General features: G+C 46.3%; 3 protein-coding genes and 1 long non-coding RNA gene across 11 annotated transcripts in view; 2 read left to right on the forward strand and 2 right to left on the reverse strand.

The window, feature by feature from the left end:
• The first annotated feature begins 1,974 nt into the window (after nt 1-1,974).
• LOC128343868 (vomeronasal type-2 receptor 26-like) lies at nt 1,975-6,928 on the forward strand. The gene is made up of 4 exons (XM_053293304.1): nt 1,975-1,980; nt 4,354-4,480; nt 5,749-6,515; nt 6,917-6,928. Exons 2-4 carry the CDS (start codon nt 4,399-4,401, stop codon nt 6,926-6,928), a joined length of 861 nt encoding a protein of 286 aa, XP_053149279.1. The 5' UTR covers nt 1,975-1,980; nt 4,354-4,398.
• A 59-nt stretch (nt 6,929-6,987) lies between these two features.
• Nucleotides 6,988-9,203, forward strand: LOC128342516 (uncharacterized). Its single transcript, XR_008315036.1, has 2 exons — nt 6,988-8,235; nt 8,415-9,203. It is a non-coding gene; the product is annotated as an uncharacterized LOC128342516 (long non-coding RNA).
• An 11,844-nt stretch (nt 9,204-21,047) lies between these two features.
• LOC128341958 (zinc finger protein 260-like) lies at nt 21,048-36,486 on the reverse strand. 4 transcript variants are annotated; one of them, XM_053288667.1, is made up of 6 exons: nt 36,279-36,486; nt 32,350-32,936; nt 30,358-30,469; nt 29,594-29,679; nt 28,755-28,881; nt 21,048-23,547 (listed from the first exon to the last, which is right to left on the reverse strand). In XM_053288667.1, the coding sequence occupies exons 2-6, from the start codon at nt 32,773-32,775 to the stop codon at nt 22,145-22,147; spliced, it is 2,154 nt and encodes a 717-aa protein (XP_053144642.1). In that variant the 5' UTR covers nt 32,776-32,936; nt 36,279-36,486; the 3' UTR covers nt 21,048-22,144. The 4 variants fall into 4 exon arrangements, with proteins under 4 accessions (XP_053144642.1, XP_053144645.1, XP_053144643.1 ...); XM_053288670.1 differs by having other exon boundaries at nt 32,350-32,667; nt 36,279-36,463; XM_053288668.1 differs by lacking the exon at nt 36,279-36,486 and adding an exon at nt 34,300-36,270.
• Nucleotides 36,487-40,251: 3,765 nt separating this feature from the next.
• LOC128341954 (zinc finger protein 586-like) overlaps nt 40,252-54,030 on the reverse strand; it is a 15,649-nt gene continuing 1,870 nt past the window's right edge. Inside the window, exons 2-8 of one of the 5 annotated variants that reach the window (XM_053288653.1) lie at nt 52,375-52,501; nt 51,890-52,125; nt 48,751-49,341; nt 48,155-48,278; nt 44,462-46,022; nt 44,220-44,385; nt 40,252-40,766 (exon numbers count right to left, since the gene is read on the reverse strand). In XM_053288653.1, the coding sequence (XP_053144628.1) occupies nt 45,034-46,022; nt 48,155-48,278; nt 48,751-49,341; nt 51,890-52,125; nt 52,375-52,501 (2,067 nt within the window). In that variant the 3' untranslated portion in view covers nt 40,252-40,766; nt 44,220-44,385; nt 44,462-45,033. Of the gene's footprint in view, nt 40,767-44,219; nt 46,023-48,154; nt 48,279-48,750; nt 49,342-51,889; nt 52,126-52,374; nt 52,502-53,718 lie in introns of all 5 variants that reach the window. The other 4 variants (XM_053288654.1, XM_053288656.1, XM_053288652.1 and 1 more) reach the window with 4 other exon arrangements.

The following is a 54,030-nucleotide window of genomic DNA, read 5'->3' on the forward strand; positions in this document are numbered from 1 at the left end:
AGCAATTTTTGCTGATCTCCCCTCCCTCCAAAAGTGCATTTTGGCTGCCAGGAACACGTCCTTGAGAGCTGCACAGCCATCAGGGACATGTTTCTAGCAGTCAAATACAGCTACACCTACACATACAGAGCAAGGCTGCACGAGCCCAGCAAGAGAGCAGCCTAACAAAACTGCAGCAGTACAGCAGGGAAGCAGCAATTTTGGACGCCCACCCCTTCCCCAGGAAGGCCTTTGTGCCACCTAAAAATATGTCCCTGAGCATTGTGCAGCCCTTGGGTGGCTCAGAAAACTTCCTGGGCATGGGAAGGGTGTCAAAAATTGCCACTGCATCAGTGCAGCATCTTTAGAACCATTCAGGAACTGCCTTTGCAAATTTTTCTGTAACTGCATAACAGCAGTGCGCAGTGCCCCCGCCATGGTTCTGGAAACACCTGCAGGACATTGTAACATAGGTTGGCTTGTCATTATGACTGCTGAATCTCATGTATACACTCCGGATTTCCCCCTCCTTGGTCGGCGGTTCGTTGAATTCTCTGCCTCGTAGTCCAAGTTGCTCCCAGAAAGTGTTTAAATGAACTGCTGACTGGGGTGAGGAGACTGGGCAGTGGGGCTGAATAGCCCCATCCTGGCACAGACTATGCCCTATGCATCCAACATGGAGACGGGGGAGTGGCCACTAGGCATCCTTCCCATCCAACCTTTCATTGAAACACTGGCTGGCTCTGTTTTTTGCCTCTCTGCCTTGCTAAAAGCAGAGAGGCCCAAGCCAGCCACCATTTCAATGAAACTCTGGCCAGGAAGGAGAGGGGGCACTTCATGCTCCCAGCTGGTGAACTTGCTGGCTGGGTGCAGGAAGGTCGGGAGAAAAGGGTTGCCTTGGGCGAAGGGGTGCCTGGGCGGCTTCCCAGACCCTGGTGGCCAAGGGAAGCTCATCCCCCTCTGATCAATTGTCCTCACGTCCCTGGGTGGGTGGGACGCAAACTGTTAGCATGGTTTCGTTATTAGAAATGAATCATACTGCTCACCATGTCTTTGTTAAATATATATAATTATCATTTTTATATACCGGCCAATATAAAATCTCTGGGCACTTTACTAATTTAAACACAACAATTAAAACCTTAAGTCACTTAAAACAAAGCTAAAATAACCATCTATGAAATTCTAAAACAGTATAAACCAGATAAAAGTAGTATCTTTTGAAAAGTCACTTAGAAACTGTCAGAGGTGGGGAGGTTCTGATTTCATTTGGGAGTGTGTCCCAGAGCCCTGGGGCAACCCTAGAAAAAGCCCAGTAGTAACTGCAACCAGACTCCCACAATGATCATAAGAAACAGTGGGTATTACGAAGAAGAAGACGCTGTCTTAAATCCCCTGGGCCCAAGCCATTCAAGGCTTTATAGGTAATAACCAGCATGTTGTATTTTGCCCAGAAATATATTGGCTTATAACTGAAAATACCATCTCCTCCTGCATAAATCTATTAGCCAGGGAGAACCTTTGGAGCCTCCTCCCACTTTCTGAGGCTTAAGTGGGGGTGATATGTGTGAGGACCATTTTCCCTGGTATTTCCTAACCTATGGAACTCCCACCCCCAAGAAATTGGCTAGGTTCCCTAGCTTAAAAAACCAAGCAAAATAACCCCAAATGTAAACAAGAGTACAAATCAATATAAATGCATTATTATATAAGAAGCCTAAAGGGAAGATTACAACAGGGCTGAATAGCTCTGTCTCGGCACGACCATGTCCTCTGTGTCTGGCATGGCTTGGGCGTGTGCCTGCTAAAGCACACACAAAAATCAACAAAGAAGGGAGCCGCTGGCAGGACCTGTCCCACGGTGGCTGCTGAGCTCCTTACGCACCTGCCCACACCAATGGACATGAGGCAACAAACGGGAAGGACTCCTAAGCAGGGAGACTCCAGAGCCATTTGGATGTGTCGGTATATAAATGGAATGGAATGGAATAAATAAATGATGTGAGCACTATACAATATTCCCATTAGGGGATGGTCCCGTGGGGGATGGGAAGAGCACCTGAAGAGAAGGCTCAGAGTTCCGTCTCTGGCAGCTCCAAGATAGGGCTGAGAGAGAGACTCCTGCCTGTAACCTTGGAGAAGCTGCTGCCAGTCTGGGTAGACAATACTCAGCTAGATGGACCAATGGTCAGACTCGATATAATGTTCCTCAGGGCCACAACTGTATTAATTCAAACAGGCAATTGAAGGAGTGAAGAAGGGGATTGACCCTCACTACAGTGCAAGATCTCTTAGCCAACCCATAAGGTCAAGGTATCAACAAAAAGTGTTCCTCCTCCTCCTCCAAGCTGCACAGCCTTTAAGGCTGACAATCTCTCCCCCTGGTTAATGGAACTGCTCCCTGGGAATTGGCAGAGACTCTGAGCTACCTTTTAGGTTTGGGGTGGGTGAATTAGCCAGGTTGATATGGAGCAGTCGCAGCTTCAGAATAAATTTGTTCAAAGCTTCAGTCATGGAAAGAAACGAATGGAGAGGTTAAAGTTCAAAAATAAAATGAGGTTTATTGAAGAGTTTGGGGGATTCAGGAAGAGAAAATAATGGTTAATGAGCAATAACAGTAAACTAACAAGACTAGTAAAACCAACAAGTTACAAAGGACTATATTGCAGCTCACAAAGAGGCAATTTGGCTTGCGTTTCCAAATTATGGTCACTCAAGGCTGACAAGAGAAAGGGACAGTTTGGGATTTTGGAAGGAGTAGGAGGAAACTGAGTAAGAGGTTTGAGAACAGGGGTTAGATATTTCTTCGATCTTTTCCAGAGGGATGCTGCAAACTCTTGCAGTTCGGTGGTTACCGGGAGGTTTCTCTCCTCCGAGGTAGGCAGGATGGTGAGAGTGGGAACGCAGGGAACAGGTAGAGGTCCAGGAGCCAGGAAATTTTTTTAAAAAATGAACCAGAATCTCACAGCTAGGGGTGCTTCACAAACTGGGTTAGGAAAAAAGGCCGGTCTGTAGATGAAAAGGAAAGCAGGAGCAAGAGTCAAGGCAGGGCAAGATGGGGGTGCCTGTGCCAAGATGTAGTAAAAGGGTGGTGGATCCAAGGAAGAAATACCTGGTGAATCTGGGGTAGAGACATGAGTGACCCAGGAGACACACGGATTGATGGTGTCTTGGTTTCTTATAGGAAAATTCTTGCCCGAGGGCATTAAGCTGGTCGCACCTTGAAAAAGTGGACGATAGGGACAAAGGACAGGACACAACATTGTCCTATTCAAAAGTGAAGAGTGGACCTGTTCTTGAACAAATGCTGGGAAAGGTCTGAAAGACCTGTGTAGGGAGAACCAAACTTGACACCTCAATGTTTATCTCTCGTGCCTGTTAGAATATCTGAGAGTAACTAAAATGTAAACAGGCTGGCTTTCCATGCCTTGAGCCAACCATTAACATACTCATTACCAGAGAAGATGATCTGTTACTCTTTTATTGCTCCTTCCGAGGAGGTGCAATCTTGACCTCATCCACTGTGCCAACATAGGGGAAATACTTGGCCAATTCTTTAAAAGAATGGTGCTTGAATAGATCACGTCTTCTCCAGCTTCCCACCTGTAAGGAAACAGGGGGTGACAGGCATGGGGTCCTGAAATCCTGGACTTTGCACCTGAGCTAAGAGTTCCTTCTCCCAGGCCACGTGCCAAAATGACATGCCCTTTGAGTTAGCCACAGGTGGAACAAAATGGAGATCTCATGATTTCTGGATCCTGTGGGAACTATAGTGCAAACAGTGGTAACTACAGGTTTGCTGTTCCAAACTAAGTAGAGGGGTGCTCCAGGGAGCCCTCAAACAGGCTACTACCATGTAGACTTGTATAGAAACCCCAGCCATGACTCCCTGAGCTATGAAGTCGCTGAGGAATGACCAGAACTCCTCATCACACCAGACATGTGCCTTGGGGTGGGGGTGGGGGGTGTTCACCATTAAATTGAGCATCCACAAACCTGCACTGTACCTTTCCTGTTGTGAATGGGGAACCAAACTATGGAAGACAGTGTGGGGTAGGCAAAGAAAGCAGCCCTCCAAACCAGCCAATTCATGGAGGCCCCCCCCAAATGTGTACTCAACCCCCCCTCCAAGTGATGACTAGTGGAAGGCCACACTGTATTCTGGACGGGGGGCAGGAGAAATGCCACCCAAAGGTTGAGTGAGGAATTGGGCAGGCACAAGCCTTGAGCTGTGTGTTTGTTCTACCCACCCAGTCCCTTCAACCGATCAAATCACCACCCCCTCCTCATGCTTCAGTTAAGGCTGGGTGGGGCAACTCTGTTGCGCTCAGGACAAGCAACATTTTCCCTGATGTCCCTTCTCTTTATGGTTAGACTGTGCCTCATGCCAGGTGCACCAAAAGCTGTCAACCTGGATACATGAAGACGATTCAGGAAGGACAACCACTTTGCTGCTACGCTTGTTCTCCATGTGCAGAAGGGACAATCTCCACTCAGGAAGGTAAGTGACTCCAGAGGAAAGAGGCAAAGATTGACTCACACACATTGCTGGAAGACGCTTAGACACTTTTGAACTTAGACCCACTAGGCTTCTGTGTGTTTTATTTCCATCATTAATGCCCATAAAACCCTTTTATTGCCTCCTCCACTCTGCTCTGTCTGTGATTGGGGCAGACACAACCATGAAGATGTGGGTCTGCCTCTTTTACATCCAGTTTATTTAATATTTAAATAAATATTAAATATGAGTCTTCAATAATCATTTCCAGAGTGGTATACAAATAGTAACATACCATTAATAAAATATAAAGGATATATGAAGAAAAGCAACTGGTAGGAGGATACAAGTCATCAACCGAGCGGATCAAAGCTTTGCTTAGCACCTCCTCACACACCCTGTACAGCGAACGGAGTGTCTAGGGGATCTTCCAAATGCTGATATATTCTAATATCAGTTTAAATTGCTACGAAAAATAAAATGGGGAATCCACACTAGTAAGTCGTTTGTGTTCTTAGCACCAACTGCTGGCGGTCAGTGAAACAACCATAAAACAGTGTTGGTGCTGCGCCTCAATTGCAGAGTTAATCACTTGTACCCCGCCCGGCTGAGCAACAACACTCTGACACAGGTATAGGTCAAACTGGAGATTATATTGAAGTAGAGGAAAACTTACGTGATAAAGCAGCTCAGTAAGTCCTTTTACATGTAGACATACATATACAATAGGCATATAGATATAGCATAGACATAGCAGCCGGGTGGACCACAGTGGTGCAGCCTTTACCACTGTGGAGAATTAGCTCTTCTTTGAGCATTGTTCTTATACTGCCTTTGGCCAATCACTCTAGGTCAGTACTTGAGCCCTCATCACCTGTCAATTGGCCTCACATGTTGCCAGTCACCACTTACTGCAACCACAGTGACTTGCACTTATTACTTAAAGCTATACACACACAACACAGTGATACATACACACATCTCACAGTGATATATCTTGACAAACAGCCATCATTTTCAAGTTAGAATAAAGGAGTATGGGTTGCCTCTGTCTCCCATTTTTTCAGGATGGGAGGAGTCGGGATTGATGCATCTTTTCCACTATAACCAATCTCTCTCTCTCTCTCTCTCTCTCTCTCACTTCACTTCTGCTGCTATTATTTATATACTGCTTTTCAACAAAAAGTTCACAAAGTGATTTACATACCACAACGAAGTATTATGGATACAAGCTAGTGCATGGTGATTCTGATCACCTCTCTTTGTTTCAGATGCAGACCATTGCCAGAAGTGTCCTGAAGATCAGTATCCAAACAAGGACCGAGATCTATGTGTCCCCAAAGTGAAAACCTTCTTGTCCTATGAAGAACCTATGGGGATCATCCTAACTTCCTTTGCCTTATATTTGTCCGTCACCACAGCTTTTGTGTTAGGCATCTTCATTAAATACATAGACACTCCAGTAGTCAAAGCCAACAACCGGGACCTCTCCTTCATTCTCCTGGTTTCCCTCTTGCTTTCTTTTTTATCCTCTTTTCTGTTCATTGGTCAGCCTGGGAAGATGACCTGCCTTCTCCGACAAACAGCCTTCAGCATTATTTTCTCAGTTGCTGTCTCTTCTTTGTTGGCAAAAACCATCACTGTGGTGGTCGCATTCATGGCCACCAAACCAGGGGGAAAGACGAGGAGATGGCTGGGGAAGCATTTGTCCATCTTCATTGTCTTTTGCTGTTCTAGTGTTCAGCTTGGCATTTGCACCATCTGCCTGGGGATCTCTCCACCCTTCCCGGACTCTGACATGCACTCTCAGCTTGGACAGATTATCCTGCAATGTAATGAAGGGCCTGCTGCTATATTTTATAGTGCCTTTAGCTACATGGGGTTCCTGGCTGCCATCTGTTTCACGGTGGCTTTCCATGCCAGAAAGCTGCCTGGGGCCTTCAACGAAGCCAAGCTGATCACCTTCAGCATGCTGGTCTTTTGCAGTGTCTGGGTGTCCTTTGTGCCCACCTATCTGAGCACAAAGGGGAAATACATGGTGGCCGTTCAGGTCTTCTCCATCTTGGCCTCCAGTGCCGGGTTACTGGGCTGCATCTTTCTTCCCAAATGCTACATTATTATGTTGAGACCTGATCTGAATTCAAAGGAACATCTAAAGACAAAAACTAAGGATGGCACCTGATCCTACTAGAATCTGGTCCCCACTAGAAACTGCTTTCTCACCACAGCTTCTGATGGTGACGGATGATTCTTTGGAATGGATCTGGAACCTGTTGCTTTCCAGGTTTGGGGGGAAATCCAGAAATACAAAGAGGCTTCCATTGGAAGGAGGGCAGGCCATTTTCCCTGTATCCATCCTACCTTTAACGCTTGGATTTATTTTTTTAAAAAAAAAATGAAAAAACTCCTCCTCATGAGATGACTTTTCTGTAATAACAGGTACAGCAGTAGTAATGTTAAACACAATAGCAAGTTGTTATGAGACTGGTGCCAATTTGTTCATTGCAACTTGTTAATGACCAATTATGTAGAATCCAAGATTTTTGCTTTCAGGAGGTTTACTCACTGCAGGTGTCTCCTTGATGAACAAGTCATGGAACAGGTTTGTAGTGAACGGCCCCTCCCTCCCCTAAAGAGTGAACCAGAAGTGAACCCTGTCTTGACTGACAGGCAGTGATCTCTAGGGATGGCCTCTAGGCACATGGTGAGCAGGACCTAGAGAGACCTGAGGCAAGAAGAGAAGGGGTTCTTTGTTTTCAGTTGGAGCCAGGCTGGGCTAACAACAGGTTGGCTGGCCAGGGAATGGCTGCAACAAAGAGGACTGCAATCCTGGGAAGTTAGGACTGCAGGGCCCTAAAGTCTCTACCATGGATTTGGTGAGTTCAGGAAGGAAGCCAGGGCTTTGGCTTTGGGGAAAGGTTTAGTTTAGGGAACAGTAGTGGGCAGTATACAAATATTTATTCCCTTTATTTTTATTTATTCAATTTCTATACCGCCCTTCCAAAAATGGCACAGAGAAATAAATAAATAAGATGGATCCCTGTCCCTAAAGGGCTCACAATCTAAAAAGAAACATAAGATAGACACCAGCAACAGCCACTGGAGGGAGAGGAGAGTGAAGATGGCGTTCTGAAGAGAAGCACCTGGCTAATAGTCCAGGGTGTTTTGACTCCCATTTGGCCAAATTATCTCTCATCAGCGAGATGAAGATCAGATTGCATGCAGGGCTTGTTGTTGTTTGGGAGGGGGGGGAATCTGGGGAGATTTCCCTGGATGAACCCCCAGAATAAACCTTTCTGCTTAAGCAACAGGCTGAATGGAAGAAGCAAACATCAAAGCTTATGAAGGGATGACCTTTATCAAGCATCAAAGCTTATGAAGGGATGATTTTAATACATTTTGCATACTCCCAGTTGTAGACTACAACTGGGAGTATGCAAGATCTTTGGCATTCTTACTCTTTCTCTCCCTCTGTTTACTATTTTTGAACCTCTCACTGACCTTCCTAGAAGTAATTATGGAATGATTTACAGCGTTAAGAAGAGGGCTGGTTGAAGAGGATGTTGACCAACAAGATTTTACTGCTTAGATTCCTTTTTTCTTTGCAGACCCTAATGCCTGTATTTTTATCTGCTTAGTTTTCATTTAGAAGAAGCTCAGGCTACCCATGGAGGCAGTGGTTAGGAGCTTGTATTTCTTATTTTGAACTTTGACTGATTCACTGCACTGGAATTTCGGCATTGACAAGATGTTTTATGGTTAGTAACTAAACTTTCTGTTTTTTGTCCTACACTTCTGAGGGTTTCTTGTGTTTATTTTATTATGGAGTTCAGGATGTTTTCTTTTCAACTTATTATGGACTATGGGGATGGAAGAATAAGGGAAAGGAATTAACTTTGAAATTTTTTTCTTTTGGACTTTTGGAATCACTATTCAGCATTGCAAGCCTTTGAAATTCAACATTAGGAAGTGGAAAGAATGAACTGGAATGGAATTGAAGACTTAAGACTTCTCACATTTTCCCATGCGTAAGCTTTTGTATGGAGTTAGTTCCAGCTTATTATGTCTTTGACAGAATGCCTTATCTCTGGGCTGAGAACATTCTCAAACCTTCTCAAGACTCTTACGTTAACTCTTTACTGGATTTTTTCTGGGTCTGTTTATTGTTTTGTTTTGATGCAGTGTGAGAAGTACTTGAGAATCAAATAATATTATTTTCTTTTCTTTTTCCTTCCCTTTCGAATTTAATGAGATTCTTAGTTTCCTTTGATTCGTTCCAAGATTAAAATGTATTAAAATGTATTGAAGTAGTTAGGTTGAAACTATATGAATGTTTTCTTTCTTTCTTTCTTCTCATTGTATTCCCTGTGATGGTTATTTCCAAAAATATAATAGAGGTTAGGGAAACTAGTTTAGACATTTTTACATATAAATATTGATATTTATTCATATTTATAAATATGAATGTTTTCTTTCTTTCTTTCTTCTCATTGTATTCCCTGTGATGGTTATTTCCAAAAATATAACAGAGGTTAGGGAAACTAGTTTAGACATTTTTACATATAAATATTCATACATATTATAATTGCTGTTGTAATGTTGTCCTGTATATGTAATTAATTTCTGCTAAATGGAAGAATTACTTTTATATTCCCTGTTATTTAACAGCTGTTAAAAAAATGTTGTGAAGAGGGAAATCTTCAAATTAAAAGCTCAATTTTTTATATCATGGGTAAAATTTGAAATACAATTTGATGGTATTGTACAAGAGTGTGGTCATGCGAATTTTAGTTGGTCTTTAAAATGATGAGAGTCCCAGTTAGTTATTTCATTTTATCTGTTATTTTACTCTGTGTGTGTGTGTGTGTGTGTGTGTGTGTGTGTGTGTGTGTACAACAGGTTTTGGATACCAGTCAAGAATATCTTTTAAATTGTCATATAATTGGTGTGTAAGGGTTGGGAATTCCATCAAGGCTCTGTGTTTTTTAAAAAAGAAAAATTTACTTTTATATTTTTATGAGGTCAGCATCAGTCAGTCAATCAGTCAGTCAGTCTTATTGTTACGGTCACTGACCAGAACAAAAAGTCAACAAATAAAAATTGTTACATATAATGTATCGATATCAATAAAATGGATATTATAAATTAAAACAATAAAATTCCCTTATTAATCATCTGCCGATGAGTATTAATGGCAGCAGCACAGTATCTAGCAACTCTAGATGTAACTGCAGACTACAAATCGGAGAGCAACAAAGAGCAATAGAATTGATCCTCTTGAACTTGAAATTTTCATAATAGAGGTGTAATAAATAGTTCATGGATATCCTTATAAAACAAACAAAATGGTCAGCATCTTCTCTCTCTATGAGTAATCTTTTTTCGTTCTAATTTTTTGATATTTTGCGGAGTTAGAGGAGAGGTTCAAAGATTATTCTTTCAATCCTTTAATATACTAGACTCCAGATTAATTTTGATCTTTTTGGTTTTAATGAGATTTCCATTGTTGAGAGTTAAAATGTTTTCTTGCATTTCTGTTTTTTATTTGTATTGTCATGGACCTCTTAGGAGGCAATGGTGTAGTGATTTGTAGGGAGGACAGCCAATGTGAAGTGATAATGGAGATATGCTGAAGATTCTGTTGCATGATTTGGTGCGGAGCTTTATATTCTGTCTGGTTATTGTTCCACTTTGAGGGACCCCTCTTTGTATTCTGCTGGTGTAATAATAACTATATTTTTATTTTGGATTTCCTGTCTAGAATTTATGGCGTTTTTGTGTCTGCATGAAATTAATAGCTTTTATAAATCAGGTAACAACTAATGGAACCTTCATTTCTTGTTTATATAACTTAACATTGAAACCCGGATCTGGAATCTTTTCCATACCTTCTTATTTGTTAAGACAGGTGTATTGCATTTATAGTTCCTTACAGGAGAAGCTTTCTTTTGTTCTCGTATCAGTGGGTAAGGTTGTTAAAAGACATTAAATATTTTTGGTTTTCTTATAGATTATCTTAGATTTTATCCATCTAGCAGCAGAACAAACAGTATTATTTAGTATTCTGCTTGGAATTATTATTTTGCCCGGAAACATATCGGCAGCCAGTGCAACTGTTTCAAAACAGGCATAATATGGTCTCTCTGAGTTGCCCCAGAGACCAATCTGTCTGCCGCTTTTTGAACTAACTGAAGTTTCCAAACTACATACAAAGGCAGCCTGACATAGAGCGCATTGCAGTAGTCAAGCCTGGAGGTTACCAGCTGGTGCACCACTGTTTTGAGGTCTTCCTCTTCAAGGAATGGACGCAGCTGTAGAATCAGCCAAAGCTGGTAGAAAGCACTCCTGGCCATGGCCTCCACCTGAGATACCAGGGTGAGGCCTGGGTCCAGGAGTACTCCCAAGCTGCGTACCTGCTCCCTCCGTGGGAGTGTAATCTCATCCAGCACAGGGAGATCTAACTCATCCCTCAGATTCTGAGCCCCTACAATGAGCACCTCCATCTTGCTTGAATGCAGCTTCAATTTGTTATCCCTCATCCAGCCCATTACTGTCTGTACGCAGGCATTTATGGAATGAATACCATTTCCTGATCAAGCAGATGAAAGAGAGAAGTAGATTTGGGTGTCATCAGCATACTGATAACACCCAGCACCAAATCTCCTGATGACCTCACCTAGCAGTTTCATGTAGATATTGAAAAGCATTGGTGACAGAATGGAGCCCTGAGGGATCTCCTTTAAGCAAGAAGGAATGGGGGGCGGGGCAGGCAGCAGGCTTCCTATTAGCAGCTGCAACTAATGGGGAAATAAACTTAATGGGTTGGTTTGAAAACAAGGGAATGATGGCACTGAAAATGGTGGACAAACAAGTTTCTGAGAACAGTTAGAGAAAAATATGCCAGAAGAGAAAAAGAAGCAGTACAGAGATGGTGACAGAAGAAGCAAAGTATGTTCTGAGTCAGGGGAACCTTTGGGGATGGGGTCATTGTGAAGTGTAGAGCATGTCTGGAATGAATATAGGTCCTTTAACAACTCTGGCATTTATTTCCCAATACAACGGTTTCCCTAACACCTTTTCCTTCATGCCCTTTGTGTTTATCATTAGACTGTGCCTTGCTCCAGGTGCACAGAAAGCTGTCGCCCGGGATATGTGAAGATGATTCAGGAAGGAAAACCCATTTGCTGCTATGCTTGTTCCCCATGCTCAGAAGGGACAACCTTCCCGCAGAAATTTAGGTGACTCCAGAGAAAAGAGCAATTCCAGAGCAAAGCATTTGCTCAAAAATGCTCTGAGATTCTTTTAAAGCCATTCTTGATTTTTGACCCTTTCCTGGTGTCTAGGACTTTTGGTCTGCCACTGACAGCCATCCAACTCATAGGTAGTGATGCTGTTGAAAATAACTACAGCATAGGATAACATACAATTTCCATATAGCTCAATAATGCATCTGTTGGAGGTGTGGCCCTTAATGACCACAATTCCCCAACATTTTGAAGCTTGAGTGAACATGGAAAGCCCTTAACACACAACATGCTGAACCAAAAGGTTTTTTGTTAATGGAATCTTAACCTAAATGATGTCAACATTCCTCCACTCCATATTTGGTCAATATAGGAAGCTGCTTTGTACTGGGTCAGGATCGCACTTCTGCTTTCTGAGACCATTTTCAGGCAACGATGTCAGTGAGTGAACCTGGGCTTCCCTGTATCCAAAGCTCTAACTCAATAGCTCAGCTTTACCCACTACATATTCATAGTCCTTGAGACTCCTCCTGGTCCCTATCCTGGTCATTTGTGGTGGTGATCAGCTCTTGTCAAGCCCAAGCATTCATTTTATGGATTCTAATGAAACACAGGCTCTTCACATGGGTAGTGTGGAGAGCCTGTAGGGGGTTTGTAAGGAGAGTGGGCTTGACCCACTCTCCCCGCACATGAGCAGTCAGCTTGCCCTGGGCAGCCAGATCGGCCATCCATACAGTTACTGGCTCCGTGACTGTTGGGGTGGCAGAGATCGGTGGCCTCCCGGCCCCTGGGAGTCCCAGAATGCCCTGCGCAAGTGCTTGTTGTAGCCTTCCAGCCGAGGGTCTCCTCATGAGTTGCCAAAGTGGGAACATACAACCAACTAAAAAAAGAATCCAACTCATTCAAGGGGAGGGGGGATTAAGCAGACTTGCCTCCAAGAGCCATGTGGCTCCCGGCAGTTCACACACATGGTGGAAACCAGGATGCGCTCCCTTAGCCCAGTTTCCACCACACGTGAGGATAGCCTCATTGTATTATGGAGACAAGGTAAATTTTAAGTGATGTTGAAATTTCTCGCCTACTTTCCAGATGCAGATTATTGTGATAAATGTCCAGAAGACCAGTATCCAAACAAGGACCAAGATCAATGTGTTCCCAAAGTTATAACTTACCTGACCTGTAATGAATCAATGGCGATCATCCTGGCTTTCTCTGCCCTATTCTTATCCCTCAACACAGCTTTTGCATTAGGGCCCTTAATGAAATACATAGAAACTCCATTAGTCAAAGCCAACAACCAGGATCTCTCCATCGTTCTCCTCATCTCCCTCCTGCTTTCCTTCTTGTTCCCCTTTCTTTTCTTTGAACAGCCTGGGAAGGTGACCTGCATTCTCCGATGAACTGCTTTCAACAGCATCTTCTCAGTTGCCATCTCTTCTCTGTTGGCAAAAACTATCATTGCGGTGGTGGCATTCATGGTCACAAAGCCAGGGAACAGGATAAGGAGATGGCTGGGGAAGAGTTTGACCAACTCCATTGTCTTTTCTTGTTCAGGTGTTCAAGTTGGCATGAACACCTATGACACAAGAAGAATTCAGGTTGAAATTGAGGAAGAATTGGTTATATTTATGAAAGACATTTGTAATAGGCTGCAGGAAACAAAACAGACTATTGAAAATAGGATTGTAGATTTAGATCAAAAAGCAATGCAATGTGAACAATAATTCTATAAAGTTAATCAGTCTTCAGAGAAACCAGATTAAATGGGTTAAACCAGTTTTATTATGAGGAGTGTCTTTGAGAGGGCAGAAGAGGAAAACACTGATACATTTTATGGAAGAAGGGGTTTTTAAAAATAGCTTGAGAATGAGGAGCCAGTGGTTGATATACTGAGCAAGGCTCTGGGGCTATTCTCACAATCCAGAAAAATTGGGCTAGAAAAGCCTAGCCCGATTTTTGCTGATCATGAGAACCACTGGGCTCGGCTGCAAGCCTGGTAGTTCTTGAGCAGGTAACCGTTCTTGAGCGGGTTCTTGAGCTGGGCACTCGCACAGGGCATACTGGGGCTTCCGGAGGCCGCACAGCCTCTGAGCTCCCCAGCCCCCACCGGCTCCATCATGGAGCCGGCAATTGTGTGGGGGCTTCTGCAGAGATCATCTGCGGGGAGAGCGGGCTTAGCCCACTCTCCCCGCAGTTTCGGCAAAAGCGGGTCTCACTGATCGTAAGACCCACCTCTCTGTCTATTTAGGAATGGAGCAATTGCGCAAGACACACAACTGTGCAAACACAGTTGTGTGACAGGGCCATGGTCTCCAATGGTGCCTACATGAGGATTCAGAGGAAGTCTCTGGATCCTGGAATGAAAGAACTGTTCCGGTTGCTAGGCAACTTCCCCCTCTCCCTTCAGGAGCTTTGTTGCATGCAAAGGTAATGTTTACAGCTTTGCTTTCTAGGCAAGAATAATCTACTGGTATTGCAATTCCCACAAAGATCATGTCTGCAGATATAATATGCAACTTAGGAACTTTTCCTCCTCCCATTCTGAGAAAAGATGTGCGGAGGGCACAAAAGCCCCATTATTAGACAGTGGTTGAGCAAAGACCATTTTTACAAGAGCAAAGGAATGGAAGAAGAGAATGCCTTATGGTAATTGCCATGAGAAAAGGAGAGGGGGGTAAACATATTACCTCCCCTTAATACTGCTGGTAAAATGCGGCGCCATAAGTCCATACTGTTCTGTAGGAGAAACATATTACCTCCCCTTAATACTGCTGGTAAAATGCGGCGCCATAAGTCCATACTGTTCTGTAGGAGAATTCTGATTTCCATTCCAGGACATGTCCTCCCAGCATCACTGGGCTCTCGATATAACCCCCAAATCAAAAGCAATTCACCTTGGAAGGAAGTCTTGAAACCAATGGAGCCAAATGTGTAACTGGCTTACACAAAATAATTGATCATATTGGATCAATTGATCATATTTGATCATATCTCAAGAGGTTTCTAGCATTAGTAGCTAGGTGACGGTTCTTCAGGATACAAGGTCAACGGTCTTGTTTGTCAGGAAAGAATGTGTCTCTGTTCCCACTTACCCAAATTTGATTATTATCCCCCAGAGTGAGACTCTTCTCCCTCTTTATTGTCATAAGTTTGACAATAGAAATATGTTAAATAAATAAAAATAATAATAAATATGCATTTTAAGGAGATCTGGGCCTCTTTCTGGCTCTTGCTGCTCCTGGAGTCATCCAGGTTTCATGTAAAAATGCACAGAATAGAACAATTAGAATTTACTATGGTTTCAAATGGTTTTAATTTTTGTTTTAATCTGCATTGTACACTGCCCAGAGATGTGAGTTTGGGGCACTATATAAATTGGTTAAATAAATCAAGTGTGTGTGTTTATTTAAAGTTACCAGAAAAGGCTCCAAAATTAACCTTTGCTCTCCTATGCAAAAATTCTAAAACCAGCAATTCAGCCCTGAGTGCCTGGTGAGATGATGGCTCCAATTCATGTTTTCCACCCAGAATTATTCCCTCCCTGAGAATAGCATGCTGAGAAATGCTACTGCAGCACTGCAAGAATTTATGATGGCTCTGCGGAGTGCATTACTCTCATGTTGGTTAAGACTAAATTTATCAGAAAAGCTCCAGTCACTGGTTGACATTCCGCACAGTGAAGTGTTGGTGTTTGGGAGCTGCAACTTGAAAAGGCAGCCCCAACAATGTAGCGTGAAAAGGCAGCTGTGGAAAACCACTTTTTGGCAGTCACACAGTACTACTCCTTAGGAACATAGGCTGGAGCAAAGGACTGGTAGCTGACTCTAGAGGAGTTTTCTGCATGGAGCTATTGTACCAGCAAGTACCAGGCTGACACTAAGCAGTTTATGTGAAGCCCCACTCTTTCCTGGAGTTAACGGGTTCCCATTCCAAGAGAAGAGCCTCAAGATCTATCAGTGACTACTAGTCTGGTGGCTATGGGCCACCTCCAGTCTCAGAGGCAGATGCCTCTAAATACCAGTTGCATGGGAACAACGACAGGCGAGAGGGCATGCCCTCAGCTCTTGCCTGTGGGCTTCTCAGAGGCATCTGGTGGGCCACTGCGTGGAACAGGAGGCTGGACTAGATAGGCCTTGGGCCTCATCCAGCAGGGCTGGTCTTATGTTCTGAAGACTGATCCCCAGCCTAAGACCAGGATGTCCTGGGAGCCCCTGAGAAATAGTCAGCAAGTGTCCTTGCACGTACTGGAGCAGTCCACTCGGACCCCCACATGGCAGGCTCCCAGCTGCAAGGAGCCTTCACTGAAATGATGTGCAAGCCCACAGTCGCCATGAGGACTTGCAGCCCTGTGGCTGCTGCTCCTGTATTGTCACCTTGCATTTCTTTTGCCAGAGTTTGTGTTCCTTTCTGTTCTCTTCATTTGGACAGGCCTTCCAATTTCGGAAGGAAGTCTTCTTCCCTTTTATGGCTTCCTTGACGGTACCCGTTAGCCATGCTGGCATCCTCCTGGACTTAGTGGTACCTTTCCTCCTTTGGGGTATACAGTTCAATGGGGCTTCTAGTATTGTGGCTTTGAGTAAACTCCATGCACTCTGGAGTGAAGTGACTCTCCTGATTTTCCCTTTCAGCTTCCTTTTCACCATACTCCTCATTTTGGGGAAATTTCCTCTTCTGAAATTCAAAACATCTGTGCTAAACTTCCTTGGTGATTCTGTCCCCGCATGTATGCTGAATTTGATGGCACTATGGTCACTGTTCCCTAAAGGGTCGATGACACTGACATCATGCACTGGGTCCTGGGTGCCACTCAGGATTAAGTCCAAGGTCACCTTCTCTCTGGTTGGTTCCAAGACCAACTGTTCTAGGGCACAGTCATTCAACGTATCTAGAAATTTGACCTCTTTGTCATGACCTGACTATGAATTTACCCAGTCTATGTGTGGGTAATTGAAGTCACTTATTATTACAGCCCTGCCTCTCCTTGACACCTCCCTGATTTCCTCCTGCAACTCCCAGTCACTGTCAGCATTTTGATCCGGAGGGCGATAGCACGTTCCCAGTAGCACGTTCCCTTTCCGGCCTTGTATAGTCACCCACAGGGTTTCTGTGGAGGACTCCAGTCCACATAGGTTTTCTAGCTTGTTAGGTTCTATCCCTTCTTTAACATACAGTGCTACCCCTCCTCCAAGGCGCCCCTCCCTGTCCTTTCTATCGGGTTTATATCCAAGGATAACAGTGTCCCACTGGTTCTCACTGTTCCACCATGTTTCTGTTATGCCCACTATGTCTATTTCTGCATTAGCAACCAAGCACTCCAGCTCATCCATCTTGGCCCAGAGGCTTCTGGCATTGGCATATAAGCACCTATATGCTGAATCTCTCACCTGATGTGTGCTATCTTTCTTTGGACTCTTTGACCAGCTGGCACAGGTTCCTGTCTGCTCTTTATGCGGTTCTGCTCTGTCCCCTTCTATTTTATCTGAATCCTTTGCACCCTCACACTTTAAAGGATGGCTTTTGCCGAATGGGATCCTGCATAGCTCCCATCGGCTGTTCCCAGGTGTCATTTTAAAAGCTGCTCTGCAACCTTTTTTATTTTAAGCGCCAGCAGTCTGGTTCCATCTTGGTTCAAGTGCAGCCTGTCCCCTTCCCCTGCTGACTTTCTATCTTCATACTGTTTTTGTTGGCTGTTTACAGTATTTAGATAGTTTATTAGAAGGATAGCTGTAATGGTCAGCTATTTAACTATCCAACAGCCTTTCCCAAGATTAGGGATATGAGCAAGGAATGTGTACTTACGTTCTCTTCTCCACCAGGCTCCTTGTGATCACAGGGGCTTGTTCCAGGCTCCCCCGCACACTTCCAGCTGCAAAACTCCTACGTCCTGTTTGCTATCCCTGTTGGCTATGCTCTTGGGCCTTCACCTCTTATGTAGAGAGTAGTCCTCTGAGACACAGGATGTGAGTCAAAGGAATGTCAAAGGAATGTGGGGCTTCCCCCAGCCCTAGCTGACTCCACCCCCTCCAGGCAGGGACAAAGTAAAACCAGTGTTAGCTAGCCCTGGCAACTACTAGCCCTGGCAAATCACACACACACACACACACACACACAAAGACTTACCCCTTAAAGAGAAACTAGTCCCTGAAAATCTCCCCTCTTCCTGTTAAGTTAGTTTGAAGGCGGAAAGGCTAGATGTTTAGAAAAGCTTGCTCCCTCCTCAGCTGTCTGCTCTTCACAGAGTAGTCTTTCAACTGAGTCTTCACAGAGTAGTTTTCCTCAGGGCAGCAATGGAGCAGGCCTGTCCCTGAGTAGCCACCAGATGAGCCAATGGCAACTGCAGACATACCTCTCCAGATTATCTCAATGGGCAGTGTGGTTCATAGAGAAGAAGACATTCTCTTAAATACCCAGAGCTTAAGCTTTTTAGGGCTTTATAGGTTATAACCAAAACCTTGTACTCTGCCCGGAAACTTACCAGCAGCCGGTGTAGATGTTTTAAGATAGGAGTGATATGGTCTCTCTGAGATGACCCAAACACCAATCTGGCCACCGCATTCTGAACTGCAGTTTCCGGACTACATACAAAGAAGACAGCCCCACATAAAGCGCTTGCAGTAGTCAAGTCTGGAGGTGACCAGCAGATGTACTACTGTTCTGAGGTCATTTATCTCAAGAAATGGACACAGCTGGCCTATCAGCCAAAGCTGATAAAAGGCACCTCTGGCCACTGCCTCAACCTGGGACACCAGGGAGAAGTGTGGATCCAAAAGTACCCCCAGACTGCAAACCGGTTCCTTTTGGGGAAGTGTGACCCCATCCATAGGAGAGGAGAGCTGGTCTTGTGGTAGCAAGCATGACTTGTCCCCATAGCTAAGCAGGGTCTGCCCTGGTCACATATGAATGGGAGACTTGATGTGTGAGAACTACAAGATATTCCCCTCAGGGGATGAAGCCGCTCTGGGAAGAGCAGAAGGTTTCAAGTTCCCTCCCTGGCTTCTCCAAGATAGGGCTGAGAGAGATTCCTGCCTGCAACCTTGGAGAAGCCGCTGCCAGTCTGTGAAGACAATACTGAGCTAGATAGACCAATGGTCTGACTCAGTATATGGCAGCTTCCTATGTTTCCTATCCAGAACAGGGAGATCAAAATAGTCTCTGAAGTTCTGACCCCACGCAATAAGTACCTCCGTCTTATCTGGATTCAGTCTCAGCTTGTTACCTCTCATCCAGCCCGTCACTGCCTCCAGGCAGGCATTTAGGGAGGTTATGCCTTCTCCTGATGATTTTGACATGGAGAAATAGATTTGAGTGTCATCAGCATACTGATAACACCCCGCACCAAATCTCCTGATGATCTCTGCCAGCGGTTTCATGTAGATGTTAAACAACATTGGAGACAATATGGAGCCCTGAGGGACACCATACCGAAGTTCAGTTTTTGAAGAACAACAGTCCCTGAGAGACACCATCTGGAATCTGCCCAAGAGATAGGAGTGGAACCACCGCAAAACAGTGCCTCCCACCCCCAGCCCCCTCAGACACTCCAGAAGGATACTATGGTTGATAGTATCGAATGTTGCCAAGAGGTCCAAAAGGACCAACAGAGTCACACTTCCTCTGTCAATTTCCAACTGGAGATCATCCATCAGGCCCACCAAGGCAGTCTCCACCCCATAGCTCACCTGGAAGCTGGTCTGAAACGGGTCTAGAGAAGCAGTTTCATCCTAGACTGCCTGGAGTTGGGAGGCCACCACCCTCTCAATTACCTTGCCCAGACATGGAAGGTTGGAGATAGGCCTATAATTGCTCAACTCTGAGGAATCCAGGATTAGTTCTTACGAGAACAACTTGTTATCTTGTTGCTATCAATTCTGGGGTGTTGGGATGAAGGATGGTATACAAATATAAATAAGTAAATAATGTCATTATCGTGCTTACTTTGAGTGTTAATTGCAGTCTAATAGCATTTAGACCATATTTGAACTGCTTTTATAAAAATGGAAGTGCTTCACAGGTGCCGTTGTTCTTCTCATCCATTGTCTTAAACCTCTAAAGCTAATTAAGTTAAAATTCATGGGCTGCTGATTTTATTATCCATAGAAACCCTAGTCCAAGATATTTTCAGTGAGTGACATAGTGCTTTGCTTCTACATGCCCTACATGTGTCAAATCAAAAGGTTTAATTTCTAACATGAAGCTTAAGTTGCAAATTGGACTAGATGACCTTCAAGACCCCTGAATTTCTGGGATTCATATTGCATGCATGTTTAGATTGAAAGATTTATGAAAAGAATATAATTGTAAAATACACTTCTTCCCTTCTTCCCTGTGTGTATGTTTGTGTGTGTTGTATCTATAGTGGCACATAATAACGCACATGTGTGAACATTGCCTTGATACTGCCACCCAGAACAAAACTCATTCTGAAAAAAATTAGAGGGAACACTGCCCCAAAGGGGTCACAGTCCATAGAAACACCAGCAACAGCCACTAGAGGGGTGCAGTGCTGGCGCTGAAGAGGGCCAGTTGCTTTCCCCCTGTTAAATGTAAGGGAATCAGCACTTGGAAAGGTGCCTCTTCACCTAGCTAGCAGGGGAAGTTATACATGGATCACTCCTCAGTCTTGTTTCTATATAGTCATCACATCCTAATTTGTGAATAAACCCTCAGCTTTACTCACAAGCTGAGCCCCTAACTTACTTGTGAGTAGACAATACATCCTTGTTCGTGAGCAGCCTCCTGACCCGCTCTTGAGAGAAGATGCAAGAGTCGCTTCTGAGAAAGGTTGCAAGTCTCCTCGCAAGCAAGGGTGCCGTCTACTACTCCTGAGTAAAAGTGGGGCATTCCAGGGTATTTGAGGGACCGCCTGCTCCCAACGGTTACTGCCCGCTTCACTAAGACATCTGGGGGGGCCCTGCTCCGGGTGCCGACAATGAGGGAGGCCCGGCTGTCGTGCACTCGGGACAGGGCCTTCTCTGTTGCTGCCCCTAGACTCTGGAATGCTCTCCTGGTGGCCATTTGTTCCTCAGACTCCATCACAGCTTTTAGAAAGCTTTTAAAGACTTGGCTTTTTACCCAGGCTTTTACATAATCGGCTTTTACTGCTGTTCTTATGTGTTTTTATCTTTGTCTTGTTTTTATGCCTGTTTTTAGCTTGATGTTTTTACTGCTTTTTATTGTATGTTTTTAATTTTTGTAAACCGCCTTGGGGTTTTCTTTTAACGAAAGGCAGTATAAAAATGTAAAAATAAATATAAATAAATAAATAAATAAATTCCTAGGGAGTGAGGAGGTAGCCCTACTAAGCAGTAGATGGTCAGCCTAATCAATTTAATTTATCATTTAAAAATTTTTATTCTGCTCCTCCAACATACAACTGCTCTTACAAAAAAATCATTAAAACAAAAGATCTATGATAAAAGAATAAGAGAGTAAAAGGCAATAAAATATGAGTCATCCTAAAACACAAAGACAGAGCAAATAATATGATATATCAAGTAGAACAGTTGCCAGGACTAAAACTAAATTACAACCTGTCTTTAAAAGATTCTTTAAAAAGTAAGGTCTTTAAGTTCTTTTTTAAAATGAAGCAAAGAGGGAAACTGACTAAGCCCTTCTGGGAGGACATTCCAAAGACAGGAGCCACCATTGAGAAGACCCTGTCTCTGGTCCCTGCCAACCAGATTTATATCAACGGCAGAGCTGAGAGAGGATGCTGAACATTACCTGTAAGTGTGGGCTCTACTCATCCATAAGAATACAAGAGCTACGCATCAGTAGGAGAAGATGGTCTGCTCATGAGTATTTGCAACAAGGATGGAAGTTTTCTCAACAATAGGGCTGTAGATGAACTCACAAATATCTGCAAAGGGTATATCGGTAAGGGTAAAATCTACTTGTGTGTGCACATAGAGCCTCATTTCTAAAGCAGAATATACAAGCCTGTAAAAGGCCTTTGCAGTTTATATGGCATGGAAGTTAAGATGGGCACCATAACTTGCAATTTCCACATCTTTCAGAGCATGAGTGAAAACTGAAATCATCTTGACTCCCATCTTAAAGGTGTTCAGATGAATGAATATGGATTTCTTGCCTGTGTGGACTCTTTGATGGGAAGTAGGTGTTGCCATCTCATTGAAGCTCTTTCACCACTCCAAGCACTGATGTACTTTCTATCTCTTGTGTGGGTTCTTTGATGGGAACTAAAGGGATCACTACAACTAACACTCTTTCCACAATCTGAACATATAAAAGCCTTCTAACCTCTGTGGATTATTGGATGCAATTTCAGATTTTTGCTCCGACTGAGGCACTTTCCACACCCTGAACCAGATATATGGTTTCTCTCCTGTGTGGATTGTGTGATGGACAGTAAGCCTGACACCTGGAGTGCAACACTTTCCACATTCTGAGTTTTAAAAGGCTTCTAAGCTGTGTGAATTCTTTGATGCAATGCAAGGTTTATGTTTTGACTGAAGCTCTTTCCACACTGTAAGCATGTATATGGTTTCCTCTCTCCTGTGTGGATTCTTCGATGGACAGTAAGCGTTGCCTTCTGACTGAAGCTCTTTCCACACTCTGAGCAGGTATATGGTTTCTCACCTGTGTGGACTCTTTGATGGACAGTAAGAGTTGTTTTTTGACTGAAGCTCCTCCCACACTGTGAGCAGGTATATGGTTTCTCTCCTGTGTGGACTCTTTGATGTACAGTAAGTGCTGCCTTCTGACTGAAGCTCTTCCCACACTCTGAGCAGGTATACGGTTTCTCTCCTGTATGGTATCTTTGATGCAATGTAAGTTGTAGGCTTTGACGAAAGCTCTTTCCACACTCTGAGCACATATATGGTTTCTCTCCTGTGTGCACTCTCTGGTGGTAAGTAAATGTTGCCTTATGACTGAAGCTCTTCCCACATTCTGAGCAGCTATATGGCTTCTCTCCTGTGTGGACTCTTTGATGGACAGTAAGTGCTTCCTTCTTACTGAAGCCCTTTCCACACTCTGAGCAGATATATGGTTTCTCTCCTGTGTGGATTCTTTGATGTGAAGTAAGCTTTGCCTTCTGACTGAAGCTCTTCCCACAGCCTGAGCAGGTATATGGTTTCTCTCCTGTGTGGACTCTTTGATGAACAGTAAGTGCTTCCTTCTTACTGAAGCTCTTTCCACACTTTGAGCAGATATATAGTTGCTCTCCTGTGTGGATTCTTTGATGTGAAGTAAGCTTTGCCTTCTGACTGAAGCTTTTCCCACAGCCTGAGCAGGTATATGGTTTCTCTCCCGTGTAGACTCTTTGATGGACTGTAAGCTTGTCACACCAAGTGAAACTCTTTTCACATTCTAAGAATTTAAAAGGCTTATCACCTGCGTGGATTCTTTGATGCAATGTAAGGTTTACATATTGACTAAAGCTCTTTCCACACTCCGAGCAGATATATGGTTGCTCTCCTATGTGGACTCTTTGATGGACTATAAGCTTGTCACACCAGGTGAAGCTCTTTTCACATTCTGAGCATTTATAAGGCTTCTCTCCTGTGTGGATTCTTTGATGGACAGTAAGAGTTGTCTTCTGACTGAAGTTCTTTCCACACTCTGAGCAAGTATATGGTTTCTCTCCTGTGTGGATTCTGGGATGTCTGCTCAGATATGGCTGACTAGTCAAGGTTTCTACATCCTGAGGGATCTTGTTCCTTCGGCTTCCCTCATGGCATTCTCCTTGGACTGGGGTGGAATGCGTGTCTGGCCCTTCGGAAGGACTAGTCTGCCTCCTCTTCTGGCTCCCTTCGGTTCTCCTTCTTGGTCCATCGGCCGGTTTCTCTCCCTCCCTCCAATCACCTGCAGCAATAAAGAGAGGAATGTGGTAAGGGAGCAACCAAGTCTCACATCAAGGAGCAAGCCCAGCTGACTGCTGTGAGGAGACAAGCGTGCCAAAGAGGCAGTGGAAAGGCAGCTCCTGCTAGAATTGAACAGCCTCCTTTGCAGGGGTGGGCAAACTTGGCCCTTTAGCTGTTGCTGAACTACAACGCCTATCATTCCTAGCCACAATTTATCATGTCTGGGGAACATGGGAGTTGTAGTCCAACAGCAGCCAGAGGGCCAACTTTGCCCACTCCTGTCTACTGAATGATATCAACAGGCAACGACTTGCTCCACGAGATTTATTTATTTATTTTCATTTATTAAAACATTTTTATACCGCCCAAAACCTACGTCTCTGGGCGGTTTACAACAAAATAAAAACAAAGTAAAACATTCGTTAAGACAAAAATGGGGGGGGAGGGAACACACACATTACAACAATTTAAATTTTCAAAACAATACTTTAAAACAGCATTAAAACCATTAAAACATTAATTAAAAGCCTGGGTGAAGAAATTTGTTTTTAAAGACTTTTTAAAAGCTGTCAGAGATGGGGAGGCTCTTATTTCACTAGGGAGCGCATTCCAAAGCCTCGGGGCAGCAGCGGAGAAGGCTCATCCCTGAGTGGCCACCAGACAAGCCTGTGGCAGCTGCAGACAGACCTGTCCAGCAGATCTCAGTGGGCGGTGGGGTTCATGCAGAAGAAGGTGTTCCCTTAAATACCCAGGGCCCAAACTGTTTAGGGCTTTATAGGTTATAACCAGCACCTTGTATTTTGCCCGGAAACATATCAGCAGCCAGTGTAGCTCCTTCAATACAGGAGTTATATGGTCTCTCCAAGATGACCTAGAGACCAGCCTGGCTGCCGCATTCTGGACCAGCTGTAGTTTCCGGACTACGTACAAGGGCAGCCCCACATAGAGCACATTACAGTAATCCAGTCTGGAGGTTACCAGCAGATGTACCACTGTTTTGAGGTCATTCACCTCAAGAAACAGACTCAGCTGGCGTATCAGCCAAAGCTGATAGAAGGCACTTCTGGCCACCGCCTCCACCTGGGACACCAGGGAGAGGCTCGGATCCAGAAGCACCCCTAGACTGCGTACCTGTTCCTTCTGGGGGAGTGTGACCCCATCCAGAACAGGCAGATCAAAATAATCTCTCGAGTTCCGACCCCGGACAATGAGTACCTCCGTCTTAGCCGGATTCAGTCTCAGTTTGTTATCCCTCATCCAGCCCATCACCAACTCCAGGCAGGCATTTAGGGAGGTTATGCCCTCTCCCGATGATGCTGACATAGATAAATAGATTTGGGTGTCAACAGCATACTGGTAGCACCCTGCACCAAATCTCCTGATGATCTCTCCCAGCGGTTTCATGTATATATTAAACAACATTGGAGACAATATGGAGCCCTGGGGAACACCATACAAAAGTTCAGATTTTAAAGAACAGCAGTCTCCAAGGAACCTTCTGTAACCTAACCAAGAGGTAGGAGCGGAACCACTGCAAAGCCGTGCCTCCAACTCACAAGCCCCTCAGACAATCCAGAAGGATACTATGGTCGATAGTATCGAAAGCCGCCGAGAGGTCCAGAAGGACCAACAGAGTCATACTTCCTTTGCCAATTGGAGATCATCCATCAGGCCAACCAAAGCAGTCTCGACCCCATAGCCAGCCCGAAAGCCAGTTTGAAATGAGTCAAGATAATCAGTTTCCTCCAAGACTGTCTGGAGCTGTGAGGCCACCACCCTCTCAATTACCTTGCCCAGCCACGGAAGGTTGGAGACAAGCCTGTAGTTGTTCAAGTCTGAGGGATCTAATGCAGGCTTCTTAAGAAGAGGTCTAATAACTGCCTCCTTAAGACAAGGAGGCATCCTACCTTCCCTCAAAGACGCATTTATAATCTCTACCAGGCCTTCTACAACAACCCCCCTGACAGATAATATAAGCCATGTCGGACAAGCGTCAAGAGATCAGGTGGTAGGCCGCACCATTCGAATCAGCTTATCCACATCCTCAGGAAGTCACAAACTGGAACTGATCCAACCTTATCACACAAGAGGAGTCGCTGGACACCTCCACATCAGACACTGAGGTAATTGTAGAGACGGAGTCTAAGTCGGCCCGAATACGAGAGATTTTCCCCACAAAGAATTCATTAAACACATCACAGCAGGTAATCGATGGTTCCAGTTTCTGATTCAACCCTGAACAACTCCGCTGGACATGAACTTGCAGATGCAATACGGGCAGAAAAAAATCGCTTCTTTGCCGCACGTATCGCCTGAGCATAGGTCTTCAAATGAGCTCTATGTTGCAATCTGTCGGATTCAAGCCGAGTCTTTCTCCACTTGCGCTCCAGTTGTCTACCTCGCCACTTCAGCCCCCGTAGTTCTTCCGTATACCAAGGGGCCAATTTTGTAGCAGGTCAGAGAGGACGCTTAGGAGCGATGATGTCTACTGCCCCAGTGAGTTTGCTGTACCAATTCTGCACCAGAACATCAACAGGATCACCAGCAGAGCCAACACTAAATCCTTCCAAGGCTTCTTGAAATCCTATTGGATCCAATAACCTTCTCGGGCGGATCATCGTAATAGGTCCCTCGCCCCTGTGAAGGTGGGAAGTGATTGTGAGTCCGACCTTAACCAAATGGTGGTCCATCCATGACTATGGGGAAATCACAGGATTCCCCACCCACGGAACACCACCCTGATCAGAGTGAAAGTTCAAATCAAGCGTGTGACCAGCAATGTGCGTCGGCCCCGAGACCACTTGGGATAGGCCCATAGTCATCATGGCTCCTATGAATTCCCGAGCCCAAAGTGAACATTGAAGTCCCCCAGCACTACAAGCCTGGCGGACTCCAACACCAAGTCCGAGACCAAGTCCGTCAGCTCGGTTAGGGACCCTGTTGAGCAGCGGGGCGATCAGTACACCAACAGAAGTCCCAATCCATCCCTGGTCCCCAGACTTAAGTACACACATTCGATATGGTCCGACACTCTAACAGGGATCCTGGTAAGGGAAAGGTTATTCTTATAGACCACAGCCACTCCACCTCCCTGCCCACGGTCACTCACCCACTCCTCAACAGAGTAGCCTGGAGGAAGAAGCTGGGACCAGACTGGGCCCCCAGCCTCCCCCAGCCAGGTCTCTGTAACACAAACCAGGTCGGCACCTTCATCCAGAATCAAATCATGGATGGTTTCTGATTTGTTCTGGACCAACCTGGCATTACAGAGGAGCAAGGTGAGGTTCCAAGGATGATCGGCACTGCTCCCCAAGGTTAAAGACCTGGCAGGACAGCCGGAAGGGGAAACAGCTATTAGATTTCCAAGTCCCCTTCCCCTGTAACGGCCCACTGACCTGCCAACGTTACTTCTTCTGTTCCCCACCACGACCGGAATGGCTGCCCCACAGTCAGTGGACACGCCCCCTGTCTTCCCATCTCCAGTTAAGCCCAGACACATTCTAAGATTGTCTCACCCAGGACAAATTAAAACAGAAGCTCCACTATTAAATGCCCCCCCCATACAAATACCTAGGCCAAGAGACCTGGCCCTCGCCCTCGCTGTCCCCTGAAGTGGCTGCCCCAAAGGGGCGACTCCCTTTGGTGGTGACCCTGCCAGTGGCGGGCCCGCCGCCACTGGCAGAAGCCTATATAGCCCTAAGCAGGCAGCTATAGGCAGATGGAATGCAGGAAACTGCCAAGTCACCCTCCTCCCCAGCCCCAATCCTGCAAGGGCTCACCTCAGCACAGCAACCGGTCCTGGGGGGCAGATAACAGACAGGGGGGCAGCAGGACAAGCAAGACAAGCAAACAGGCAGGCACCCAGTCTCACACCCTGGGGTCTACCTGGGAGCAGATGTTCTCTCTCCTCTCTCCTGCAAGCTTCTCCACAGAGATGCATTTCCCACAGTACAGACACCATTTTTTAGCCTACTTTCCAATAGGCTTATGAGATCACCCGGCATTCTGTCCATGTGTCCTTGTGTTTCTCTATCAACTTCGCAAGGCCTGGACCAATATGAACCAAATCGGATACAGTTGTAGGGACACACAGGGACACCTCAATGGCGTAGTTTGTGATGATGTCATCCACCCCGCTTCAAATGGTAGGCACATACACTTTTGATGCGCAAGTGGGCTAACTTGAGAACCACCTAACCAATTTGAACCAAATTTGCTCCAGCTCTAGGGGCACATGGGGAAACCTCAATGCCATAGATTGTGATCATGTCAACCAGCTTGTTCCAAGATGACGGACGTGTGAATTTTTGAGGTGCAAATGCACTAACTTGAGGACTGTCTAACCGATTTAGACCAAATTAGGTACAGTTGTAGTGAGTGACACACAGGGACACCTCCGTAGAGTAGTTTGTAATGATGTCATCCACCCCGATCCAAGACGGTGGACGTGTGAACATTTGAGGTACAAGAGATCTATCTGGTGGATCTCTATTTGAACCAAATTTAGTCCAGTTGTAGAGACAGAGAAAGGAAATTAGGCCAATTAGTTCTTACCAGAACAACTTGTTTAAGTTGCCAAAACCTGATAGAATCACTTCAGATATTCCTTGGCTGTTTCCCCTTTCAGATCTGGTGGTTTTCTTACATAAAGAGGCAGAGGACAGACATAGGAACTGAGGAAGCTGTCTTATACCGAGTTCACATATACCAACCTATACCATTGGTCCACCTAGCTCAGGATTATCTACACAGACTGGCAGCGGTGTCTCCAAGGTTGCAGGCAGGAGTCTCTCTCAGCCCTATCTTGGAGATGCCAGGGAGGGAATCTGGGACTTTCTGCATTCAAGCCTGCAGATGCTCTTCCCAGAACAGCCCCATCCCATAAGGGGGATCTTACAAAGCTCCCATGTAGTCTTCCATTCAAATGCAAACCAGGGTGCATCCTCCTTAGAAAATACGTGCTTGCTACCCCAAGACCATTTTTATTTGTTTAAAACCTTCCCCAGATTTTTCCATTTTACTGAGGGTCTCAGGAATGCTGTCTTATAGGCTCTGATTACAACCAACTACTTTTCTCTTCAAACAAGGAGAGCATCCAAGGAATATGGACCAGCCACTGACATCCCCACAGTGCATTGCTACAGACTGATAATCGCAGAAATCTCTGCTTCCTTACAACCATCAGCCAAGGCAAGGAGGGAGGCTTACCCAAAAAGGCCAGATGCCCAGACGTCTCCTCCAGGACTTCCCTGTGCAGAGCCTTTTGGCCTGGATCCAGCAGAGCCTCCTCCTCCTCAGAGAAATACACAGCCACCTCCTCCAAGCTCACAGACTCCTGAAAGAGAAAGAAAACATTAAGGTCCATCACACGACCGAAGGAGCTTAGGCTGGGGAGGGCTGAGGGGGAAGGCAGAATCTACCTCCCCTCCCCACCACGAGCACAGTTTCTTCGGCGTGCCACCGCTCACATGCCCACATGAGCAGTGCTGCAGCAGCCAGCTGATCCCTGAGCAGGGATTAGGAGTAGGAAGTCCCCCTTCATCCCGTAATGCCCTGTGTGGGCAGTGGAAAGGTAGCCTGCTACAATGCAGCAGGGCTCCTCTTCCTGGCCGCTCAGCAGTCATAGCTCTATGGTCGCCACTCCCGGCGGCCATTTTTAGAGCCCTGATGGTACACATGACCGGGCAGTGAGGCAGGAAGTGTGAACGTGACCTCCTACCTCACCTTTAGCCTGCGTTTCAAATACAGGTTATTCGGAAGAGGAGCACCAGGATTGAGAGTGATCCTAGCGGTTCTCAGAAACAACCTTTCCCAGGCTAACTCTGCCCTACCCATGGTAGGTTGTGAGAATGACCTCACTGTTTCTACATCAGTATTGCCAGAAAAGTGGGGGCTCAAGGTTCTTCTGTAGGATGCAAAACTTCTCTGTGGCTTTCAGAGTCAGAAGGGAGCACCTTTGACTCAAGCAAAGGGAAAGACAGAGGCTCAGTGGGGCCCAGAGAGAGGCGGGGTCTGCCCCTCTCTCCCCTCAGCGATTCTTCTCCTACCTGATCTGATGAGGGCACAGCAACTGTTTCCACTCCACCACCAAGAGGAGAAGCTCTGGGAGGAGTCGCCAGCGTCATTTCTCTGCCTATAAGGAGAGGAAAGAGGTTTTGGGCTTGATGGGTATTTGCATTTCAGTGGCTGGAGTGAAATGAGTCTGAAGCTATTCTGACGATCAGTGGAACGCGGGCTAAGGGTGCTTAGCCCGCTCCCCACCAATAGTCCGGCCCAACGGGCTTGCAGCCGAGCCCGGTTCCATCAAAGCAGGTTACCCGCTTCCGTAGCCTACCCATTAAACCGGAGCGGTTTTTTAAATCGTGAGTAGCCGTGGTGCGGCTCCACACCGTGGCTACTCATGAGTAGACCCCCAGCCGGGAGGCTTAAAAGCTGCCTCCCGGCTCAGGGGTCTCTCCAGTATGCCCTGCGCACTCTTGCAGGACATACTGGAGCTTCTGGGGGCCACACGGAGCCGGCAGTTGTGTCGGTGGCCACTGTGGCTGCCCACAGCAGACTGGCTGGTCATCTGCAAGGAGAGCAGGCTTAGCCCCCTCTCCATGCAAACCCTATGGAGGCGGGTCTCCTTGATCGTGAGACCCGCCTCCCCGTCTTCATGTCACTTCTGGGCCCCAAGGTTTTGGTTTGGCGTTCTGCTCGGGAGGCTAAAGAGAAGCATCTCCAACACACAGGCTCAAGGGGAACATAAAAATATCCCTTGGCTTTCTCACGAGAGAAAAACCATGTCGGAACACACTCCGTGCATCCTTACCCAGCGCCATGGCACCTCTGTCACTTTCCTGCAGCGGCTTCTGTTGGATCACCAATGGAGCCATCTCAGACTCTGGGAGCTCAGAGGCTGCTTTGGCTAACATCCCATCTGTCTGAAACAAGAGAAAGAGGCAATAGAGGGCATTTCTTTAAGTGTATTTACATCCCTCAGTTACAGTTCTAATACCCTCCAGGTAGCCATTTCAAAGAGCAGGCATCCTTGGGAACATCCGCTCATAGTCAGACCCTCCAGGAGAAGACAACCTCCAGGAGACAACAGAAGACTTCTGGAGGGAGAGGATAACCCTTGCTGACTGAACAAAGAGGCACTTTTTAAAAGTGGTGATTCTCTTACATTTACGGGCCTTCTCCACTTCTGCCCCAGAGCTCTGGAACGCGCTCCCTGCTGAAATAAGGGTCTTCCCATCTCTGACAGCTTTTTAAAAGTCTTTAAAGATGCACCTATTCACCCAGGCTTTTAATTAAATATTGTTTTAACAGTTTTATCATTGTTTTAAAACGTGGTTTTTAAATTTTTAATTATTGTAATGTTTTACTATGTCATTTATTTTGTTTTAACTACTATTTTAAGTTCTTTTGTTGTCATTTATTTTAACTAATGTTTTAACTTGTTGTTTGCTTGTTGTAAACCGCCCAGAGACATGAGTTTTGGGCGGTATAGAAGTGTGTTAAATAAATAAATAAAATTTAGCAGGAATTGAGGAACCTGTCTTATACTATGTCAGGTACCAAATCCCAAGTCCAGGGAAGTGAATTGTTTTATATGATTTTTATATCAATTGTGTCACCACGTTCATGGTATTTAATAAGTTATTACTTTCTTTCGCTGCCACCATATGATCGTTTATTCCCCTGCTCTAAATAAATAACTCCTTGGTCTCGCAAGTACAGAATAGGCATATATATTAAGTGCACAAAATAAACAAAGCTTAAAGTGTAAGAAGCAAATAAGAAAAAGTTTATTTACAAGAGATGGAAATAAGGATCTCTGCAAAGCAGGGCACATCAACTTTACTACAATGTTGCCAAATAAATCAGCTGTTAGACTCTCTCATAGTGCTTTGACCTTCTTGAATGTAGATCTTATGGGTAAATTGATAAACAGTTGATGCAATACGCATACTTAAGGTGACTCCCAAGTACTCCTTCAAATTAATTACATAAAAACAGATTACAATACCTTACAAAAACATTGATTAAAATGTTGTTAAAAGCATAGTAAAAACAAACAAATGTTTCGGTGTCAAACACCAGTCTCAGTGTTGTTCCATAACAGTCTTATGGATGTTAGATAACTTAGGACAGATTGCAGATGTATTTTAATTTTGTTTGTGGAACATGGTGTAACAACCCAGACCTTTTAGTCTATTTAATAAAGAGGGGGAGGGGTTGCCTCTGGGCAACCTTCTCACTCAGGATTCTCACTCAGGCTATCAATCAAATCAAATCAAATCAAATCAAATCAATCAATCAATAATCTCCAATCACAGTGACCAATAACCAGGTATTATGGGAGTTGCAGGCCAACATCTGCAGGAGGACCGAGGTTGAGCAGCCCTGGTGTAGCAAATACTGAGCTAGATGGACCAATGGTCTGACCATATGTGGCAGCTTCCTATGCTCCATCTCAGGTTCTCTCTTGAAACCTGCCAAGTAGGAAATTAGCTAGGAGGGTAGCTTGTTTCTCTGCAGCTTCTAGTATTAACAAAGCACTTCTGCTTGCTCTGAAATTCTTCATGCACTGGGGGGGGGGGGAAGGGCTCTACCCTTTGACTCTGCACCCAGGACGATCAACTCATGCTCTGGAACATCAAGCATTCTGTGGTCACACAACATATACTGAAACACTAGGCTAGGGAGATCAGAGTTCAGATTATTTCTGCACAAAACTGAGCATGTGGTGGAACTTTTGAGGATAGTGTCCCACACACTTCCAGCCCCTTGAAACTACCAGGATGAAATGCTCTCTCACCTGCTGCTCTTCCTGCTTCTTCTCCTCTGCCTGGCTCAGAAGGAAACCTTCTGCCAGGGCCACAGCCTGGGAACTGGTCTCTGCTCCACATTCTCTCACCCAGCTCTCCAGCTCTGGGGGCAGGATGGTCAGGAATTGCTCCAGGATCACCAGGTCCAGTATCTGAGCTTTCGTGTGTCTCTCTGGCTCCAGCCACTGCTGGCAAAGGTGGTGGAGTTGGCTGCAAACCTCTCGGGGCCCTTCAACTTCCTGGTAGACGAACCGTCTGAATCTCCTGCCCTGGACATCTGAGCTGGTGGTGTCTCCTCCCAGGATCTTCTGCACAGTTATTTCCCAGAATGCCTTATCACTGCCAGACTGGATGGCTTGAGAGCCTTTTTCTGCCCCCTTCCCTGATTCACTGTTTGTTGGGCTTTGCAAATCCATGATCTCTCTATGCTCAAATTAAGCTCCCAACACATTCAAAAGCTCTTCTTCCTCTAATGCTACTTTGCTACCCAGGGTAAAAAGAGTGTGATGAAGCCACTGCTTAGTCACACAAGGCCAATGCAGTTTGATTGCTGGTGGCATTCAAACTCACCTTCTCCCTGAGAAAAAGGAAAAGAAAAAAACAACCCAAGAACCAGAAAGCATCAAAGACCAACCCAGTTTCACCAAACTCTTATTCACGAACAGTCCCCACTAACTTTTATTTAAGTTTTTTAAAAGAGAAAGGAAGAAAATTAAGCTGGATGAACAGTTCTATATCATTCAAAAGCTCACACAGTTATTTCAGATCCTAGGTCCATCCAGCTCACCCTTCTCTGGTAGGGTTATCCAAGGAAACTTTTTATACAGGGCTTCTAGCTCGCATCTCCCAGGAGTCGAAAACGACTCAACGGCACACTTTACCTTTACCTCCGGAATGGAGGGTATGTGTTCACATATTGGTTGGATTTACCCAGAAGTCACTGGCAGCTATTGGGGAGCACTTCACAAACAATTCGGGTTTTTCATTGCACGTATAGCCCGATTTATATCCAGGGTTTAAAAATCCACTTTTTGTGTCACTTTTTTTTTGGAGGGGGGGTGCGGGTTGCCAGAATTTTGCACTTGCAGTCAAGCCCTGCAGTAAACTCATGGCAAAGCGTGCTGTCTGAAACTGCTTTAGGGGTCATTAGGTACATAGGAAGCCACTGCCACCACCACGGAGCCCACCTCGGCTCCCGGTGGCGTGGCAACTAGCCACCAAGGAGGAAAGCTGGTCTTGTGGTAGCAAGCATGACTTGTCCCCTTAGCTAAGCAGGGTCTGCCCTGGTTGCATTTGAATGGGAGACTAGGAGTGTGAGCACTGCAAGATATTCCCCTCAGGGGATGGAGCCGCTCTGGAAAGAGCAGAAGGGTCCAAGTTCCCACCCTGGCTTCTCCAAGTTAGGGCTGAGAGAGATTCCTGCCTGCAACCTTGGAGAAGCCGCTGCCAGTCTGTGAAGACAAGACTGAGCTAGATAGACCAATGGTCTGACTCAGTATATGGCAGCTTCCTATGTGTGCTTGGAGGGAGGAGCAGCGGCACACACAGCACACCTGCAGTGGCTGAGCGAGCGGTGAGTGGCCTGTCTCTCCGCTCGCTCAGAAGCCGGCGCGCGCTTGCCTTGGCTCCCAGCAGCACAGCAGTCACCATGTGTGCTGGCTGGGGAGGTGTGACACTGTAAGCAAAATCTCTCTCTTCAAAGAGGCTTGGCAACCTCGCGGCTGTCCCCAGCCTCTCCAAGGCTTCCCAACCCGGGTCAAATGCAGCCGGTGCTGGAGGTGGCGTGGGAAGAAAGCATAGAAAACAGCCGCGCGCTGTTTGCTTTCTTTGCAGAATCACAGCCCAAATGCTCCTGCCCCCCTCTTGAACTTAGCTGCTTCCGCCAGGCCAACTTGTTCTGATGAAGCAACTCCACAAACATTCAGGCTGGAAGGACCCACCTTCCCTCTGCACTTAGGAACGTAGGAGACACTTCCTCCTCCACTCCCTCCTCCAAGCCAACATTCATTCATTCCCACAGGCTTGTCCAGGAATTGCGACTCACTTGGTTTAACTCTTTAGAAGGCCAAACAGGAAGCTAAGGTTGTCATTTTTTTTAACCCTTCAGCAGCAGTATGATCTGCTGCAGTCATTCCTATTAACCGGGCATAGGGGTGCCTTTCCAAGCAGTTGAGTGGCCCTCTTATGTTTAGCAGAGGAGCACTGTTCAGCGCAGCACAGCAGCTTCCCTCCCAGTGGTTGTTGCTGGTGTGTCCTTTGTGCTTTTCTCTTAAGCTTGTGAGACCTTAGGGGACAGGGAAAGAGTTTCTCCTGCTAACTGGGCAAGGAGGCACCTTTTCAAGTGGTTGCTTTCTTACGTTTAACAGGGGGAGAGCAACTGTCCAGCCCAGTATGTATCCCTCCCAGTGTTGCTGGTGTCTCCTTTGTGCTTTTCTTATTCATTTGTAAGCCCTTTTAAACCATCTTCAGCCCCTCTAGTGACACATGTTTGGGAATCAGCCCTGCTGGAGAGCTGGATTGTAAACAAGGGGATAGTAATTGATGGGCCTGTGAGAGGGAGGTAAGAGACGGTGGAGCAGGGTGGGGGTAAGCTCTCCGGGGGTCGCTTAAAAGAGCTTAATTTTTTTAAAACATGCCGATTGCAATGTTGCGTGTTGCAATGTTTCTGTTAACGTATATTTGCATAAATATATTTGTTTTTATATTCTTAAATTCTTGTGAGTTCAGTTATTGTTTGTGCCCTCAAGAATCTTCCTTCACAATGGGTTTTTTTTTTTTTTTTTAAACTTGCTAAGAGAGGGAACTAGCCAAGGCACGGTCTGTACAAAAAAATATTTGTGTTTTTTAGTCTCTTTGGGTGCTCAGTCTTCTCCCCTTGTGTCTTGAAGATTGTTTTTAGCATTCTCCTGAAACATTTGAAAAGCCCAAATGGTTTTTGAGGCATGCAGAGGGAGTTATATATCACGTGGAGAGAAGAGCTGAATTTCCATGCTGCTCTGCACTACAATTGTTATTCATTTTACTGAATAGTGGCCATACATGGCAAGTTGTTGTTGTTGTTGTTGTTTATTCAATAACTATACTGCCCTTCCAAAAATGGCTCAGGGCAGTTTACACAGAAAAATAACAAATAAATAAGATGGCTCCCTGTCCCCAAAGGGCTCACAATCTAAAAAGAAACATAAGATAGACACCAGCAACAGTCACTGGAGGTCCTGTGCTGGGGGTGGATTGGGACAGTTACTCTCCCCCTGCTAAACAGAGAGAATTGCCACATTAAAAGGTGCCTCTTTGCCAAGTTAGCAGAGGTATGTGTGTATGTTTGTGTACGTGTTTTATATATGATGTATATTAGATCAAAATTTTAAGAGGGGCCCCGCACATGCTGATTCACCCTTAGCCCCACACCGCCCTAAGGACGGCCCTGCTTCTTTATACTGAGTCTGACCCTTGATTGATCTAGCGCAGTATTGTCTACACTGACTGGCAGTGGCGTGTCCAAGGCTTCAGGCAGGAGCCTTTCCCAGCCCTGCCTGGAGAGACCTGGGACCTTCTGTCTGCAAGAGCATGCTTGAACACTGAGCTACGGCCCCAGTTTTCTCAGCTCCTCTTGCCGCCACATCTCTCTGACCTGATCCCAGAGGGAAGCCTGGCTAGAGAGCTCCTTCGACGGAGCCACCCTCTCGGTCCAGCTCCTGATGTACCACCTTTCCCGGGCCTGCTGAGACATGGAGAGGCTGCCAGCCAGGGATTGAAGCAGGAGCTCTGCCAGACTGCTGCCCCTGAGCGGCAGCCCCTCCAACTGAGGGGCCTCTCTCCTCCAGAAGCCGCCTCCCCTGCCTGCCTGGCCTTGCATTCCCTGTCGGGTCCTTGAAGGGGGGGTCCTTTGCAACCCAGAACCTCCCTTCTTGGCACTCACCGGATTCTTTAAGAAGCTGCTGGTGCTGCATGCGGGAAAAGCAAGATGGGACGGGAAGTGGCTGCTCGGAGTGCCCGCCTTCCTTCTCAGGTGGCTCTCTAGGAAGCAGGACTCTCTCCCCTTGCCCGTCGGACCTCCAGGGTCCAGGCAGGGGAGAGTGCGTGAGTCGGGACGGGTTCCTTGAATTGATTGCTACAGCTGGGTGTGTGTGTGTATGATGTCACTGCCACGGCCTCTCCTCTTGGGAAAGGCGGCTCAGAAGTTGTGGGCGTCCGAAAGATGACAGCCCCTATGACAGAGAAATTGCAGATCTAGCCAGTAATAGGCAAATAGCCTCCTCTCTCGTTTTTTGCCTCTGAGTTTACCTCCATAAACACACACTACACAGACTAATGTGTACTGGGACTTGAGGGAAAAGAATCCCAATTCCTGGGTGTAAGAAATAATCCAACATTAGTTGTGGCACTCGGCAGCAGTATTTCTATTGGTCCAGCCATTTCTCCAGGCTGTTTCAATGTTTGCAGAACTCTTTGCACATCATATTCGTCAGCAGGTCTTAGGAAATGAGGCTACAAACTGATCTAAAAATTCTTTGCCTACAAACCAGGCTTGCCTTTTATTTCAGATTACTCTCAAGGGAAGGACCATAGCCAGTGTGGTGTAATGGTTAAGAGGGTTGGACTGGGGAGAACAAAGTTCAAATCCCCATTCAGCCATGAAATTCGCTGGGTGACTCTGAGCCAGTCACTTATCTCCCAGCCTAACCTACCTCACAGGGTTGTTGTGAGGGTAAACATAACTATGTACACCACTCTTGGAGCATGCTATAAATGTAAAAATAAAATAAAAAGCTCACCAAAAGATCATCTAATTTGCATGCAAATGGTTGCAGGCTCAGTCTCTGACATCTCTGGGTAGGATGGCAAAAGATACTCCTGCCTGAAACCCTGAAGAGGTGCTGCCAGTCAAGGTTGACACTACTGAGTGATATGGATGAAAGATCTGGTTCAGTAGAGGCACCTTCCTTTGTCACTTCCAATCATCAGTTTTAGAGAAATCTACTGATCGTCTGACTTGAGATGGGGTCAAAGTCTTCCTGAATAATCAGGAACGCTGGAGCCAATTTCTCCTTCACTACCTACTGTAAGTGACTGTGGGGAGATATGATAAAGGTCTATAAAATCATACATGACATGGAGAAAGTGGATAGAGAAATTCTTTTCCCTCTCACATAACACTAGAATCAGGGGTCACTCCATGAAATTGATTGCCAGGAAATTTAGGACCACCAAATCGAGGTACTTTTTCACACAATGCATAATCAACTTGTGGAATTCTCTGCCACAAGATGTGGTAACAGCCAACAACCTCGATGGCTTTAAGAGGGGTTTGGATAACTTTATGGAGGAGGCCTATCAACAGCTACTAGTTGGAGGGCTATAGGCCACCTCCAGCCTCAAAGGCAAGATGCCTCTGAGTACCAGTTGAAGGGGAGTTAACAGGAGGAGAGAGGGCATGCCCTTAACTCACTCACTCACTCTTTCATTCATTCGATTTCTATACCGCCCTTCCAAAAAAGGCTCAGGGCAGTTTACACGGAGAAATAACAAATAAATAAGATGGAGCCCTGTCCCCGAAGGGCTCACAATTTAAAAAGAAACATAATATAGACACCAGCAACAGTCACTGGAGGTGCTGTGCTGAGGGTGGACAGGGTCAGTTACTCTCCCCCTGCTAAATAAAGAGAATCACCACGTTAAAAAGTGCCTCTTTGCCCAGTTAGCAGGGGTAACTCCTGCCTGTAGGCCTTCAGCGGCATCTGGTGGGCCACTGTGTGAAACAGGATGCTGGACTAGATGGGCCTTGGGCCTCATCCAGCAGGGCTGTTCTTATGAGAAGAGCACTTGCCTGCTTGCTTGCACAAGGTCCCAGTTTCCTTCCCTGGCATCTTCAAAATAGGGCTGAGAAAGACTCCCACCTGTAACCTTGGAGAAGCTGCTGCCAGTCTGAGTAGTCAATACTGAGCTAGACGGACCAATGCTCTGACTTAGTATAACCACAATAAAATGAAAACCTTTTGGGAGTTTCACAAAGAAAATAATGCAAAAAAGAACCCCAAGTGAAAATTCAATTCAAATATATAAATAGCTTAGATCATAAGATACCACAATTTAATCAAATATCAGTGTTGGATAATATCACTTCATTAACCCCTGCTCAAACTAATAATGATATTGAACTAATAATCGAACTCATCATCATCATCATCATCATCTCATTGCCATCCTCCACCTAAGCACAGTGCATGCTGTTCTTGCAGACAAGGCTCGGGTGACTGTTTTACTGTAACTGGCATATTGCATTTGGAGTTTAACAACAAAAACTGCATGGATTTGAAGATGGTAATTGTCAACTAAAATTATAGTGGAAAGAAAGTAGGTGGATTAGTTCATACCAGAACTTCTTGATTTCGCAGAGACTTTGCTGGGATTGGACTTTGGCAAAAATGATTTGGTTAGGTCAAGGGGAATGTTTAGTATGAGCTTTGCCCTAGTATTAGTGTTAGATGTTTGTTTGTTTTTAAAAAGAAATCAAATATGCAATTAATTGGCCCATTTTAGCCTATGATGGTGATAGTTGGTGCCTAGTATGTAGCCACCATACAGGTGCCTAGTATGAACCTGTGTTGCCTAACAACAGCTTCAGGTACAGAATGTCTCTTTAGAGTGGAAAATGGTGGGTGACCAGAACCTCAGGGGTATACTTGTGAGTCAAATGGGCCGTAAGCCAAAATTTGGCTGAAAAAAAGACAAATCTGGCAACAGAGCTGTGGCACTACTAGACTTGCAAATGCCCCTGCAACAGGCAGCTTTCTGTGTTTGAAGATGTCCCCACACACTACGCAGACCTTCTCTCCCTTCCCTTTTGGCTCATCTTGTTGAATCGGAATTTTCAGAATGTTCCCACATTTGCATGGCAAGCAATGCATTTATTCTTTTCCTTCAGAGCTTGCTTTCCCTCTGGGTTGTGAGCCCTTTGGGGACAAGGATCCATCTTATTTATTTTATTATTTCTCTGTGTAAACTGACCTGAGCCATTTTTGGAAGGGCAGTATAGAAATTGAATAAAACAAATAAAATATTGATCCCATATACTAAAAGTCCTATCAAATATTCACATATTAAAAACATACATTAAAAATATGCATAAATTAATAAAGTCTGTTTTAAAAAAACAGTCCAAAGCTCATATTTTTGTGCCCTGATCCATGCAGTCAAAATCCGCAAATGGACTTTACTCAAGTCCCATAGACATGTCTAAAGCTTCCATTAGAAAATACGAACATATGCTGGGAGGTGTTTCCAATGATGTTTTATAATGGGGCAAAATCCATATGAAAGCAATAGCGGTTCTGAAGAGATGAATTCTTAGAACTACGTCAGACACGCTTCAGCCTTCCTCGGTGGTGCTATTTAGAAAGTTCTTCCAGACTCCACGACAAAGGGAGTAGATATCTCCATTTAGGATACAAGAACAACATACGGTCTATATACACAACTGCATTGGAGAACATTCTGAAGTTCTTTCCCCCAAACCCAGGGCCTTGAACAGCCAGCGGCCCCTCCCTGCATGCCTCGGTATTGTATTCCTCACACAGGTCAAGGAGCCAGAAATGGAGTTTGGTTTCATTTCTGCACCACCACGGAAGACTGGGCCAGCTGGAGGCGAGGAGCCAGATGGAGAGCCAGCAGCACAGGCACTCCGTGCCCTCCCCTTCCTGGCTGTGGGTACAGATTGGAGGGCTTGGGTCGGGGTTTTTCCTCTGTGCTTCAGCCCAGGCAAGTCCACTCCAGGCCCTGCTGGTGACAGCCATCTCATGTATAACGCAGAGTGCAGAATGATATGAGGCTAAGCTAAGCTAATCCAAGGATTGATCAGACAAGCAAAGAAAGAAAGACAGAAGAGGGCTGTGTTTCTCCTCTAAGATCTCTTTTATTGCCAAGATCAGAAATAATATCAAAACTCAAACAGGGACATAACGCAGAGTGCAGAATGAGCTCCGGTGATATGAGGCTAAGCTACTCCAAGGATTGTTCAGACAAGTCAAGAAAGAAAGAAAGAAGAGAGATTTGTTTCTCCTCTAAGATCAAAACTCAAACATTGACATAAAGCCAAGGCACATCACTTAAGTCGTTTTTAGTTTCAAGAAACAGTATCAAGACCTAAATACAGAACTAACAAAATAAGCACGCTCAAAAATACAATAAAAAACAGTTCCTCTCTCGTCGGAGGAGGAGGACTTGCTAGAAAAAGCTTTCAAAGTTGTCTTCTCTGTTCCAGATATCTCCAAGCTGCAGTCGCATCCACTCCGGATCTTTTCCTTCTGCCACTAAAACGCTGTTACAGGCCTCTGTTAACCAGTTTTCACTCTCACTTTCCCCGCTCCCAATTCAAAACAAAAAGTCAAATGCCGGCGAGTTGTTTTAACTGGGAGGGGAGAAGTTAATTATACTTAATACACTATAAAACTGTCTGAGCTCACTTCTTACTTACATTCTAATAATACTTACTGAAGTCTTAACTGGTATAAACATATATAAGGCCTTAACTTAGTGTTACTTAATTTGGTGTTACTTTCATTAAGAGCTCTTTAACATTTTCTTTTTCCCCACAGTATGCTTTCTCTGTTCATTCCTTATTTCATTCATTGCATTCATTCTTTCTTTCTTTTCTATATCGGGCATCAGCGATATAGGAAGATGCTGAAAGGCATCATCTCATACTGTGTGGGAGGAGGCAATGGTAAACCCCTCCTGTATTCTACCAAAAGAAAACCACAGGGCTCTATGGGCACCAGGAGTCGAAGTCGACTTGACGGCACACTTTACCTTTTACATTTTACTGAAACCTAAAGGACTTTGTAATTTTCTGTCATGAAACAAGCCACTTATAGAACTTTGATGGTTTTTTAATTTTAAAAATATTAAAAACCAACAATTTGTCCAATCCACTTCAATTTAAATATACATATTCCTCCCGCCCCTGCCCTACATCTCTATGCTCAATACCAAAGCCTTATGGCAAGTCATTCCAGGTGGTCTAAAGGCTGGGGCAGAAAGGGGGTTGTTGTTTTTATGAAGGCTAACAGCAGATTTGTCCATATGGGGGTGGAATGGTGGTCTAAGAGGGGGCTTCAAGTTCCAGACATTTTTGTAATTTTCTGCCATGACACAAGCCACTTATAGGACTTTAAAAAAAAATTTTTTTTTTAATTTAAAAAAAAATTTAAACCAGCAAATTCTTCAGTCTCTGAATAAAATCTTCAGTGTCTTCTCAATCTGTCCTAAATCTCCCCCCCCCCCTTATATCAAAGCCCTATGGCAAGCCATTCCCTAAATATCCAGGGCGGGGGGGGGATAACCACAAAAAGGAAATCAGATCATACCTCCATGACTAAGCCTGAGGAATCAAAGGCTGGGCAGAGCTGTGGTCAACAAGGGCAGCCAGCACTGGCGGCCACCCTACCTCCTTCCTTCCTTGCTTGCTGCCTGCCAGGCGGCACTAGAGTTCAGGCTTCAGTGAGGCCTGCATGGAGGCCTCTCTGGAAGCCCTGCCACCGCCAAACAGCTGAGAGGCAGAGACTGAAGGAACTGCAGCAGCTTGCAGGCTGCTTAGCTCACCTGGCCAGAGCAAGAGGGCTAGCAGGAGGGAGGGCCAGCAGGAAAGGGGGACTGGCCGGGGGGCCTTGGGGGGGCCCAGGCCCTGTGGGCCTAGGGACAATTGTCCCCCCTTATCGAACGGATGCTACGCCCCTGGTGGCACCTTTGGCATGACCAAGAAAGGAGGGTGACGCTAGGACTGCAGCCTGGAAAAAACGTGTCACAGGCCCATTATTAATCATGTTATTCCTTAGAGATATCCAGACGGCTTAAAGTTTAAAGATGACTCTGAAATTTACGCTACAGACCAAACCAGTTAATTAGCACAAGGCCACGTGCCACACTTTGGCTTTAAAAGCACCCAGCTGGCAGCAGAACCTTGTTGCAGCAACATGGCTGCCAAACTCTCAGCCAGCTCCTTTGACTTTACCTTTTCTCCCCTGTAGACCTGTTCTCCTGGCTCTGACCCTGGCTGGTTACTGTACCCGCTTTATCTTTATGTTTCTCTCCCATGTAGACCTGATATCTGGGCTTTCTGACCTCAGCTTGGTGACCTTGATTTATGGCTCACTCCCTTGTGGAGTCCTTCCTGATCGACCCGTACTGCCCCACCCTGCAGGCCACAATACTAGGCAGGACCAGGCCTGCTCACCAGCCACGAGGCAAGCAGGGATGTGGTAGCAAATGGACCAAGGAGAAAAGGCAAGATGGCAGCCAGAAGGCTAGGGGCTCTGCAAGGGCACACAAGGCAGAGGCAGGCTGCATTTGAACATCACTGTCTACAGGAGAGAGACACTGCCGATGACTAGGGAGGCTGCACTTAGCCAGCATAGCTGAGCCACTGCAGGGAACAACCCCTTTCCAACAGCGCCCAGACTTCCCTTTTCAAAAAGCCTGTAAACTGATCCATCCGAAACCCTTTAGCTTCAATGCTTTCCATTTTCACTTGTTCTCTAAAAAGCATGGACATTAAGCATGGGAGTTAAGGTGCTCAGCTTCACTTCTGCACCATACGAGCTGCAAAGACTCAGAACAGTCTTGTATATTAGGCTGCCTTGCTACTTCAGCTTGGACAGAGAAAGAATGCAGCTAGGCATCAATTCAACAGATGCAGTTTTGCCAGTGACTTGTTAGAAATGCCCCTTATTGGTTTTCTGATGGGCACATCAGTTCTTTCCCCCACTGCTATGTAAAATAGCAAGGCTGAAAACTTTTACACATTATTAGAACTCTCCCTTACTTGTGAGTAGAGTCTATACCCTAACTCAGGATAAACTTCCATTCTTTTTTGGAAGGAAACCTTTCTTCTAAGTAGTCATTTCATTCATACTTGCCAACAGACCTGAGACCTTACATGTGAGCAGACTTTACTTACTACTACTAGGCATATGCATGGACCCGGCACCTGCCAGTTCGAAGGTGGGGAGGGGTTACCTGTAAAGACCAGGGAAGGTGCTCTGCCCCCCACCCCCGCCCCACTGCATTTCCCCCGCTGGCGCTGTGGTTTAAAACAGTCCCGCAGGGCGGCAGCTTACCTCCTTACTGCCCCGCTGCACTGCAGACTGGAAGTGCCCAGTGCGCATGCACACGTCATGCTCACGCGCATGCACCAACCACTTCTGGTCTGCAGCAAAGCTGAACAGCAAGGAGGTATGCTGCCACCCCGCGGGACCATTTTAAACCACAGCGCCGGTGGGGGAAACACACGGGGGGTTAGAACACCCCTCCCCAGTACTTAAAGGTAACCTCCCACCTTTGAACCGGCCAAACCACTGGACTTTTGAACCAGTTCGGAGGTCCGTAAAAGGGCCACTGAACCAGTTCATGCACATCCCTTACTACTACTACTATTTTTTTAATTTATTTATTTTTATCAGATTTATATACCGCCCTTCCAAAACTGGCTCAGTTTTGGAAGGGTGGTATATATAAAATACTACTACTACTACTACAGCACTTTTTCCACTGAACAGTTCTCAAAGCGGCTTACACAGAAAAAGAATAAGGAGATGGTTCTCTGTCCCCCAAAGAGCTTGCAGTCCAAAAACAAACAGAAGGCAGAAACCAGCAACAGCCACTAGAGGGATGCAGTGCTGGGGTTGAAGAAGGCCAGCTGCTTTCCCCCAGCTAAATGTAAGAGAATCAGCACATGAAAATGTGCCTCTTTGCCTAGCTAGCTAGCAGCGGAAGGAACACTCCTCAGGCTTGTTTCCGGATAGTCATCACATCCTAATCTGTGAAGAAACCCTCAGCCTTATGCACCAGCTGACCCCTAACTTACTTGAGAGTAGACAGTGCATCCTTGGTTGTGAGCAGCCCCCGAACCTGCTCTGGAGAGAGGATCCAAGATTCGCTTCTGAAAAAGGTTGCAAGTCTCCTCATGAACAAGGGTGACATCTACTACTCCTGAGCAAAGGTGGAACTTTAATGGTGAGGATGACGCCCTGCTAAAAGGTAGATGGTCAGCCTAATGCATATACTGTAAAACTCTTTCCACAATCTGAACATATAAAGGCTTCTAACCTGTGTGGTTTATTTGATACAGTATCAGATTTTTGCTCCAACTGAAGCTCCTTCTAACCTCTGAACAACAAATATGGTTTCTCTCCTGTTTGGATTCTATGATAGACAGTAAGTTGGCATCCTGAGTGAACTTTCCAAATTCTGAGCATTTAAAAGACTTCTAATCTGTGTGGATTCTTCAATGCAATGTAAAGTTTAGGCTTTGACTGACGCTCTTTCTGCACTTTGAGCAGGTATATGGTTTCTCTCCTGTGTGGACTCTTTGATGGCCTGTAAGTTTCTCATCCCAAATGAAAGACCTTCCACATTCTGAGCATATAAAGGGCTTCTGTGTGGATTCCTTGATGGTCAATAAGTTCTGACTTAAGACTGACGCTCTTTCCATACCCTGAGCAGGTACATGGTTTTTCATCTGTATGGAATCTTTGATGGACTGTAAACGTGTCACCCCCAGTGAAACTCTTTCCACACTCTTAAACATTTAAAAGGCTTCTCACCAGTGTGGATTCTTCGATGAAATATAAGGTTTACATTTTGACTAAAGCTTTTTCTACACTCTCTCTACAACAGGTTTATGGTTTCTCTCCTGTGTGGACTCTTTGATGGACAGTAAGTGTTGGCTTCTGAGTGAATCTCTTCCCACACTCTGAGCAGGAATATGGTTTCTCTCCTGTATGTACTCTTTGATGGACAATAAGCGTTGCCTTATGACTGAAGCTCTTCCCACACTCTGAGCATGTATACGGTTTCTCTCCCGTGTGGACTCTTTGATGGACAATACGTGCTGACTGCTGACTGAAGCTCTTTCCACACTCTGAACATTTAAAAGGCTTCTCACCCGTGTGGGTTCTTCGATGAATTATAAGGTTTACACTTTGCCTAAAGCTCTTTCCACACTCTGAGCAGATATATGGTTTTTCTCCTGTGTGGAGTCTTTGATGGACAGTAAGTGTTGACTTCTGATAGAAGCTCTTTCCACACTCAGAACAGATATATGGTTTATCTCCTGTATGGACTCTTTGATGGACAATAAGCGTTGCCTTATGACTGAAGCTCTTTCCACAATCTGTGCAGGTATACGGTTTCTCTACTGTGTGGATTCTTTGATGGGAAATAAGACCATCACAGCGGGTGAAGCTCTTTCCACACACTGAGCAGATATGTGCTTTCTCTCCTGTGTGGACTCTCTGATGGACAGTAAGCATGTCACCCCGAGTGAAGCTCTTTCCACATTCTGAGCATTTATAAGGCTTCTCTCCTGTGTGGATTCTTTGATGGACTCTAAGTCCTGACTTAAGATTGAAGCTCTTTCCACACTCTGAGCAGGAATATGGTTTCTCTCCGGAGTGGATTGTGGGATGACTGCTCAGATGTGGCTCACTAAGCAAGGTTTCCACATCCTGAGGGATCTTACTCCTTTCGCTTCCCTTGTGGCATTCTCCAGGGATTGGGATGGAATGCAAGTCTGGCCCTTCGGAAGGACTAGTCTGACTCCACATCTGGCTCCCTTCGGTTCTTCTTCTCGCTCCTTCGGCCTGTTTCTCTCCCTCCCTCCAATCACCTGCAGCAATAAAGAGAGGAACGTGGTGAGGGAGCAACAGAGTCTCACATCAAGGAGCAAGCCCAGCTGACTGCTATGAGGAGACAAGCGTGCCAAAGAGGCAGTGGAAAGGCAGCTCCTGATAGAAGAAAAAGGCCTCCATTGCAGGGCTGGGCAAACTAGGCCCTCCAGCTGCTGATGAACTGCAACTCCCATCATCCCTAACCATAACTTACGGTGGCTGGGGAAGATGGTTGTTGTAGTTCAACAACAGCTAAAGGGCAGACTTTGCCCACCCCTTTCTAGTGAATGGTATCAAGTGGCAGCCACTTGCTCCACCAGATGCGTTTTCCACAGTTTGGACACCAATTTTTGGCTTGCTAAAAATTCCCTCTTTCCTTGCTGATCAAATCACTTCAGCGATTCCTGGGCCATTTTCAAGCGGGTGACATTTAGACCGAGGAAAAGTCTGCTGGGGAGAACTCACAGCTTGATCTGTTTGACAAAGGTGCCCACCACACAGCAAAGCAGCTACCTGCTGATCCCTCTCCTTCCTTGGAAGGCTCCAGAAACACACCTTTCCTTTCATAGGCACCTGGGAAGCTGCCTTATACTAAATCAGACCATTGGTCCATCTAGCTCAGTATTGGCTACATAGACTGGCAGCAGTTTCTCCATGGTACAGGCAGGAGTCTCTCTCAGCCCTATCTTGGAGGTGCCAGGGAGGGAATTGGGGACTTTATGCATGCAAGCATGCAGATTCTCTTCCCAGAATGGCCCCATCCCCTAAGGGGATGCTCACATGTAGTCTCCCTTTCAAATGCAAAACAGGGTGCACCCTGCTTAGTAAAGGGGAAATCAATGCTTCCTATCACAGGACCAGTTCTCCTCCCTATTCTCTTCCAGCCCAAAGGTGAGGTCAAGTTTAGGGATTGAAATTTTCCTTAGGAGAGAAAGAAACCAGATACTTCTTGGGAATCCAGATAACAGATCTTCAGGGAGACCAAGCAGCTCTGTTTTTACTACCCTCAGCCACATAACAGCCCTGCTGGATCAGGCCCAAGGCCTATCCAAGTCCAGCATCCTGTTTCCCAAAGTGGCCCACCAGCTGCATCTGAGAAGCTCCCAAGCAAGAAGTGAGGGCATCCCCTCTCTCCTGCTGTGGCTTCCCTGCAACTGGTACTTAGAGGCCTCTTGCCTCCGAGGAGAAGGGGCAAGTGATCTTTCCAATAGTACACGCGCAAATGGAGCCAGAGAGCCAGGGTGAGTGCCTGGACCAAGAAGATTCAGCCAGTCGCCTGGAGGTGGCCATTGTTTGCTCTCCTGCTTAGAAATGGTCCCAGGAAGGTTATCATGCAGAGTGGGAGGTTCCCAACCTGTGTTCCTCCATATGCTGCTGAACTACAACTCCCATCATCCCCTAGCTGAGGATAATGGGAGTTAGGATCCACCATTTATGGAGGACCACCAGTTAGGAACCCTGATGTCAAGGAAGCCCAAAGTATCCCTCTCAGCCCCAGTGCAGGTAAGAAGCCCCAACCCCGAGGAAAGCTCCCTCTTACACCATGCCAGGAGGCAGCTTCCAGACCACGTGTCGGACACCACCGAATGCGGTTGCAACAGGTTCACGAAGCAAGGGCTGAAGGGAGCTCACAGTTTGGCCGGATTGGAAGAGGAGGTTGTGAAGGTTGTTACCATTTGATTGAGGGTGTCAGGAATGCTGTCTTGTAGTATTATTATTAATAATAATTTTATTTCTATACCACCTTTCCAAAAATGGCTCAGGGCGGTTTACACAGAGAAATAGCAGATAAATAAGCTGGATCCCTGTCCCCAAAGGGCTCACAATCTAAAAGAAACATGGCACCAGCAACAGCCACTGGAGGGATACTGTGCTGGGGATGGATAGGGCCAGTTGCTCTCCCCCTGCTAAATAAAAAGAATCACCACATTAAAAGGTGCCTCTTTGCCCAGTTAGCAGGGTTTGGTTGTAGGCTGATTGCAACCAACTCCTTTTTTTCTTTAAAAAAAGGAGATTGTCCAAGGAACATAGACAAGCCACTAATATCTGCACAGTGCATTGCTGCAGACTGACAATCGCAGAAATTTCTGCTTCCTTACATCCATCAGCCAAGACAAGGAGGGTGGCTTACCCAGAAAGGCCAGATGTCCACAAATCTCTGCCATGACCTTCCTGTGCAGAGCCCTCTGACCTCGATCCAGGAGAGCCCACTCCTCCTCAGAGAAACACACAGCCAAGTCCTCAAAGCTCACATCCTGAAAGAGAAATAAAACATTACTAGATGAACCCGCACAGAGCATCTGAGCACTCATACACTGAGGCTATTCTCATGATGGGGGGAAATGGAGCTAAAGAAGCCCAGCCCGGTTTTTCCCCATCGTGAGAACCAGCGGGCTCGCAGGCAAGCCCAGTGGTTCTCTGGCAGCTAGCCCACCAAAGTAGCCCTCTCCTTAGCCCAGGTTGGCAGAGCAAGTGCTCCACTAACCCGGGTTTTCTGATCGTGTGCTGCCACGGCGTGGCTCCACGCCATGGCAACACACAAGGAGACCCGCTCCTGGAACTTCCCGGGGCTGCTTGGCCTCCGATCTCCGCCGGCCCTGTCAGCTCCATGACGGAGCCGGAAGTCGTGTGGGTGGCCGATCTGGCTGCCCAGCTATGAGCGGCTGCTCGTCTCCCACAAAACCCCCTCCGGCGCTTCACACCGATTGTGCGAAGCGCCTTACTTACTCTTTGGTCTTTAGTTGGGAGACTTCGATTGGTCGTTTCTCCCTTTTCAGCAGTGTCCCCGATGTATTTCTGCAGGCCTTTCTGCACAGCAGAGTTCTGTGTCCCTGGTAATCCTGGGTTTTTTAGAGTTATCTGGCTGGTGCACAACGTGTTTGTATCGTGTTTGTAAGGTGTTTGATGTGGTTGTGTTGGGTTGAAAGCCAGTTCTGGTTCTAGTTTCTGTATTTCAATTATCCGTTTCGCTCTTCGCTCTCGGTCACGTAGATTTCTCTCATTTTTCCTCCTTTCTGCCTCTTCTGCAGATTCATTTTGTCGCTGTTGTCTTCTTTTTATATTGTAGGTGATTTTATATGCTGGTTGGAACACACCCGTCACCTGCTGTGGTTGTGTTTGCTTTAAAGACAGTTCTGTTTCTTTGTTTGTTCCCTTTCTCTTTGCTCTTCGAATTCTGTCACGTAGATTTCTTTCTTTTCGTCTCCTATCTGCCTCTTCTGGAGATTCTTTGTTTCGTTCTTCCCTTCTTTTGGCATTGTAGGCAATGCCATATGCTCTTTTTGCCACTTTTTTCCAAAGGTGTTGATCTTGGCAGACCTACATTTGGTTGTTCAAGGGAAGAATAAGGTAATGGTTAGTCTGTCTATGGTCCTTTTGTCTAAGTTGGCCCAGGCAGCTTGCCTCAATCCTCACTAACAGTCTACATTGGCAGGCGTGTTTGTCCCGATCTGGGGCACGGTATAAGGGGCTGCGTTCCCTGTGGAGCCTTCCCAAATCTGGCTGACTGAAAGGCTGTCCACAAAACCTTTTGGGATCAGTGCTGCTGTTCTACAGCAGGGCAAAACCCAACATGCTCATCTGTGGCCTGAACTGGAGGTTGGCTGTGTGCACTGTAAGCAGTGTGGCTGTTCAGGCCCCCTGCACACACCCCGCGACCATAATTCAAAGCTGCCAGGTACTGTTGCCCATCACAGCTGTGAGGCACTGTCCCTCTGCGTGTTGTTGGGGGTTTTTTTTGGCAAGTGGGGGGGGAGACTGGCAGATGTTTCCCCTCACAGTTCCAAGGATAGTGGGTTTTGTTGTTGTTGTTGTTTGCAGGGAGGGGGGACAAGACTGGCAGCAGATGGCCCTCACAGTGCCAAGGTGTTTTTGGTGGGATGACTGGGAGCTGTTGACCCTAGCTTTTTTTTTTTTTTGGTCTTTTTATAGTGGGGAGGGGGCAAGACTGGCAACTGTGGGCCCTCACAATCCCAAGGGGTGGGGTTACGTGGGGAGGGGGTTGGAAGGGAAGAATGGCAGTGGTTGGGCCACAGAGCGGTGGTTTTGGGGGGATTTTTAGGTGGGAAGATGGGCTCAACGGTTGCCCCTCACACTTCCAACGTTTGTAATTGTGGTGTAGTGGTTAGAGTGCTGGACTAGAACCAGGGAGACCCGGGTTCAAATCCCCATTCAGCCATGATACTAGCTGGGTGACTCTGGGCCAGTCACTTCTCTCTCAGCCTAACCTACTACACAGGGTTGTTATGAGGAGAAACTTAAATAAGTCATACTTAACGGGCTTCTTAGAGGAAGAGCGGGATATAAATGTAAAATAATAATAATAATAATAATAATAATAATAATAATGTTGGGGCTCACACTGGAGATCTGAGTTTTCCCCTGCCCCTCACTATTTCTCCCCCACCTGCTCTGTTCCCCTGTTGAGTTTGTTTTACCGAAGCCTTTGCCATCCTCTCCTTGTCCACCTCCATTGGGCTAGTCCGCCAGTCTCCCTCGCTCTCAGTCCACCCGTCTCCCTCACTCTGCCAGCAGCCTCTGTCTCGCTTGGCAATTATCCTTTCCTCCATCGTTTGGCAATGATCAGAGTGCCCTCGTGCCACAAAACCGAACCCACTTGCCTTTTTTCTGGCCGCCCTCGTGCGGCCCGCCGTCCCGAGCCGCCGAAGTTGCTGCCGCCGATGTTGCTTTCCGGGGCGGGTTGTCTCCTGTCTCGCCTCCCTTGTGCGGTCAGCCACCACAATCCCTGCCCCTCCCAATCCATCCCAACCTCTCAGTCCCAACCTCTCCGGCTGCCTTCTCTGTTCGCAACCACCCCAGTCTTTGGCACGGCGCAAAACTGGACCCGCACGCCTTTTTTCTGGCCGCCCTTGTGGCCCTACCGCTCCCTACGCGGCTGATCTTCTCGCCGGACCGCTTGCATTATTTCTAGCCGCCCTCGTCGCTGCCAAAGAAGTTGCTGTTTGGGGCTGGTTGGCTCCTCTATCACCACCCTCGTGCGGCCAGCCACCCCAGTCCCTGCCGCTCCCAAAGCGGCCGATCTTAGCGCTGGACCCGCTTCCCTTTTTGCTGGCCGCCATCGTGCAGCCAGCCACCCCCAGCCGCCAAAGTTGCTGCCGCCGATGTTGTTTCCTGTCTTGCCTCCCTCGTGCGGCCAACAACCACAGTCCCTGTCCCTTCCGATGCGTCTCAACTTCCTCTGTCCGCAACCGCCCCAGTCTTTGGCGCGGCAATGGTTGCTGGTGCTCTCCCACCAAATGGCTGAGACTCTCGCGAGATCTCACAAGATTTCCGCCACGCATCCCCACACATCTGGCTTAGAGAATTAAGTATATAGATGGTTGTTCACATGACTCAAGGCTCTTAGGCTGTGGGGAGCTGAGGGGGAAGGCAGGCTCTATCTACGTGCCCCACCACAAGTGTAGTTTCGTCGGCATGCCACTGCTCACATGGGTGGTGCTGTGGCAGTCACCCGAGGTGGGATCGGAAGGAGGAAGTCCTCCCTCATCCCATAATGCCCTGTGTGGGCAGTGGAGAGGCAGCCTACTACAATGTTGCAGGGCTGCTCTCCCTGGCCATTCAGCAGTCAGGGCTCTATGGTCGCCACTCCCGGCAGCCATTTTTAGAGCCCCGATGGCACACACGACCAGGCAGTGAGGTAGGAGGTGCGCACGTGACCTCCTACCTCACTTTTAGCCTGGGTTTCAAACGTGGGCTACCCTGCAGAGGAGTGCCGGGATCGGAAGCAATCCCAACGGTTCTCACAACCAGCTCTACCCAGGCTAGCAATGCCCTACTCGGGAAGGGCTGGTCCTGAGAATGACCTCACTGTTTCTACATCAATACTGCCAGAAAACTGGAGGCTCACAGTTCTTCTGTAGGATGCAAAACTTCCTCTGTGGTTTTCGGAGTCAGAAGGGAGCACCTTTGATTGAAGCAAATGGAAAGACAGAGGCTCAGTGGGGCCCAGAGAGAGGCGAGGTCTGCCCCTCTCTCCCCCTAGTGATTCTTCTCCTACCTGATCCAGTGTGTGCACAGCAACTGTTTCCACTCCACCACCAAGAGGAGAAGCTCTAAGAGGAGTCACCAGCTTCATTCCACTGCCTATAAGGCGAAGAAAGAGGTGGGAAGAGGTTTTTGTGCTTTATGGGCATTTTAGCTTTCAGTGGCTGGAATGAAATGAATCTGTCTTCATGTCACTTCTGGGCTCCATTTAAAGTTTTGCTTTGGAGTTCTACTTAAGGGGTTAAAGAGAAGCATCTCCAACACACAGGCTCAAGGGGAACATAAAAGCAGCCCATGGGTTTCTCGAGAGAGAAGAGGCAAGTCAGAAGACACTCCATGCATCCTTACCCAGTGCCATGGTGTGTCTGTCACTCTCCTGCACGATCCACCTGAACAGAGGCTTCTGCCAGGTCACCAATACAGCCATCTTGGACTCTGGGAGCTCAGGGGCTGCTTTGGCCGACATCCCATCTGTCTGAAACAGGAGAAAGCGGAAGTGTGTAAGGAAAGCAACAGGTGCATTTTAGGGCATTTCCACCCCTCAGTTCCAGTTCCACTACTCTCAGCACAGCCCTCTCAAAGAGCAGGCATTCCTGGGAACCACCTCTCCTAGTCGGAGCCTCACAGCCAAGAAGGCCCCCCCAGGAGGCAACAGAAGAGTTTTGGAGGGAGAGGATAACTTCACTTACCGAGTAAAGGCACATTTTAAAAGTGGTGATTCTCTTACATTTAGCGGGAGAGGACATAGGAACAGTGGAAACTGCCTCACAGCAAGTCAGATCATTGTTCCATCTAGCTCAAGATTGCCTACACAGACTGGCAACCACGTCTCCAGATTTGTATAAGGGCATTATAACATTAGAATTTTAATTTCCAATCCCCTTCCTAATGATCCCTAGCATGGAATTGGCCTTTTTCACAGCTGCCGTGCACTGAGTTGACACTTTCGATGAGCTGTGCACCATGACTCCAAGTTTTGTCTCCTGGTCTGTAACTGACAGCTTAGAACCCATTAGTGTATATGTGACGGGATTTTTTGCCCCAATATGCATCACATTACATTTGCTTACGCTGAACCACATTTACCATTTTGTCACCCATTCATCCAGTTTGGAGAGATCCTTTTTGAGCTCCTCACAATCACTTTTGGACTGCATTACCCTAAATAGTTTGGTGTCATCTGCAAATCTGGCCACTTTGCTGCTTACCCCAACTTCTAGATAATTATGAACAAGTTAAAGAGCACTGGTCCTAGTAAAGATCTTTGGGGGACCCCACTTCTTACTTACTTCTACTGTGAAAACTGTCCATTTATTCCCAACCTGTTTTCTGTCCTTTAACCAGTTAGCAATCCACACCTGTCACAATATCCCATGACTGCTAAGTTTACTCTAGAGCCTTTGGTGGGGAATTCTGTCAAAAGCTTTTTGGAAGTCCAAGTACACTATGTCAACCCAATCACCTTTATCCACATGACACTTGCAAAGAACTCCAAAGGTTTAGTGAGGCTAGACTTGCCCTTATAAAAGCCCTACTGGTTCTCCTTCAGCAAGGCCTGTTCTTCTATATGTTTAACCAATTGGTCCTTAAGTATGCTTTCCATCAATTTACACAGCACAGAAGTTAAGCTGGCCTGTAATTTCCCAGATTGCCCCAGATCCCTTTTTTGAAAATTGGGGTTAAATCAGTTACCTTCCAGTCCTCTGGTGGACTGTAGGGACAAGTTACATATTTTTGCCAGATCAGCCATTTCATATTTGAGTTCTTTCAGAACTCTTGGGAAAATGCCATCTTGCCCAGGCAATTTGTTAATTTTTAGTTTTTCAATACAGTTTAGAACATCCTCTCTTGACACCTCAAACTGGCCCAGTTCTTCAGCCTCCATGCCTGAGCAGCACAGTTCCGGAGCGGGGATATGGTCAGTGTCCTCCTCTGTGAAGACCGATGCAAAAAACTCATTCAACATCTCTGCAAACTGCTTATCCTGCTTAACAATCCCTTTCA

Source organism: Hemicordylus capensis, chromosome 2 (genome assembly GCF_027244095.1).
Source record: "Hemicordylus capensis ecotype Gifberg chromosome 2, rHemCap1.1.pri, whole genome shotgun sequence".
NCBI lineage: Eukaryota > Metazoa > Chordata > Lepidosauria > Squamata > Cordylidae > Hemicordylus > Hemicordylus capensis.

Coding starts and splice junctions, on each gene's coding strand:
- LOC128343868 (XM_053293304.1), top strand. CDS start 4,399: ATGAAGACGATTCAGGAAGGACAACCACTTTGCTGCTACGCTTGTTCT. Junction 4,481..5,748: donor GACAATCTCCACTCAGGAAG/GTAAGTGACTCC, acceptor TCTTTGTTTCAG/ATGCAGACCATTGCCAGAAG.
- LOC128341958 (XM_053288667.1), bottom strand. CDS start 32,775: ATGGATTTGCAAAGCCCAACAAACAGTGAATCAGGGAAGGGGGCAGAA. Junction 30,470..32,349: donor AGAAGCAGGAAGAGCAGCAG/GTGAGAGAGCAT, acceptor CTCTTGTTTCAG/ACAGATGGGATGTTAGCCAA. Junction 28,882..29,593: donor CTGTGCCCTCATCAGATCAG/GTAGGAGAAGAA, acceptor TTTCTCTTTCAG/GAGTCTGTGAGCTTGGAGGA.